Source organism: Carya illinoinensis, chromosome 3, assembly GCF_018687715.1.
Source record: "Carya illinoinensis cultivar Pawnee chromosome 3, C.illinoinensisPawnee_v1, whole genome shotgun sequence".
NCBI lineage: Eukaryota > Viridiplantae > Streptophyta > Magnoliopsida > Fagales > Juglandaceae > Carya > Carya illinoinensis.
The window spans coordinates 19766950-19832500 of record NC_056754.1 but is presented as its reverse complement, the minus strand read 5'-3'; the positions used below and the strand labels follow the sequence as shown (position 1 = coordinate 19832500).

General features: G+C 37.4%; 3 protein-coding genes and 1 pseudogene across 6 annotated transcripts; 3 read left to right on the top strand and 1 right to left on the bottom strand.

Moving 5' to 3' along the window:
* Nucleotides 1-3263: 3263 nt before the first annotated feature.
* On the bottom strand, nucleotides 3264-5820 carry LOC122303680. Of its 4 annotated transcripts, none has more exons than XM_043115566.1 (4): nucleotides 5350-5820; nucleotides 4443-4529; nucleotides 4031-4126; nucleotides 3264-3579 (listed from the first exon to the last, which is right to left on the bottom strand). In XM_043115566.1, the coding sequence occupies exons 1-4, from the start codon at nucleotides 5648-5650 to the stop codon at nucleotides 3443-3445; spliced, it is 621 nt and encodes a 206-aa protein (XP_042971500.1). In that variant the 5' UTR covers nucleotides 5651-5820; the 3' UTR covers nucleotides 3264-3442. The 4 variants fall into 4 exon arrangements, with proteins under 4 accessions (XP_042971500.1, XP_042971499.1, XP_042971501.1 ...); XM_043115565.1 differs by having other exon boundaries at nucleotides 4443-4577; nucleotides 5350-5814; XM_043115568.1 differs by having other exon boundaries at nucleotides 3459-3596; nucleotides 4443-4577; nucleotides 5350-5816.
* A 21121-nt stretch (nucleotides 5821-26941) lies between these two features.
* LOC122303679 lies at nucleotides 26942-35185 on the top strand (annotated as a pseudogene).
* A 237-nt stretch (nucleotides 35186-35422) lies between these two features.
* On the top strand, nucleotides 35423-44018 carry LOC122304590 (G-type lectin S-receptor-like serine/threonine-protein kinase At1g67520; the record flags this gene model as incomplete). Its single annotated transcript, XM_043116850.1, has 8 exons — nucleotides 35423-36458; nucleotides 36511-36581; nucleotides 36696-36893; nucleotides 37102-37312; nucleotides 37403-37463; nucleotides 43020-43196; nucleotides 43275-43425; nucleotides 43623-44018. Coding segments are annotated over 8 exons (2217 nt in total), but the record flags the coding sequence as incomplete, so codon positions are not given.
* A 2365-nt stretch (nucleotides 44019-46383) lies between these two features.
* On the top strand, nucleotides 46384-65153 carry LOC122304589. Its single transcript, XM_043116849.1, has 7 exons — nucleotides 46384-46459; nucleotides 47531-47612; nucleotides 47758-47839; nucleotides 48856-48950; nucleotides 49104-49164; nucleotides 58599-58718; nucleotides 64729-65153. Exons 1-7 carry the CDS (start codon nucleotides 46384-46386, stop codon nucleotides 64909-64911), a joined length of 699 nt encoding a protein of 232 aa, XP_042972783.1. The 3' UTR covers nucleotides 64912-65153.
* Nucleotides 65154-65551: the final 398 nt, after the last annotated feature.

Genomic DNA, 65551 nt, shown 5'->3' with positions numbered 1-65551 from the left:
AACTGAATTTAAAGTTTTTTGTGAAATTCATGCCATTCGAAGAGAGCTGACAGTTGCTTATACACCACAACAAAATGGTGTCTCAGAGAGGAAAAACAGAATCATCCTCAATATGGTAAGAAGCTTGTTGGCAAGAGAGAGAATTCCAAAACCTTTTTGGCCTGAAGTAGTAAATTGGAGTATTCACATTTTGAACAGAAGTCCTACATTAGTTGTTCAAAATATGACACCAGAAGAGGCTTGGAGTGGAAGGAGACCAATTGTAGATTATTTTAAAATGTTTGGTTGCATCGCTTATGCACATATCCCGGATGAGAAAAGGAATAAACTTAATGATAAAGGAGAAAAATGTGTCTTTCTTAGTGTTAGTGAAGCATCTAAAGCGTACAAATTGTTTAATCCACTAACTAAGAAGATTGTGACCAGTCGAGACGTTGTCTTTGATGAGGAAAACACTTGGGATTGGAATTGGCAACAACCTACTCAAGTTCTTTTTTATAATGATTATGAAAAAGAGCTAACTCTAGCAGCCTTTATGCCTGAAACTTCATCAGAAGCAACTCCAACAATTGCTGAAAGTTTGCCAACAGTAGCCGAAGCTATTGATACAGTAGCTCAATCTCTTCGTCGTATTCGAAAAAGGCCCGCATGGATGGAAGACTATGAGGTAACTAAAATTGAAGATCCAATTACTAATTTTGCTTTGTTTTCAGATTGTGATCCTACAACTTTTGAAAGTGCCATCAAAGAAGCAAAATGGAGGAAGGCAATGGATGATGAAATGGATGCCATTGAAAGAAATAATACTTGGGAGCTGACCGATCTTTCAAAAGGGCACAAAACCATTGGTGTAAAGTGGGTCTTCAAAACAAAACTAAAGGAAAATGGTGAAGTTGACAAGTATAAGGCACATTTGGTAGCTAAGGGATATAAGCAAGAATATGAGATCAATTATGCAGAAATTTTTGCTCTCGTTGCAAGACATGATACAATCAGATTGGTGATCGCATTGGCGGCACATAACTCATGGCCTATTTTCCAGCTGGATGTCAAATCAGCATTCTTGCATGGAAACTTGGAGGAACAGGTATTTGTAGAACAACCCCTTAGTTATATTAAGATCGAAAATGAGCATAAAGTAGACAAATTAAAGAAAGCTCTTTATGGATTCAAACAAGCTCCACGAGCTTCGTATATTCGCATTGGGGCTTATTTTTTGAAAGAAGGCTTTTACAAATGTCCATATGAGCACACACTTTTTGTTAAAATTGGAGATAAGGGGAAATTGCTCATTGTTGTAGACAATCTTATATTTACTGGAAATGATGGTGTCATGTTTAAAGAATTCAAGAAATCTATGATGGTTGAATTTGAAATGTCTGATCTTGGTATGATGCATTACTTCCTTGGCATAGAAGTAGTGCAATCAAAAGAAGTATGTGCGAGATATTTTGGACAAGTTTCGGATGAAGGATTACAATCCTGTAAGCACTCAAACTAAGTTTGGCTTGAAGCTAAACAAAGATCATGAAGGGAAGAAGGTGGACAGTACACTTTACAAGCAAATTGTTGGCAGCTTGATATATTTAACTGCAACAAGACCAAACATAATGTATTTTGTGAGTTTAATAAGTAGATATATGGAGAATCCAACTGAAATGCATTTGTTAGCTACCAAGAGAATCCTTGTTTACTTGCAAGGAACTAGAGATTTTGGGTTGCTCTACAAGAAGGGTGAAAGAGTTGTTTGGGTTTACTGACAGTGATTATGCAGGAGATCATGATGATAGAAGGAGCACTTCAGGCTATGTTTTTATGTTTGGCACAGGGGCAGTTTCGTGGTCTTTTAAGAAACAACCAATTGTCACCTTGTCAACTATAGAAGCTGAATTTATTGATTCAACAACTTGTGCTTGTCAAGCTATCTGGTTGAGAAGAATTCTTGAAGAGTTATAGTTCAAGCAAGTTGAAGCTACTACAGTTTTTTGTGACAACTACTCAGCAATCAAACTCTCCAAGAATCTTGTGCTACATGGAAGAAGCAAACATATCGATGTAAAATATTATTTTTTAGGAGATCAACAATGATGGAACAATCAAACTGGTTTATTGTCGAAGTGAAGGCCAAGTTGTAGATATACAGACCAAGCCTCTCAAGTTAGCTACATTTGTGAAGTTGCGTGGTCTACTTGGAGTTTGTTCACGTGCTGCTGTAAAGGAGGACTTTGCATAGGGTTGATTTTTTCTTTTAAATTGATTTCTGCATATTTCAATTTAAGGGAGGCTGTTAAGATTTAAATGTTTTATTTCATATTTATTAATATTTATTGGAATGGTAGGTTTGACAGAGTATATAGGTATTTGGTTATTTGATTTCGTGCTATGAAAGTGCCTTACGTGTGATCATATTTTATAGTTGTTGTAGTTAGTGCTAGGATGAAGTGTTATGAGGTAAAACCTATTTATAGGCCCTCTTCTTTATCAATAAAATTTTTTGACAGAGCTTTACCATTCCAATAAGTCTCTTTTGTTTTTTCTTAACTTTGTATCAGCCTGCTCAAGCTCCTGAAATGCCGCAAGAGACTAGGCCAAACAGCATCAGGTCAGACATTTGAAACTGCCCACAGGGTGAACCGTGATGAGCCAAGTCAGTCCTCAAGGGAGCAGGCAAGTCCGAATCCAGAGTCGTCTCAAAACATATCCAAGTTAGCACCGGGTTGGACTGACTGGCTGGATTCAAAGTCGGATCGTCTATAATTATTGCATTTCTAGGAACTGAGTTTCCGCCTGACCCTTCACCGCACCTTGTATTGCCAGGAACTGTAGAGTTTCCCCTCTCCTTGCTAACTCCGGAACCTCCACTGTAGCTTTCCTTATTTGCGGCATGCCAAAACCATCAGGGACGGGTTACACACTCAAAAGTGATGCCCGTGCTCCTCATAATCATCTTGCATTGCTTGTCCTCTTTAAAACTTTGCAAAATCATGTCGTGGATATCAATGCACGAGCACAGCAATTGGGCAGCACTATTTCCCTTTCCGTTTTAAGAAAGAGTCGTAAGGCCCTTGGGCTCTTAACATCGATGAATCGTGTTGCTAATTGTCATGAGGTCAATACCAATCAAGCATCAGAAGCAGCTGGCTGCTCAAGTGACTTTTCTCATTATCCCTCTTATCTTTACATTATAGACAAACGGGTCTCCAGTGCGATTGATTGCATATTCATGTATAACAGATATTGAGTTTGATGATCCTATGAGGGCATGAAGACAACAATGTACTTTATTTTTCCTGCCATATCTGTAGCTAAGGCAAACTTAGAAGATTTCACAAAGTTACAATCCTTTCATCCTCATCTACATCATTTACAAGTTGACATTAGGTAATTTGGACAACATCTAAAACAAAATAGATAAAAGAAAAGAAGAAACAAACAAGGAGCCTCATCTAATCCTCTTGCAAGGAGAGGCTAGAAATGCCTCATCTTCTCGCCTCCTCTTCAAATTCTCACTCATGTAACTGCATGCAAATTCAGTGTGTGTGATGGCATTGGGGACGTAATTTCCTCTTTCTTCAATATCTGCAAAATGGCTCAAACTGCTGTATAATTTAAATATTTTATTTTATTTTATTTTATTTTGTATGGCAAACTATATAGCAAACAATTATTTTGGATATGGGTATGGGGTATATATTGATTGGACATTTGGAAAGTATCTGTTACTAGAAGATAGGGTCGAGTCAGAAAAAACAAGAAATTCCAACAAAAGGGAAAAAAACAAGGGTTCCATGAAAAGCTAGAATCAAATTAACCAACAGTAGGTCTTATATAGGTAGACCACTGAGACTCCAGGGAGAAATAATGCTTTCATCTCAGTACGAATCCTCAAAAGCAAATCAAACAAAGACGACCCGGTTTTCATGTAAGGAGGAAGAGAGAACTACTGCACGTGTTGACTAGAGTCAAGACTGACAAAGGGTTCAAGGCAATAATACGGATGAATTCGAATTTGCATGTCTAGTTAATATACCCGAGTAAGTTTCACTTATATTCAACTTCTTGAGTAGCCTAACATCTTCAAACAACTGCTTTCTCTTGAAGCCAATGCCATGGAGATCTTTACCTCCTGAAAAAGTGGACCACAAGTTGGCATGAATGACCCGTTCACAAAGCGACAAAATTTGCTGAAAGCATATTTAAGAAGCCACAAATGGGTTTCAATCTCTAGATATCAAGAACATTCCAAATTGATATAAGGATCGAAAATATAGTTAATAATTGCCATTAACAATTGTCCTCATTCCCACAACTGTTAGGTATATTTGTCTTCTCTGAATACGATAAATGTTTTCACAATGATAACATCAATTCCAAATTCGGTTAGCAGCTGAATAAAACTCTAATTTTCCATTAAGCTCTCACAACGAAGTCCAAGATTTTACCTGAGCTTATATCTTTCAACCTTTTATTCTTTACCAAGTTGAGATCCCCAGGTTGTGGCCTTCTATTACTACCATCAACTTCATACTCTGTTACATAGCAACTTCCATTAACAGAATCTCGAGGGTCATGAAGCCCTGGAAAATAGCAAAGTAATCTCAATATAAGAAGCAAGTGATCTAATCATACTTGAAATAGACAACAAGTTGGGGCACTGTGTTTGCGTGCACACTGGACATTACCCAATTTTGGGATAAAATCCTGAAAGCACTTTTAACCCAATCCTTCTTGTAAATAGTCCAACAACATCACAAACAACTTGATCCTTCTTGGTAATGCCAACATTAGTCCAATCTAAATGCAAAATATCAAACCTAATAGAAGAAAATAACATGTTACAAGAGTAAAAACTCCTTTCTTTTCCCGTCCTAAGTCTTGGCACTAGGAGGCCGATAATGATGCCCATAATCATATTTAAGGATTGTGTTGTCCGTATATTGTGCTCAATGTCGTATTTTGGTAGCCACTGGAAATCTCATCCACTTTGTGACTGTATCATTTTAAATTTGATGTAAATCTAGCGCATGGACTTTTTAAATGAATTTCTTTATCGCTATCGAAAGGAAAATGAGGACATTTAAATTTTACGTTAATACATTTTCAGGTGGCATCAGTTCTTTCCCATCAGTTTTTTACCTTCTCCATATGTTCTCAAGAACCCAACAGAGCATAAGACCCATTATCCAGCCATACAACGTTAACAATTCCAACCGAAAGAAAGAAAGAAAAGAAGTAAATGTTTATTAATAATAATGTTCTTTCATTTTTCCACATCCTCGTGGAACCAAACAGAGCATGATCACACTTTCGAAAAAACAAAGAACTAGAAAGAGAGTAAAAAAAACTTACGCTTCGTGCCAACTTTGACGAGCTTCCCATCAACGACAAGCGCGTCTTGGTCGTCCTTCCCGGTGGGAAAGCCTCTGGCAGAGAAGAAAGACAGAAGGGAGTTCCAGGTGACTGAGGAGGCGATAAGATCAACCCCTCTGCCTATAAAGTGACTGTTGAGCTTCAAGGTTGCAGGGTCGAGCCCAAAGGTCCAGGCTATGTATCCCAAGTCCAGCCTCTGCTCTTCCCACACCACGAACGGGACTGTCTTGGCTAGCAAAGGGCAGAAAAGCCTTACGGTTGTTGCTTCGCTGCCACCCATTCCTTCTTTCTCTCTCTCCCTCTCTCTGTATACTAGTGAGTAAGTAGGTAAAGTTGTTTTAGGAACCCTGATCGGTGAATAGGCGTTGCTGTTGTTGTTCCAACGAGTTCTGGAACTGTCCGAAGCAAACTAGCCTAATCATCATCCAAACGGGGAAAGAAAAATCTATTATATTTTCTTAAGGCCTTGTTTGGAATTCGATATATCCCCGAACTTTTCTCAAAAACTTTCGACCACCGTATGCATTTTTCCCTTCACGCTTACAAAAGTGAGAAAACACAACAACTAGATTCCCAATTGTAGCCACATCCCAGATCACCATATAATTAATTTATTATTTTTAAAATATTGTAAAATAACATTATTATAAAATAAATTATATGATCACTGTGAACTAGCCGTAAAATGTATAGTACATAGTGTTAGTATAGTGAGCTAGCCGCAAAATGCATAATACATAGTGCTAGCATAGTGAGCTAGTCGCAAAATGCATAGTGCTAGTCGTAAAAGGCATAGTCCCTTTTGTACTCCTATATATATCGTTGAATCATTTAAGAAATTCATAAGTTTTCATAACCTCTCTGAACTATATCTCTTTCTCTCTCCTTTTGAAAGTTTTATAACACGTTATGACTCTCTCTTTTCAATGATTTAATAACACGTTATCAGCACGAAAGTTCTGACAATTTTGAAGCTAGTAGTCCTCTACTTCAAGTAAGTTTTTCAATATATTTTTGTAATTTCCAAAATGAATATGAAATGCTACATTACTTAATGAAAACTCTATACTTATGTTCCTGATTTATATATGTAAAAAATGTCAAATCTTACAAAATTGGAATTCGTTGCTCTTGACATTTCTGGAAAAAATTATTTATCTTGGATCCTTGATGCTGAGATCCATCTGGATGCGATGAACCTGGGAGATACAATTAAAGAAGGAAATCAAGGATCTCTACAGGACCGTGCTAAGACAATGATTTTCTTTCGGCACCATCTTCATGAAAAATTAAAAACTGAGTATCTAACGGTGAAAGATCCACTTATTTTGTGGAAAGATTTAAGGGAGAGATATGAACATCAGAAAACTATAATCCTCCCAAAAGCTCGTCATGATTGGATGCACCTGAGGTTGCAAGACTTCGAGAGTGTTAGTGAGTCTAACTCTGCACTCTTTAAAATTAGCTTGCCATTGAAATTATGTGGTGAAAAAGTCACTGATGATTACTTGTTAGAGAAGACATATACTACTTTTCATGTCTCGAATGTGCTCCTGCAGCAGCAGTATCGAGAGCGAAAGTTCAAAAAATATTCTGAACTTATATCTTGTCTTCTATTAGCTGAGCAAAATAATGAACTTTTATTAAGAAATCACCAGTCACGTCCTACTGGTTCTATATCATTCCTTGAACTGAATGGTACTAGATTTACAACATTCCCAGAAGCGAATGGTGCATCTTTTCAAAGAAAACGAGGGCGTGGACGTGGTAGGAAAAACTATAGAAGTAGAGGTCCTAGAAGTGACCACACTAAAAGGGACAGTAATAGATATACACCGTACCACCAGAAGTGGTTCAACTCAGAGAAAGGCAAAGGTCCTCAAAACAAATTTTTAAAGAAAGATGAAGATGGATGCCATAGATGTGGTATGACTGGACATTGGGCTCGTGTCTATCGTACATATAAGCACTTGGTTGACTTATACCAATCTTCTATAAAAGAAAAAACAAAGAAATTTGAAACAAATTTTGCTGAACCATCATATGCTTTAGATTCTATAGATGGAGAAGATATTACAAGTCTTGATATTTCTGATTTCTTTGAGGATTCTAGTGGTAAAGTTGATCATGGAAGTGTTCCTTTTTAATTAATGTATTTCCTTTATCTTATTATAAAATATTTTTATATTCTGCAATGTTTTGTAGTAATGAAAGTTTTATTTATTCTTTTATATTTATTATAAATTATTGATGATATGATTTATCTGAGAATGGAAATGGAGCATCCCTGAAATATCGCCCTAAATCAATAATTTTATTGAGTATCTCATATGAGTGATACTTGTACAAAAGCTCATTATGATTTATGCACCTGAAGTTGCATAATTGAAATTGTGGAAAGAATATATATTTGAATGAACGTCTCGAATGTGCTCCTGAAGTAGCAATATCGAGTATGCTCCTGAAGTAGCAATATGAAATGCAAACGTTCACAATATATTCTAAATTTGTATCAGGTCTTTCAGTGACTGGGCAAAATAATGAGCTTTTGATAAGAATCATTAGTCACGTCTTACTAGATCTATATCATTCCCTGAAGTGAACGATAATGCATTTATATCATTTTATTCCCTGAAGTGAAAAGAATGATGCGAAACTAAGAGATTGGACATGATAATGAATATCTTTTCGGGCCAGAAGTTCGTATTGGAAAAGCTGTAAGCTTTCTCTTTGAGATGATATTATACAATTATTGAATCAAATATTATGATGCATCAAAAGGTGATATGATTTAAAATATTTGTATCTTTTCATGGTTATCTTGATCATCCAAAATCAATTACGATAAGTCGAATGATTTTCATATGGACGTCCATAAAAGAACCAGAAGATTCTTTTACTATAAAGTCTTACCACCAAAAGTGGAAAGAAAAATTTACTTGAAGCAAATAAGATGAAATTATTCGACGTTATCTTGATTATCATATGTGAACCAGAAGTTCAGATGATAATTTTGAATGCAATAAGATAAAAATGTCTCATATTCTAACTGCTAAAATCCCAACGAAGATTGAAGTCCCTGTAGGACAATTAAGAAATTCAGCAGTCTGAAAGCATGTGAAACCTATTGATACAAAAGGTACTGCATCTCAAAAGAGAAAGACACAAATAATTTGGTGCTCCTGAAGAGGCCATACCCACAAAACAAGCAATAAAGTCCATCTAAATTCTCTGTATAAAATTCTCCTATATAAACTCTTGAAGAGTGCCTCCTGAAAATATTTTTCATGAAAATGTCTTCCCTTGAAGAGGGACAGGTACCTGAAAATAACGAGATCTCGTTACATTTTATGAATAATAGAGAAATTATGGATAGAAATAAAATCGTTATCGACAATGTATTTCCATATGAGATAGCAATTGACATTACCAGAAGTAATGATGAAAGTGAATCAAGAATCGTCAAAAAATACGACGTAAAATATTGGCCAAATTTGAAAGAAACAATTCCTGCAGAATTGATTCACTAGTAAAATATGATGCATCGGGACTTATAGTCCAAACACCTAAAGAGGTGATACTTGTTGAATGTCAGTGGGTATTGATGGAAAGGAAATAAAAATGTGATATATAAATCACGAGTCAGTTTCTCAATTCCTGCAGAATTGATATCACTAAATAAAATGTGATAAATATGGACTTGAAATCCAAACACCTAAAGATGTGATTTTTGTTAAATATCAGTGGATATTTATATACATGATATAAAAAGCCTGAAACTTTTAATATGAAAATGTGATATAGAAATCACAAGTTAGTTTCTCGAATAAACAATATTGATATGATTTTAAAGTGGTTGAAATCATATTGAGATTTTTATTAGCTTGAAAGTTACCGAAAGTTTGGATATGCATGATTAACTGCATATTTATATGGATCATTGGATCATGATATATATATATATATGAAAATCCCTGAAGGATAGAAAATGTCTGAAGTTTCTAATATGAATACATCTGGAAATATGTATTCTATCAAGTTTCAAAGATCCTTATATGATCTAAAGCAATCCAAACGCAAATGGAAACAAGCTATTATTGCAGTTTATATATATGATTTAAATGTCATTGAGGTTCCAGAAGAGCTCATGAAAACTGCACATATTTGAAATATAAATCTGAAACCCTTGCGACTTCAATGGGAAGATGGATGATGTTATTAGTCATGAAATACCATCTTTTAATACAATTAGTATTTTAGATTCATATTATGGGTTTGATATGAAGTGTGCATTATTAAAGAAGAAATAAAAGGGAGCACACAGAACATTTACCAAAAGATAGAAACACAAATATGAATATTTGTAAAATATTATTTTATTATCTTGAAACAAGAATTACAGAAATTTGAGGCACTTTGCCTCATTCTTCAAACGCTCTTATTCTTCAAGAATCTGCATGGCATCCCTATCTAAAGGGGTGAGCAATCGAAAAGAAGATTTAAACAAGAATTTTAAATTCCTATTCTCTTGTTTTATTGATTCTATCTTCATGTTGGACTCCAGAAGAAGTCGCTGAAGTATAACAATATTCTCGTGGAGATTGTCAACTCCACAAGTTCTGGATTGCAGTCGCTGAGAAAATGCGACAATAGATGATGAGTATCGGGTACCGAGACTCACAAGCTCATAGATAGTTTCATTATCTGACCTATGAGTCAGATCATTATATTGCATGATAGCACCTGTGGTAGAAGCATGAACAACTGATGAACGAGGTGCAGAGTACCTTATATATTGGCCATAAGAAGATCGCTGAGCCATTGTAGGATAAGAATGCAGAAAGAGATTACAGAGTAAAAATACAGTATGATTACAGAAAAGTGAAGAAGATGAGATGCGAATGAAGATGAGCTGAATATCTCTTTTATAGAGAAAATTATGATACAATATCTCTCGTGAAGCAAGAGAAAAGAAACGAAATATAGCTTCATAGCTTTGCGGCGCCTGACAGCACGCCTGAAACCTGCAGAGGAGTTGAAAATCCGCGGTGCTTGTCTGATCTTAAAAGGCTAGCCACCGTTTTTATTAAAAAATGAGGTTAGCGGTTTAATGTTGATGAATTCTCCACTAACTGTGTTATTTACAAGAACTCCATAAGAGTACAACTCCAGAAGAGTAGTGATGAGCAGAAAGATCCAGTTGTGATTATTTTATCAACATGGATCAAGTCCACAGTTAGTTGGATGTACAGATGCGAGTTATCTTTCAGATACACACAAGAAGATCATTGTGATTCATGAGGAGAAAGGTGAAATTAAAGTCAAGCAGATACGATCAAGTGATAATCTGGCAGATTTATTCACAAAAGCATTACCAACTGCAACATTTAAGAAGATTGTGCAGAACATTGGAATGCGGAGACTTGAAGACCTTTTATCCTGCACTTTTCAGGGGGAGTAATGTCTTGAAGACTTATGCTGATTGTACTCTTTTTCCTTCGCTAAGGTTTTATCCCACTGAGTTTTCCTTTGTAAGGTTTTAATGAGTCAATCTTAAAACATTTTACGGTACACATGAATATTGTACTCTTTTTCCTTCGCCATTGATTTTTTTTCCCATAGGATTTTTCCTTGGCAAGGTTTTAATGAGGCATATTCTTTATATGTGGTCATCCAAATGGGGAGTGTTGTAAAATAACATTGTTGTAAAATAAATTGTATGACCACCGTGAGCTAGCCGTAAAATGCATAGTGCATAGTGCTAGCATAGTGAGCTAGCCGCAAAATGCATAGTGCTAGTCGTAAAAGGCATAGTCCCCTTTGTACTCCTATATATATCGTTGAATCCTTTAAGAAATTCATAAGTTTTCATAACCTCTCTGAGCTCTATCTCTTTCTCTCTCCTTTTGAAAGTTTTATAACACGTTATGACTCTCTCTTTTCAATGATTTCATAACACAAAAATTATTATCACGGAATATTTTTTACATTTTATTTAATTTATTTTAAAATAAAATAAAAAATACCCACTCTCGCCCTTCGAAGATCAAGTCTAAGTCAGTCTGAAGAACATCCATAAACATGTAGGTTATTTTAATTATTTTTTTTCTACATAAATATGTAGCAAAAACTGAATAAAATATTTAATATAAAAAAATTATGCCACTCAAACTTCATTTTCATATTTTATTTAATTTTTAAAAATTTAGAGCGGCTGGAGATCCACTTTGTAGGACGGCCCTGTTAAAAATAGTACACTTTATTTTATTGTTTACACACTAAATTATTATCATGGGTGTAAACAATAAAGGATATTGTTAACATTAGGGATGTAAATGAATTAATTCTATTAGATAGTTCTCACGGTACTTGTTTGGTTAAAATCGAATTGAAATCAATTCATGAAAAAAAAATCTACTCATAAAAGTAAGTATTCACTTAATTAATAAATGACACATATTTAATAAAACTCAATTCAATTCGGCTAAGTCTCGTTAAAGTCTGTTCGTTTATATTCGAGTCAACTTGATTAAAGCTCATTTATATATTAATAAATATATACATACATCTATATATACACACACACACATATATATATTAACTAATAATATAAGCACAACATTTTTATAATTAAATATATAATATGTAACCTGATTATTTATGTCTATATATTGAATATGTTTTAGAGTTATATTTTATAATTTGTACAGTAATTAGTCGATAAGATTTAATAATTTTTATATACTAGTACGTGGGAACCATATATGAAATAGATATATGTTATCATATTATGTGTATATATTAATAATATATGTAGGCATATAATATATTATTATTATGGATAAATATCAATTAGTTAGGCATTAATTATTTATAAATTTTTAAAACATTAAAATTCAATAAAGATTTTACTTGTTAGTTGTATAAATTTAATATTAGATTTTTTATTTATCAAATTTATTAATTATTAAATCTTATTCATAAAAAAATAAATAATTACTGCCGACTCGACTTGAGTTCGAGTTAAGAATTTAACTTATTGAGTTGAGCTCGAAGAAAGAATAAATAAAAATTTTGAACTCAGACTCGAATATTTTGAATCGAGTCGAGTTTGATAAGTAGCTAATTCCATTTAAGCTATCAATTTTGAAAGTTACTTAAGGGTGCTCACACATTAGTTGATAGCTTGATAAAACTGAAAAAAGACAAAATTTAAAACGAAGAATAATAACACAAATTATTGTCAAATTATTAATTATTAATTTAATTATAAAATTTGACATCGCTTGATCACTCACTAATTGTAATAAAATAAGATATAGACAATAAAAGAATAAGCGTTGTAGAGGAAAGAACACGAGTGTTCTCAACTTTAAAAATTTCAATTTCTCTAGTGTTTATTAACTTAACCCATCAAATTATTTTAGCTCTAATCATTTTATGTTAGAATAGATAAGGTGGATGAACAAGAACAAAACTTTTACTTTGAAAATTGTTATAATTATGTAAATTAGACATGTTAGAAAAAAAAATGTAAGTTTTGAGAGGGGATTAGAAGTTTGAGAGAGAGTAGAAAATGAAAATGAAAATTTTTTTCCTTCATTAGCCATTAAAGAATAGTAATTAGTTATTAAAAATTTAAATTGAGTAAATAGTCATTGAAAAAAAAAATCAAAAAGGCCAATAATAAAATTGGTTGGAAATCCAAAGAATTTTGTATTATTTAAAGCAATAAATGATAAGACTAATTAAGATAACAACTTATGTCATCGCCCATACTGTCTAGCTCATCAGCGGATTGGGTGTTACTATAATTACGTCTTAGTAAAAAAGTCATCTCTGATCACCCCCTCCAATTCTTATTGTTGAGAAAAAAATAAATAAATAAATAACAACTTAAGTGGCATATAGAAAATATAAAGAACATTGCTTTAAAACCTATCCATGTTTATACAAGGAAAGGGATGGTCCTTCAATAAATTAAGAAAGCCTCTTTTCACTCATAATAAATTAGATTTGTTTTTTTTTTTTTCAAAGAATTCTAAACCAATATTTTACTCATAAAAGATTTTAAAAAAATACTTATATTGATTCCTCATAAATCTAAAAAAGAATACTCCCTCCAAAATCTAAAAAATCACTTCAAAAAGTCTGTAAACACATTTGAAAAAACTATATAAGTTTCCTTCCTGAAACACAAATTTAATTAGGTTTCTTTGTTAAAGTAGAGAAGATATTTAACATATTGTTTAAATAGAGAGAGAAGGATTTAAGGAGCTATGGTTGAACAAAAATGGTCCAAAATACAAAAGTAATTTTGCTCAAATGAAACTCATCTTATTCTCTAAATTAATAACTTGCATTTATAAATCAATATAAAGAATATAATATTTACAAACTTGATTTACAAACAAGTTTAAAAATAAAATGTGTTGCAAATCAAGTTCTATGGATAACTTATGGATAACTTCAAATCAAAACCAAAGCATGCATTTTTTTGCGTAATGAGAAGTTTCTCAATAATTTGTATAGAATCATTCATTTATTAAAAGAGAAATAATATTTGCAGTTGTGAGTGTACAAACGCTACATAATCACTTTGAAAAAATTGAATAAATATGAAACCGACGTGAAAAGAAAATTAATTTTTTAATAATAGACTCTACTCTTTTTTAAAATAATTTTACAACACTTGCACACTTTTTTTTTTTTTTTTGATATTGGAGGATTTGGAAATGGGGATTGAACTCAAAACCTCTCTTATGGAGGCAGTGTCTCATGCCATCTAAGCCACAGGTTTTGGCTGACGCTTGCACACTTTACATACCTGGCATTACTCACTTTTTTTTTTTTGGCTGACGCTTGCACACTTTATGTACTTAGTATTACTCACTTTTTCCTTAACGATATTTCCTTAGGGCCTATTTGGTTATACTGATAAGATGAAATGAAATGAGATAAGATGTTTTGAATAATAATGAATAAAATATTGTTATAATATAATTTTTTAATATTAATTTTATACTGAGATTTGAAAAAATTAAATTATTTATTATATTTTGTATAGAGATTTAAAAAAATTGTAATGATGAATTGAGATGATATGAGATGAGATTTTTGGTTTTAGTTAACGAATCTGGACCTTAGATTTTGACAAAAAAGTTCTATGATAGCAAAATTGTGGAGCTTAGAGCATCCCATCTAGGTCTGCATATAGTATTTTTTTTCCTATAATTTGGGGAATAATTTAGGGTTTTGCTCATTTTGTCATCTCTATCCCAATCCCCATTTTGCGATTTCTGTATCCAGCATGTACAAGAATTTTTCATCTTTGTTGAACTATTGTACATCAACATCGTATTCGATAGCTCTAGCATTCACCCCTTCCCCGTCTTCTTCTCTCTCGCTAGGGTAAACGGTTGGCCCCTCCGTCGTACTGAAGCACCATCGATTGCAGCTCTCCATCTCCAAATTTTGTAAGTGAAGAACCCTAAAATTACTCATTCGTATGTTTGTCTTCCCCAAATTTTTTTCTATTTTCTGTTTCCTCTCTCTCTCTCTCTCTCTCTCTCTCTCTCTCTCTCTTCATTTTTTCTTCCTCTCGATGTCATGGTCAAGCCTGTGAATGATTTGGAATTCATCAAGGTACATGGCTTCCATTATTTGAAGTTATATCGACGTTGGAGGTCTTATTTATTTATTTATTTATTGCAGTTCTTGTTATTCTCTGATTTCGGTGTTGGGGGCAAATTGCAGTTAGCTTCCGTATGTATTAGATCTTGAGCTCTGTTTTGCTTGCTTTTTTTGGGTTCTCTCTCTGCTCTCTCTCCCTCTCTCTGTGTTAGTTTGTGATTTTGTTGGCTTTCTACCATGGCTATACTTGACGGAAAGGGGAGTGGCTAAAATCTTTTCTTGCGCTAAAATTGGTCTATGTTTTTAGATTTATTGGTTGTGTTGTGGTTCACTTTCTTCAACTGCTTTTTGGAATTGAGTTGTTGAGGATTTCTCCAAGTTTTGCTTGTATAATCTTTTTTTCATTTTATTATTATTATTCTTTGATTGTTTTAGTTTAATTTGACATGTTTTGCTAATTTATGAGAAAAAATCTCCAGTTTATATGTATTTACAGAACCTTTGGAAAAATTGTTAGTTTTTTCTTTTGGTTATGAGACCAGTACACTTTGTCCTTAGTTCATGACTGATTGTTTAGAAATGTAAAATTATTGAGACATTCTTGTAGAATTTTGGTCTTGACACATTTTTGTCAAATTTTAATGCAACAAATTTTAAATGGCATAAACATTGGCCCACTAACTTCTTCCACAGCTCCCATGAGCTACAATAGGGTGATCCATTATCCACTCTCTACTTTGATACGTTGATGGAGGCATTTGGTAGGATGATCTTGGCCTTGGTGATGGGGGTTTCATTACCAGGTTTTTCAGTAGGCTATGATAATGTTGAAGGACTTCTTATCTTGCATCTTCTATTTTCAGATTCTACCATTATCTTTTTCTTGCATTGAACCCTGAATACATGCATTTCAAAGTGTAGTTGTTCGTGACTGGATGGCTTGGTGGTAATTGTTAGATCTAACATGACCTTATTGCTTATGATGTGTATTTCCATCATTGAATTTTCGGCAACATAGAATGAGGAAAAACCGAGTTCCTTCTTTTAATCTTTTGTGCTTCTAATAAATTCTATCTCCCATTGAATGGTATCATTTGAAATTTGTAAATATCTACCAATGAGGTTTTGACAAAGCTAGTGTTCCAAATCCATGTTGCAAAGTTTAGTTTGTTCTTTCTAAGAATTGAGATAGCTTGTTCTTTATGTATGTCATTGTTGTTTGTGTGCAAGAACAGCATATATATGTCACTAGCTTTTGGTCTTCAAGACCATATTTCTTTTATAACTTTTAAGTAAGAAGTGTATATACTCATTATAAGCCTCATAGTGCCCATTGCCCACGTGGGGGCAAATCTTCTCATGATGTTTGACAATACTACACTAACCTGGATTCAATATAAACTATTTTGCTATATTTTATTTGAACTCAGAGTGGAACTTACATTTCCTTCTTTACATACTTAAAAGAGTTGACATTCTCCCATGCACAAGATATTATATATATATATATATATATATATATATATATAACAATTGGATGGTTTAACCAAGGGAGGGAATAGAAATGATGATTTATTGAGGGTAGTCATGTTGTTTTGGACATTTCTTTTACAGCTATATATATAACAATCTACTTTTCTTCTTACTTTGGTGTTGTCTTTGCCTCACAATTCATTGACTATATTTAAGAGACCTGTTAGTATTTTATTCATACTATTTTATTGTGCCTAAACACTAGTATCAATAAAATACTAATGATGATCCTAGTGTATTTCTTGTGCATCTATTGCCCATCTTATGTATACCATTGGTCAGGCCCTTCTTATTTTATATAAGTGTCATTGGTCAGACCCTTTTTTTATACATTTTTAAAAGAATTTGATGAGCAGAAAGTAGCTAGGAAGTAGTGCTAATTGTGTAAATCCATGGATTATCATGATTTCATAGCATTTTAATATTTAATTGTTTGGATTCAATATATGATCAGAATTGAAGTATGTAAGTGATATTTGAAATGTCCTAATATTTATTTGTTTGAGTGAGAAAATTCATGATATAATTTTAGTTCCTTTTATGTTTGATTTCCATCATTTAATTGGTTCAACATGACTTTCGACTATGTACATGTGGTCTAAATTTTATTTTAGTTTAGGTATGTGCAATTTTATTATTCTTTCCAGAGGGTAATTTGTGATATGTTGTTGGGTAATTTGCAGTGTTTCATATCTCTCAGGGGAGGAGGCTGTTATTAGGCTTTGATGATGATATAATAGTGTCGGTTAATTCACAAATGTTAATGGAGCCTCATCGATATAGTGGGATAATCTTCACCCGGATTACCATATTGCAGTTTGTGGTACTTTCCATAAAAGACAATCGGGGTTCGGGTGGGGTTTTGCAACCATTTGGTGTTGGGCTCCTTGTTTACACATACTGTCAACATTTACACCATTCTGAGCCTTTTTATTTATTACTATATTTGATATATTAATAAATCGGATGAGGATGCTCATATATAGCATTATTGTGATTTGCATGCTGTTTGGTTGTTGTTTTGTATTATGTTGTGATAGAGAAATAATGTGTAAACTAAGCCCCCCTCGGCTGTGATGATGACAACCGCATGTCGGGATACAGAAAATTTATGGTTATTTCCTCAATGGCTAAGTAACCTGGAAGGCCAACAAGTACTGACAACCGGTTGTTACAGTCATGAGTGGGTGGCCAAATTTCGAAGATGTCACCATTCGGTTTCTGAGTCGACGACCCCGACTAAATCCCAAACTTCAAGATGACGTGTCTAACATTTCAATGCTTTTTTAGAGATGGATTCACAAGATCCTGAACATATGTACTTCACCAACCTTCTTAGTCAAGATCCTCAACTTGATCCCACTTACGGTAGGCAAAGTGGAACCTCTCCTATGACCCTTGATGACTCTCCACCCCTATCCCCTAACGAGCCTATCGGCATTATGAAATCAGTTAGGGGTGTGAACTTCACCCCGAAGAAGACAAGTTACTTGTCTTCTCATGACTAAATTGTAGCCTTTATATCGTCTAGAGAACCGATCAAAAACACTCACAACTTTGAGAAAAAATATTTGAATACTTCCAGCAATTTAAAGAAACCACAAATGAGTGGACAATAAAGTCTTTAATACATCGGTATGCGGTTATTCAAAAGGCCACAAACAAATTTTGTGCGAAATTAGCCCAAGTTGAAGGGTTAAATCAAAGTAGTATGACCGAGCAAAACAAGGTAAAATTTTCATACTCTTACTTGTTTTACAAAAAATTTATTTTTTTCCTACATTGGTTTAACATGGATTTTTTTTGTTTACATGCAAGTTTGATAAGGCCAAAGTTATGTACCAATCGCTAGAAAAATACTCATTCCAATTCGAGCATTGTTGGCACCTGTTGAAAGACCAACTTAAGTGGATTTGGCACTCCACAAAAGAGGATCCAAAGTGAAGGAAGACGATATTCTCGTCCCTGACCCCAACTCGATGTTCTGGTGCTACAATTGATTTAATTTTTAATCTCGAGACGGATAATATGATAGAGAATGAAGTTATCGAATTGGACCGACCAATGGAAAGGAAAGCTAAGAAAGGAAAACAAAAGGCCTAAGGTAGGCAAGCAGATGAAAATTTTCAACTCAAGAAGATGAAGTATACTCTTTTGGAGGAGTCACATGCTCAGGAGAAAGAGTTTTATTGCCTTAAGGCCGAGAAGATAGAGTATGACAAGGAGAAAGAGGAAAAAAAATTACGTTTTGAGGATGGAAGATTGAGATTAGAGGCCGAAAATATGATAATTGATTGGAAAAAAGAATTAAATAAAATCCGTCAAGAGGACAAAAGACTGAGGTTGGAGGTGCAGAAAGTAGAGCTCGCGAAGAAGAAAGCATATCAGTTCATTATGATGATGGACGTGAGTGTCATGCCAGAAATTCAACGGTTATATTTCCAGCAACTACAAAGAAAAATTATGGTGAGATGTGAAAGTAGCCCAGATTTAGATTGATTTGTATTATTGTAAAAAGTTTATTTATTTGTTTATTATATTTCGGACAATGATAGATGACTTTTGTATTTCAATGCTTTGTGGTGTAAATTGATATTTTTAAGCAAGAAAATTGCCCATATGAATTTAAAAAATAATTACAAATTACCTCTAATATAGTCACTATTAATATGAAGGAAATACGAAATAAAATTTGATTACCATTAATATAGTCACTACTATCATGAAGGAAATACAAATGTATCGGAAATTAACTCAAACATAATCATTACTAACATGAAGGAAATATCATACTAATGTGACATGCCTAATTTTGGGAATATAATAGCTATTGATGTTCAATTAGATCTGCTTGGAGCTGATGATGTGCCGAACTGTCTCTAATATGATGATGACACTTGATAAAGTCCGTAAGCTCAATTGTATGATTGCGCGAGAGTTCCGGGAGTTCATCATCAAGTTGATCATACTCAATGTTCCAACCCTCATTATCATCACGCTCATCTTCAATGATCATATTATGTAGAATAACACATGCTTTCATTATATTTGTTAGTTCCTTCACTTTGAATATTCAGGAAGGTCTACGAATGATAGCAAATTGTTGCTGAGGTACTCCGAATGCACGCTCGACATCTTTTCTTGCAGATTCTTGTGTTTTTACAAAAATTTTCTTCTTATTCCTCACAGTGATGGAATCGTCTTCACAAAAGTTTGTCACTTGGGATAAATACTGTCCGCAAGGTAATACCCCATAATGTAGTTGTTGCCATTGATTGTGTAATTGACTGGAGGAGCACGCCCTTAGGCAAGTTTCCTGAAAATAAAAGATCTTTCTATCACATTAATGTCTTATATGAACCGAACATATCAAAAAATGCATGTCATATCTAGAAATCACATGAAGCAACTACTTTTAAAATAATAGTTGGTTCACGAATGTGGCCGGAGTACATACATTTCCAAGCCGTGAGATAATTTTTTCACTTCCAATGCATGTAGTCAATGCTTCCCAACATTCTTGGGAATCCTCGTTGTTCAGCAATAGCAAGCAATAGGGCAATATCATTGGAATTTGGAGACCGTAGATATTTATCTGAAAAAATACTTACTATTGTCTCAGAGAATTTCTTGAGGCTCTCCATTGCAGCACTTTCACCAATAAGTATGTATTCATCTATAAAATCTCCAGTAACCCCATACGTCAGCATTCTAAGTGCTGCGGTTATCTTTTACCTAGAAGATAAACCGAGTATTTAGGCATTATTTCTTCTCTGGATGAAGTATGGCTCGCAAAACTCTACTTCATTTAGAATATAGAAAAATAGGGGACGACTCATCCGAAATCTTATTCGAAATAAATTTGAGGGATATACTGGATTTTCTCCTAAATAATCGTGAAATAGGCGCTCGTGCCTCTGAATATGATCACGCCGAATAAATTTACGACGTTGACGATTGCCACAATATCAAAAAATGCATGTCATATCTAGAAATCACATGAAGCAACTACTTTTAAAATAATAGTTGGTTCACGAATGTGGCCGGAGTACATACATTTCCAAGCCGCGAGACAATTTTTTCACTTCCAATGCATATAGTCAATGCTTCCCAACATTCATGGGAATCCTCGTTGTTTAGTAATAGCAAGCAATAGGGCAATATCATTGGAATTTGGAGACCGTAGATATTCATCTGAAAAAATACTTACTATTGTCTCAGAGAATTTCTTGAGGCTCTCCATTGCAGCGCTTTCACCAATAAGTATGTATTCATCTATAAAATCTCCAGTAACCCCATACGTCAGCATTCTAAGTGCTGCGGTTATTTTTTACATAGAAGATAAATCGAGTAGGGGGCTACCCGCACCATACGGTGCGGGGTAGGCCCCCCTCGCCCCCGCATGGGGCGGATGGGGAAAATCCCCCTGTCCGGGGTACCCCGTCCCGCATGACGGGGTACGGGGTGGGGGGGCAATCCGTCCAGCAACCCCGCACCCCCCTTCTAGGCCTTGGGCCCAGAAGCAATTTCTGGGCCATGTTGGGCCCAGAAATCTCAGCAATGGGTCAAAATGGCCCACAAGTATGTATTTTTAGCCCAAAAATACCTTGTAGGCCATTTTTATTTTTCAGCCCATAAAATTATAAGTAAAAAAGAAAAAAAAAATTTAAAACCCAGATTAAAAGAAAAAAAAAGTGTTATGTCCAAGAGTCTAATATGTAATAAACTAATAATAATAACTAAGCTATTACAAAATTGAAAGGCTAAACAATTACAAAATTACAAACATAAAAGTGTCCAAAGGACATTGTATCAACATTACAAATTATTGAATACAAAATTTGAACAAATAATTAAAAATTGATCATTCTAAAGAGGCTTGTCAGCTGTGCCTTGTCTTTGAGTCAAGGGGTGTGACAGTTGGGGCGGCCCGGGCTTGAGCACATTTTTATGTTGCAGAGGTACTAGACGTCTCATGTGTTACTACAAAAATTAATATTAAAATTAATAACGATGAAATGGAAATAAATATAAAAAAATTAAAATAATAAAATAAAAAATAATTACCAGGTGGTCCAAATCCAGACTGATCACCACCCTCATCGGTCTCCTTAAAATCTAAAATATCTGGAACATGAATATCCTTTCCTATCGTCCAATTCTGTGTGCATATTAATGCATCTACAGTTGTAGGAGACAATGAACTACGTAAAGGATCCAATATACGACCTCCGGTACTAAAGGCTGACTTTGAGGCAACGGTGCTAATAGGGATGGCCAAAATACAACGGGCAATCTCAGAAATAATGGGATATTTCTTTGAGGCATTCTTCCACCATCCTAATATATCGAAATGATCATCATCATCTTGGACCATATCCGCTGACAAATAGTTGTCTAACTCAGAAACGACCTCCGTAGATTGATGGACTAGTGTGGGATTCTGTGCGAGGGTCTTAGTCCATGGCATTCTGCGCTTTTTTGTAGGAGGCCCGGTCATGGTGTCTGTAAAAGGCGTTGGGGTCGGTGTATGTGTTTTCGATGTAGTACCACCCTTAATTACCATAAACTCGTCATACAATTTTTTCAGGGTATCTCGGGCCAATTCACCAATAATGTCAGTCCATACCTGATCGTGAACAAGTCTCAACCCATATAACAAGCCTGAAACTTTCAGACGGGGATCAATAATAACAGCCACATATAAGAAAATATTCATTCTAGTCAAATCTCCCCAATACTTGTGATATTTTAGCATCATGGTCACTGCCATTCCCCTCATCCTTTCATTGGAACCCCTACGCATATATTCTAATTCTTCTTTTACCCTACATATTTGTTGACAAAACCCATGAGATGTAGGGTACAAAGAACCAGATATATTCAACGTGACATCATAAAATAATCCAAGAAAATTAACGAAAGTAGAAACTACCACCCAATAATCATCATTAGGCTTTCGTGATCCCCCGTGCTCATAAAAGTATTTGACATATTAGATGTTTTCATCACCCAATAATTGAAAGGCTGCCTTATATTCCTGGGCCGCCTCCAACATCAAGAAGGTTGAGTTCCATCTGGTAGGAACATCAGTACAAAGACCCTTCTTCGATGTTATGCCCGCAGCCTTTGCAGCAACCCTGAATTTCTCCAATCTAGAAGGAGAAGACCTCACCCATTTCACAGCCATTCTAACTCATGCAACCGAGTCATCAACATCTTTCAACCCCTCAGTCACAATTAAATTCAAAATATGTGCAGCATATCTAACATGCAAGTATTCACCACCTAAGAATGTCTTATTTGCATCTTTAAGATAATTCTTTAGATATCCCAATGCGACATCATTAGACGACGCATTATCAACTGACACAGACAAAACCTTTTCCAACCCCCACTCCTTTATTGCGGCCTCCAATGCCTTCCCAATCGTCTCACCCTTATGATCAGTTATTTGACAAAATTTAATAATCTTTTTGTGTAGAACCCAATCAGCATCAACAAAATGCACAGTCAACGACATGTAATTCATATTTTGGATAGAAGTCCAAGTATCGGTAGTGAGGCAAACTACCAAACCCGCGAGTTGGCCCCTCAAAACATCTTTATCACGAAGGTACATCTTCTTAATATCCTTTGCCACAGTGTGACGAGAAGGAAGTACAAATCTGGGTTCCAACTCTTGGATAAATTCTTGGAACCCTTTACCCTCCACAAACTGAAAAGGCAGCTCGTCCATGATAATCATACGAGCTAACTTCCTTCTACACTCATTGGGGTTATACTTCGTATACCCCTTCAATGTTGGCCCCCCGGCCCCACTACTCCCATCCGCCATTTTAAAATCTAGTCTAGATTGGCCCTTCTCTACTAAGGATTTTAAAATTGGACTCTTCTTGCATTGTTCCTCTAGATGGACCTTCAGCTGGGATGTACCATGTTTCCTATAGTGACATCCATACATTTTTCCACAGTGATTACATTTAGCTTGTGGGTTGTTGGGGTCCCCACCCTCTAGTTTGGTAAAGTGTTGCCAAACTATAGATATAGGTTTCTTGCCCTGTGTGGGCTTCGGAACAGGGCAAGGTGTACTCGTTATACGGGTAGGAGTAGGGTTAGTTTCTGGGGTAGGGGTGTTGGCTGGGGAAGGCGAGCTATCACTGAAATCCGAAGACATTCCTGATTCTCCAAAAAAAAAAAAAAAAAAAAAATTCAAAGTGCAATCCAACACAATCAGCAAAAACTACATACAAAACTATTATTGATGTATTAAGTACTTTTTATATATAATGATGATAATATGAATGGCTACACTATAATAAGTTTTTAGACCTCATATAAGCAATTCCAAATAATTTGATTAGGAAGAGTCGAAGAGAGATGCTTCATATTTTTAATAGGCATTATTTTATTAGGCCACTTTAATAGGCATTATTTTCTTCTCTCTTTTCTCTTTTTTACCCTTTTTTAAGTTTTGGCAAGCGTAGGGGTTAATTTCGTGTCATTTATATATATAGGCCAAGGTAATTTAGGTTAATCATGTGTATGTTATATATATCATGTGGAGTCATGAGTATAAAACTTTCCCACAGTACATATGATAATTTTATTCAATCATTTAAAAATACTCAGACTTTCTCAATTCGTAATTGGAAATGATATGTACTTAAATGATTGAATAAATTATATGTACTTAAATGATTGAATATGTACTTAAATGATTGAATAAAAAAAATTATCATAATTTTAATCACCCAAAAATTATCATTGTCTTCATCACCCAATGATATCATTCAATTAAATGATATGTACTTAAATGATTGAATAAAAAAAATTATGAATGAAGGCCATTATTGATTTTATATAATTTTCAAATTGATTTTTTTTTAATTTTAATTATCTAATAGTTATAATTTTTTAAAAATTTTAAATAAAACAAAAAAAAAATGATAATATGCTTCATAGTTTTGTTCTCTCATTTTTACTTTTCATATATTTAATTTTTTAAAACTATTTTCTTAATAGTTACTGAAATTAATATTAGTATATTGGTGTATTTTTTAATTTTTTAAAATCTTGAAAGATGTTTAAAAAATATTGGTATATTACTATTTTACTTTTATTTACTAACTTTTTCATTAATATTCACAAACCATCTCAATTTAGTATCTAAATCAAAGCTAAGAAGGGAAAGAAACTTGTAAGTTCGAAAATTACCAATTGATATATGCATACATTATTTAAATAATATTTTTTTGAATTAGCTTGTTAACACGCGAACAAATAATTGACGTGAGCCAAAAACTTAATTTCATACTTTCAAGAGCAAAAACCCTAGCTAAGAAAAGAAAGATGCCAAAAACCCTAATAAATCATAGTGTTACATGATGATTATTATCTCAAACAAGTTTCACAACTCCATAAATTTATATATATGTATATAAATAATTTCTTTCTTAATTAATTGGTAGGTCTTTTTCTTATTCTTTACAATTTTTGTATTCAATAATTTTGTAAACAAAATTTGCAGGTTGAAAGTAGGGGTGGGCACTGGGAAATTAATAAGTTGAGGGTTTCGGATTGGGGTTTCAATCCATAAAACCCCTAAATCAATTTAGGGTTTCGGATTGGGACCCTAATTTAATTTAGGGTCCCAATCCGAAACCCTAACCCCTAAATTGATTTAGGGGTTTCAATCATGAAACCCCTAAATCATGAAACCCCTAAATCAATTTAGGGGTTAGGGTTTCAATGAAATTTACAACAAAAATGGGCAATCCGAAACATCCAAAATGCTTGAAATCCAAAACAATCACACAATGTCACAAACAACGAATCCACAGCACACAATTCACAAATCCCATCCTCCATCTCCGATTTAACCCCATCCTTCCTCCAATCTCCGATCAAAACTCAAAAAAAAAATATATATATATATATAATTTAACGGAGAAAAATTAAGAAAATCAATGACCGGAGGAGAAAAGTATACATACCGTGCGTCCGGCGTGGGAGAGGGAGGAGGGACGACGTGCGGCACGGTGACTTAGGGTCGGAGGGGAGGGGATTGGGGGTTTCGGAGGGGAGGGGAGGGACTCGGGAGAACTGGAGAAGTGTGAAGGACGCCCGCGGGGGGGGGGGGGGGGTAAGGGGTATGCAGCAACTTAAATGAAACGGCACCGTTTTGTCAATGACAAAACGACGTCGTTTCATTTAAGTATAACTTAACTTATATATATATATAATATTATATATTATATATACATACGGGGCGGGGCGGGGGAAAAACCGACCAGGGGGGTCCATCCCCGTCCCCCGCCTCCGCTGGGTTACACCATACGGGGCGGGGGGCCCCGCCCCGGCCCTGACGGTGCGGATGCCCTGCCCCGCCCTATGCGGGGGCGGGGCAGCGGGTAACGGGCCCCGCTGCCCATCCCTAAAATCGAGTATTCAGGCATTATTTATTCTCTGGACGAAGTATGGCTTGCAAAACTCTACTTCATTTAGAATATAGAGAAATAGGGGACGACTCATCCGAAATCTTATTCGAAATAAATTTGAGAGATATACTGAATTTTCTCCTAAATAATTGCGAAATAGGCGCTCGTGTCTCTGAATATGATCACGCCGAATAAACTTATGACGTTGACGATTGCCACGATACCTCGATGACTGTCCATCGGCTTCGTCAGTAATTTGCGAAAGAAGTATGAGCCATTTGATCGAGGAAGTGGGAGATCATGGGAGACTATTGAATTTCGGTTTCATAAATCAAATGAGACTTAAATTTGTAAGAATTCATATGTTAGCAATATGTGTATTTATAAAGGAAAAAGTTACCGTTACATAACAAAAAAAAATGTTATCGTAGGAAAGAAGACAAAAAAAGTTATCTTTGGAGAAAGGATAAAAAATGTTGCCATTGGAGAAATGATAAAAAATATTACTGTTACAGAAATGATAAAAAATTTTATTATCAATACGTGACTAGATATTATGATTAGAGAAATTGATAAAGAGTACTAAATAAAAAAATTGGCCATCATGTTAGAAAATGAACATATTAAAAAAAAAAATTACTATTTTTATAATACGAATTTCGGTTTGAAAAATAATACTGTATTAGATAGTCAAGATCGTATAAATATTTAGTAGAAAGTGAAAATTGAAAAAAAAATAATAAGATAAAATAGTTAGTAGTTAAGATTATAAATGGAAGAGAGATAAAAAAGTAATAAAAAAATAAAGAAATATTATTTAATAAAATAGAGATAGAGATGAGGAATGAGATGTAGGATATTTTTAAAAGATAAATAAAATTTAGAAATAAATATAAGAGAATATAATTTTAAATTAAATTATAAGAAATTTTATAAGAATGATGGAAATGCTGTTCGAAGTCATGTTAGACGTCCGATTTGTTCACAAAATTTACTCGAAACTTCATGCGACTCTGCGAGTTTGATTGCTCGGTTTGATAGTGCGAACACGTTCCTAATTTACTCGAACGTCTCTTCACAGTTAAGTGTACCAATTTACTTTGATGGTGTTAACTTGAGGGGAAGTGCTATTTTTCACTTTTCTAATGCTTTTCTTCCCAGGGTGGCAGGCCCGTGGAAACGTATAAATATAAGAATCAGAATGTCTCAAAAGCGGATTAGGAGTGGCTTGGGTTTCTTTCTGTTTGCTTCAGAATCAGCAAAGAATCTTCTCCATTCTTCTCTAATCATCAATGGGTGTCCATTTCCGCTTTTGCTTATATTTCTGGGCTTCCCTGAGCTCCTAAAGCACCTTCCCTACCGCTTTTATAGATCACCTCTCGTCCCTGTTTCGTCATATCATTCAAAGCCTCCCTGCTTGCTGGTCGAATTTTCGTCTTCCATTTCATTCGCAAGTCTCGCTGACCAAAGCGGTAGTCTTTTTCGTTTTTAAATTATTTACTCACTATGTACACCCCTACATCATTCTGGTTTTAGTATATTGCACTGTGTTTTTTTTTTTTTTTTTGGTTCCCAAAATACAAGAAAAACCCCCGAAAACCTCGGTTGATTCAAATGATAGCAAATGTCAGATATAGGAATTTAGGAGTGGTTTAAGGAAAAAGTTCTGGTTTTATGGGAAAACATGAAATAGAGGAATTTGGACGTCTCTGCATTTTATTTTTCATATTATTGGCAGCCTAATGGACGGCTGAAGGGAAGTGAAATATGAATTTCAGTTCTGGCAATTCCCTCATTTTTTTCCTTTGTCACAAGTTCTACGATATCAGCAGTAACTTGGACATTAATTTTTCCCCTGGTTCATAGACTCTTTTTTAGCTCGATCAGAATATTAAGCTTCATCGTTCATCTTGAGAACTTCCTTTGTTCTTAACATGTACAGATTATTATTTATAATGTCTTACAGGACTTGAATGTGGCCCATGGGAATGCCCTTTTACTTGTGAAGTTAATGTCTTGCAGGATTTTCTCTTGTATACTTCTTGTGTACTTGAGCTATGCTTTGTTATGTGGATTAATAAATTCTTCTTACTTATAAAAAATAAAATTGCGAAGTTAATAAATGCACCACACCTTTTTAGCAAGTGCTATCTCTCTCTTGTCATAAGGGGAGGTTTTGGGTTCAATCCTATGAATTGAGGTGGCAATGGTCCTTCTTGATTTGGAGCAGGCAAATTTTCAGTCATTTTATTGGATATAATTGATTAATAGGTTTTAAAAAATCTTGTTCATAGATCATGTGAGTTTTTTTTTGGTGAAAGATTGGCTGGTATATGATATTTGTTTAAGATTAAATGTTTCATGCTATACTAGTCACATATTTATGTTCATAGAAATGGCTGTTCCGGAAGTAAACAAGAAACTTCTTGAAGAACTCGAAGACATGGGATTTCCAAGGGCACGAGCTACGTGGGCACTTCATTATTCTGGTGAGTCTATCTATGTGAGATGCCATGTGTTTGTACGTGTAATTGATGTGAGGTTTCAAACCTTGCATGAGTTTCTCATGGAGAAATATGCAACATTATTGATCAATTAAGACAAAATAACGGGGATTTTCTAGGGGTTGTGGTTTGGAGGTGCACAATGCAAATTCTAGGTAGGGTTAAGATCTGATCTCAGTGAGTAACGACCCAACAAGCATTATCCACATTTGGGCTATCATCTAAAAGGACTAGTCAAAGTAACAATTAGAGTTAGTTGAATTATTCATGAAGCCTAGTTTCACCTATTAGAAAATCGATATTTTAATGAACTCTATCATAACTCACCCATTCAATGTGGGACTTAAACTGATCCAGAGATGCTACTAGTGAAGTTATCTAGCACAGGTAAGGCCACTTCGATTAATTGAAGTTCATGTGCTATTCTCCTGATTTTGAATACCAATGTCTGTTGAACAGGTAATTCTAGCTTAGAGGCAGCCATAGATTGGGTCGTTGATCATGAAAATGACTCAGACATTGATCAGATGCCCTTGGTATGATTTTTATTCTTGATTATATTCCTGTCTGATTTTGCATAGGAATCAACAAAATGAAATCCCTATTTTGGAACTTTTAATTTTTGTCAACTAATGAAGATTTTAGTATGCATTTTCTTTTCACTCTTCTTGTTCCCAACCATTCCCCCTCTCCCCCTTCCCTCAGTCCCCACACCCTAGTAGAATAGAACAGGCATGGATATTCATATGAACATGGTACCTTCTTGTATCTTTTTTTGGGGTATATTTCTCCTATTATAAGTGTTGAGAAGCACAACAAAAATTACGCCTTTTAATATAAATATACATTAAAATAGGTGAGATCAAGTTGCATTCTAGTCATTGTATGTGTGGTCATCCTCTTCCTTTTCAATTGACTTAACAATATGTGATCTCGGTTATTGACTTTCACCTTGTCCGCCACCTATAAGATGTTAGAAGTTTTAAAATTCATAATATTCTTGGCTTGATATTGAAGTAGAGTGAAAAGCATTTTATGTAGAGCATATATTGGCGAGCAATTTTTCGTATTTTTGGACATATCTTTCAGGCCTCGTCTCAATATATAATTAGAACATGATCACATGATTTAAATTTTTTTCTCAAAAAGATGGTCTTTTGTGGGCATATTTTGTTTGGTGGAGAGCTGAACGTTAAAATGAACAATCCATTGTAGTTTAGCTTGCTTAGGGAAGATCGTTACCAAGGACAACCTAAGGAAACGTCAGATCATTGGTGGGGAGATTGGGTTGTATGTGCAAAAAGAATGGGGAGGATGTAGATCACCTGTTACTTCACTGCAAGATTTGCTTGGGCTATTTGGAATGACGTTGTTAGTAGAATGCGATTAACTTGGGTCATGCCAAGAAGGGTAGTAGATCTGTTTCTATCTTGGTATGGTTCATATGGTATCTCACAAGTCACTATGATATGGAATATGGTTCCTAATCCTATTTGTTTACCATGGTGCATTTGGAGAAAATGGAACAACAGTAGTTTTGAAGATTGCACACGAATGATGGATAAGATTAATACTTTGTTTCTTTGGACTTATGAAATAGATTTCAATGGACTAAATGTCCATGATTTCCTTGTATCTGTTTATAACTCTAGATAGGTGTTTGTCTTGTATATGACCTGTATACTTGGGCTATGGCTTGCCTTTATTAATAAAATGATTGCTTCCCTATATATATAAAAAAAAGTTAAGTTAAATATCTTTTTTATATGATCTTTCCTTTATCTTAGTTCTATGTATGTTTATGAGGGTGCTTTATGAGTTCTGAAAATTTGGCTTTATCTTTGCTTCTTGCAAGCTCATTGCTTGGTCTCATTCTTTGGAAACGAGGTGAAGAAAAACATATAAGGGTGCAAATTTGATGCATTTGGGACCTGAAATTGAAATATAATTGGTCTTGCACGTACTGTCACTACTTTTGCTTGACTTGTTTAACTTCTTCCAGGTAGCAGTGGACGTTGATCTTGATCCTCCCCAACCATTCCATATCACACAACAAATAAAATTGAAGGCAGAGGAACTAAGGTTTCCTTTTCCGTTTCCTTATAACAATTATTATTTTTTATGCACAGGTTCTTCTCATTATCTAAAAATCTTCATAGTATTTGGCTGGTTTCTTTCCATGACTACTGATCTTGTCGAGTTTCAGGGATCGAGCACACAAGAAGAAGGAAGAAGAAGAAAAGAAATTAGAAAGACAGAGGGAGAGGGTATAATGTGATTATTTTTATGGTTTTCTCCCTTCCCTTTGATTATAACTCCTTCATCTTGCTTCTTAGATTATTCTTCTTGCCTTTTCTATTTGTTTATGTGGGGTTTTTTCTATTGCTTTTTTTTTTTTTTTTTTTTTTGTGGGGGAGGGGGGGAAGAGAGGGGGGGGGGGGGGGGGGGGGGGTAGCTGTTATGGAGAGACAATTTAAATGGTGCTGTAGAACATAAGTCGAAAGGTGCCAATATATTTAAGAGAATTCTTGAAGTGCAGTTGAAAACTTTTGAATATAAACTGATATGTAATGGACATGCCACAGCTTTTTTGTCTATTAGATAATCTGATCCTAACGACTTATAAAAGAAAAAAGATAATCTGATCCTAAAGCAGTTGTTGGCTTTTGTGAAATCAAACTCCTGTGGTTTTGTTTTGGAATTCTGTTATTTAATCATTTCACATTCTATACATTTCTTTTCTGCAACCTGGATGGTGATATTGTTCCAGGAAAGGATTCGAGCCAGTAAGGATCTCACTGAGACAAAGCGACTTGCTGAAGAAAATGAAAGGAAACAGTCCGTCTTAATCCCATAAATTGCTCTTTGCATATAGCAGTTCTACCATCTATGTGTCTGTCCCTTTTTCTTCTCTAGATACATGGGATTGAATTTCCTTTTTAGTTATATATGAATATCCACACTTTGTTTCTTCAGTTATTTAGCCTTGCGGAAAGCAGAAAAGGAAGAGGAGAAAAGAGCAAGGGATAAAGTTCTCCGGAAACTAGAGAAGGATAAGGTGTTTTAAAATTTTGGCCACATTTCATTATGCTAATTATAATTATGCAAAGATGAGCTTTTAAGATTAGTAAACTGTATTTGGTAGATTTCAATCATAGTCCTTAAAGGCCTTTCACCTAGGGTTTCTCCATTTCTTTTTAGAGAGACCAACTCCTGTTTCTAATGTTTAGCAAAATTAATTATCACTACAAAACATTTTTGGGCATAACCAAGAATAAGTAATGGGAAACATTGGGGTACTATGTGTAGATCATGTTAGTTGGTAGATGTACTCTGTGGAAGTTGTGCTAGTTGGGAATTTAATATCAATGTTTTCAAAATAGATGGGCTTCTGGATAAATTGTGTTTTATCATTGTACTAGAGTAGATTCCTGGAGTTCAAACCATGTCTACATGTTATCTCTCTCGTTCAATTTAGGAATTTTTATGTATTAAGCCTCACTTGCTGAAAGAGAGTCCAAACCTACACATGAGAGAAAATATGAATGATCAATATGTTCTACTTTCCAATAGCATCAGCTTTAGGGACCTGTATCATTGATCAGATAAATAATTATACAGTGAGAATGGCAATGAGAAAGGAGAGGAAAGAATTACAGCCAAATTCAACATAGAAAAGCATACACAAATTGGGTGTGGTACGGCTTAAACCTGCATCCCTGGCAAAGACAAATGAAAAGGTTTATAAAGGTGGAAGATGAGTGCAGGGACAACTACTAACGATTGCAAATCTAGTGATATCTCTCTCTCTCTCTCTCTCTCTCTGGGATGTAAAAATGTTCCTCTTATGTGCAAGAACAATAGAAAACTACGTGCCAAACACATGCCCAAAAGATTTGTTTAAGATAGCTGCCAAATTTGAGATGGCATCATAACATATCACTATTATATCCTTCACAGTTGGTTTAGTACAATCCATACCGAGGATTTCAATTCAATATCTCTGATTCAAGGATTGATAATGCTCTCAAGACTTTTGTGTGACTCAAAAAACTGTTTGCATGTCTTCACAGGTAGAAAGAAGGTATCATCTCAGATTGCCTCCAGAAAAGCCTGCGGCATTAAAACCTTCCACTCCTTTGTCACGGGAAAAAAAAGTAAGGATATTTTGAAAGTAATATCTGTAGATCTTACCACTCTTATCTTTTTGCAGAATATATATATATTTTTTAAAAACTGGAATTACAGGACAAAACTGTTTTAATGTTGTTTTTATTCCCGTTTAAGTTGCAAACCTCATTGCCTGTGAAGTCAGTTACAAAGGCAGAGCACATGAAGGAATGTTTAAGAACTATTAAGCGTAATCACCAGGTAAATAACTTTGCTCTGTGTCCAGCATAGAGAAATGATATTTGCAGTCGTGGTTGTGCAAGCGGCGTGCAGTCGCTTTGAAAAAAATGAATTAACATGGGACCCACATGAAAAAAAACTAACTTTTTAATCGTGGACCCCACTCTTTTTCAAAGCGATTGCGCGGCGTTTGCAATTCCACGACTATATGTAGCATTGCTCGTCTAGCATATTCTGTTGGTAGTGAAAAAAACACGAGTTGGGAATCATTTCAAAAAATACATCTGGGCCCATGAACTTGACTCGTGCCAAGGAGGTGGATTTCACGTTGACACAATGATAAATGAAAGATCTTTGTATTTATCTAGCTCGCCATGTCCATATCTGTTTTATTATTGCCCCCTCTAGCTTCCGTTCTTTGAACAAGTCCAGACCGGGTTATATCAGTTATCTGATACGAGTTATCTGATAAAACGTTACTCAAGAAACTTCAAACTAAGTGCCGGGTTTCTTGACTATTGTTGCCTGCTGTATACAAAGTTCAAATGGTGGTTGATTTTCTCTCTGCATTTTTTTTGAATGAGAACCCAAATTTTGAAGCTGTTGGAACATTTCTGGCATGGTGGACTTCTTTTCAGTGAAACTAGGGCTTGCTCAACTTATGAGCAGAGAGATTTTGGTGTATCTGAAATCCATTGGTTAAGAACTCCACACGTAAATGGTTACTACAATGGATTTCCTATGTACCAGAGTGTTCAGAAGAATGGGCTTCACAAGATAGATTCCTTTCCCAGTGCCTTATAAAAGAAAGTATATGCTAATAGATTCCTCTCCACTGCCTTTTAGAAGAAAACATATGCTAAAGACTCCGTGAGTTACATGCAAAAGCTTTTGAAAGAAAAATAATGTTTGGAAGACTTTTGGTTTCATATCTTTCAATTATATGTTTTAATGAAACTAAGTCGAAGGAAACTGCACCATTTATAGCCGAATATATTTCTTAGGAACCTACGATGGATTTGTTGCATTGAATTCATCTACAAAGGTGTCTACGAATCATGAACCTTAGATTGCACTACTGACAGTATCCGGCATATTACTTTTTTCGTTACGTTAAAGTTATCTTTTTTCTCAGTAGACTTAACAGCAGCCTCATTTTTCCATTTTCCTTCTCCTTGTCTAGGATGATGGTGCCAGTGTTAGGAGGTCCTTCCAAACTCTTCTGATCTATATTGGGAATGTCGCAAAAAATCCTGATGAGGAAAAAAGTTCAGGAAGATCAGACTTAGTAACCCATTATTCCAGGTAAGCTCCATTGATTGAGCTTCTTTTTATTAAGCCTTAGTCCCAACTTTACGAGTATTGAGAGCTGATTGAAGTGAAGAGAGACCATTTCGTAATCTTCACCAAAGTCCAGATTGTCCTTGTGATCGACACTTGTGGGATTGGTTATTACCACAAGGCTTGACTGATTATGCTAAACCAGGGAAATTGGATTATTTTTGGTGCAGTTGGAATTATTTGGACCATATTAACTAATCACATATAGATTTGTTCATGAGGTCCACGTTTATGAAAAAGGTGGCCTCATTGTGCGAGCCAGGAGCTCAGCCACTTGGTTGTTGGATGGCGGATGTAAACCTTTTTATAGTAATACTGTCAAAAAATGCACAGAATTGACGTGTTTTGAATTCACTGTAAACTAGCGCTCTTTGGAGCCTTCCATTGACTGGAATGTTCTAAACTCATTTGCCATAGACCTCATGATGTATAGCCATCTGTCATTAATTTCCTGTTATGTTGATTAGATTTGCATTTTTGTCACTATAAATAATATACCAAACGAAAAGAAAATGGTTTCATCAACACGACTCATATCTGTTTATTACTTCTGTTGTAAAGTTTCCACTTACATCTATTTGACAGGATAGAGTTGGGAATTTGAGAGGAGGTGTGGAGTTTCTAGAGCTCTGTGGGTTTGAGAGAACTGGAGGAGGAGAGTACTTATACTTTGCCCATGATAAGGTTGATGAGGCAGTGCTAAACACAGCGGGGTTTGAATTGAAGTCTGCAATGACCAAACCCTTCTTTGGAGTTCTAAGTGGGTAAGAGATGATTGCAGTGTGATATCAGGTTTATTGAAAGAAATTTGGCTACAGATGATTACATGCTTGTGAATGCCATGTATATATCTCGTGTTAAGTTCCTCTATGAATACAGTCGATAGCGGGAGGATGCATAACATTTTATGCTATATATTGTAATCAAAATTCTCCAGAAGCATAATGAAATGAGGGTATGATGTTTGTACTCATATAGTTGTTGCCTCTTGATATATTGATGGTTCATTTGGAGCCACCAGATGAGTTGAGAAAGTTGGTTTGTTCTCTATTCTCGTCAAAATTGGCGGGCTTAGACATATCAATTCTTCTACATCCACCCTGAAAAATGAATAGAAAATGCAGTGTGCATGTACAATACAGTGTTGCGGCTAAATTAGCACCAAAGATGGAATCTATTCCGGTAATATTGGTTAGCCAGAAATCCCAGCTTCTAACCGCAATATATGTCTTCACTTTGTCATGTTGGTGACTTGGAAGGCTGCAGTTTTCTCATGCACAGAAAGTCTACGCCATCAAACCTGGGGAAGTTCTTCTTTATAAGCAGCAGTTGGTTTCAGCAGACGAGAGATTTCAGCTTGGCTTTTTAAACCCCAAAAATCCTGTTGGTAATTACTTGGGAATATGGTACACAGATGATTCGTCCAACCAGTTATGGATTGCAAACCGAGACACACCTATATCAGTTGGTCAAGGAAATCTAACAATGGATGAAGACGGCCTGTTGAAGATACTGCATGGTGGAGGGAGTCCAATTCCCTTGAATGCTAACAAAACAGCACCAAACTCGATCGCTGTCCTCGAGAACTCGGGAAACTTCATCGTGAAAGAGTTGAATCCTGATAGGTCTATCAAAAGGATTTTATGGGAAAGCTTTGATTATCCGACAGACACACTTCTGCCTGGTATGAAACTGGGTATGAACACTAAAACAGGGAAAGAATGGAAACTTACTTCATGGCTATCTGAACAAGTCGCCGCCCCCGGAGGCTTTTCTCTCGAATGGAGTCTCGCCAACGACACGAGACAATTGGTAATGAGATACAGAGGGAATATGTACTGGCTCAGCGGGGTTGGGAGTGCATCCCAGTTTCAAAATATTGCTGTTATGAATGATGGCGACTACAAATTTAGTTATATTTCTAATGAGAACGAGAGTTACTTCAGTTATTCTGTTCCGAACGGGACAATTTCAAGGCTCGTCTTGAGCTCAGATGGGACACTTGGAGATTATAAAAAACTTATTTATGTGGGAGGTGGTATATGTTTCGGTTACTCCTTTGAACCCGGTTGTGTGCAGAATTCCTGTAGAACTAGAGGTCAAAAATTTGAACAGCGACTGGTTCAATGTCTAGACCCACGAGCGCTTCAGAGGGACGACAATTGGAACACCAGTATCGGTGATTGTTGGACTAAATGCTGGAGCAATTGTTCCTGCGTTGGTTTTTATTCATATTCAGGAAATGGAACTGGATGCCTATTATTTGAAACAGGTCAATTTGTGGAAAGCCAACACTGGGATTAATAATGTTCAACAAATCTATGTTCTTATTATGCCAGAAACTAGTGAGGCACGAGCAAAAAAATGGTGGATAGGGATCATTGTAGCTGTAGTGGCTGCTCTTGCTGCAGTGATCTTGGGATGCTTATAGTTTTTAAGGAAGAAAAAACTACGACGTAACTATTTTAGCTGCTGAAAGAATATGATTTAATTCATTTATAAAGCCAGATTTAACTATATATGAATATTGAATTCTGCTACAGGAGATCAAGAAAGCAATGAGGAAATTGCTTTCGTATTTGGAGACACAAAAGAGGCTAGAAACGATGGGAAGAAAGGTCATGATGTGAAAGTATTCAGTTTTCCTTCCATTGTCACTGCTACGGACAATTTTAGCACCGAAAATAAACTAGGACAAGGTGGCTTTGGTCCTGTATACAAAGTAAGGCTCTGTCGATTATGACCCATTATATATTTTCTAACTAGTGTAGAGCTTGTTAAATCACCAATTGTCTCGAAATCTTAAACTCTTCAATTTAGTGAAATGTACGGAAATCAACATTCGAATTCAGAACCTTTGTTTTGGTACAAGAAGTGTATTTAATTATTTAACTTTTATTCTAACAAAGTTTATCCTCATATTAATTTAGGGAAAATTACCTGAGGGGCAAGAGATAGCTGTTAAGAGACTTTCGAGGAGCTCCAGACAAGGATTGGTGGAGTTCAAGAATGAGCTTATACTCATTGCAAAACTCCAACACATGAATCTCGTTAGACTTTTGGGTTGTTGTGTTGAAGGAGATGAAAAGATGTTGATCTATGAATATATGCCCAATAAAAGCTTGGACTTCTTTCTTTTTGGTTCGCCATGTTCTTATCTTTTTCTTTGGTTCAGTTTGTCTTTTTATTGTCTCTCTAGTGTGTATTGATTGTCTGTACAAAATTTTATAGATCCAAAGAAAAGGGAGCTATTGGATTGGAAGTGTCGTTGTGCCATCATTGAAGGCATTGCTCAAGGGCTGTTGGGAGCTGTTCTGACACAGAGACGATTCTAAATAAAGGAGGGACGAAATTTAACGTGGTTCGGCAATTGCCTACGTCCACAACTGCTGTAATTTCACTATGAAAATAATTTTTACAGAAATCTCTCTCTCACCCACTCTGTTTTTTTCTTTTTTCTCTCCCACACTCTATCTGCACACACACGCAGCACACACTCTATTTTCTCTCTGCTGCACTTCTCTGCTTTTTCTCTTCTCTGAGCTCTCTCCTATAAATAGGAGAGAGCAGCCTACAACATTTTTCGGTGCAGTATTTTACGGAAGAGTTTGAGGCGTCACTTGCTGCAGACACTGTGCGTGTCTGCAAGTGGCGCCTAATATGCTAAGGAAAGAAACGGTGCATGACTCACTGTTCACTGTTTTTGTCTCCACTCATAACAATCTCCCACTTGGAGACAAATGAGTCTACATATCTTCATAACAACTATCACAGCAACTTCAAGTCATGCCTTTAAGTACGAAGTCCAACTGAAGCTACACACAGCTTCAGTTTGTCAGCAGTAACTACTTTTGTGAACATGTCTGCTGGGTTCTCTGTTCCTCGAATCTTTTCAAGCATCAGCTGTCCACTATCGAGAAGAGATCGGATAAAATGGTATCGCAACTGCATGTGTTTTGTTCTGGAATGAAAGACTGGATTCTTTGCAAGAAAAATAGCACTCTGACTATCACTGTGCAGAATACATTTTTCATTCTTCTTTCCCAATTCCTCCAAGAATGACTGCAACCAAACCATTTCCTTCCCTGTTTCAGTTATAGCAACGTATTCCGCTTCTGTAGTTGAGAGAGCAACAATCTTCTGTAACTTAGAAGCCCACGATACAGCTGTACCACCCAGCGTATACACAAATCCAGTAGTACTTTTTCTGCTGTCAACGTCACCTGCTAAATCAGCATCTACACATCCCTGTAGTTTTAAACCTGCTTTTGTAAAGCATAGTGACGTATCTGAAGAGCCTTGTAGATATCTTAAAATCCACTTGATTGCTTCCCAATGCTGCTTTCCTAGATTACTCATGTACCTGCTCATAGCTCCCACTGCTTGTGCAATATCTGGCCTTGTACAGACCATGACGTATATAAGACTACCAATAGCAGATGCATAGGGTATTCTGTTCATGCATTCTTGCTCTTCCTCCGTCTTTGGCGACTGATCCTTAGTTAGTCGAAAGTGACTAGCTAAGGGTGTACTCACTGGTTTTGCCTTGTCCATGTTAAACCTTCTGAGCACCTTCTTCACATACTCCTCTTGCGAGAGTTTAAGAGTATCATTAGACCTGTCTCTAATAATTCTCATACCAAGGATTTGTTTTGCAGCACCCAAATCCTTCATCTAAAACCGCTTTGACAACTGCTTCTTCAGTTCATTGATCTCCTCGATGCTTGACCCTGCAACGAGCATATCATCCACATACAACAGTAGGATAATATAAGAGTTGTCAAAGTTCTTCATATAGCAACAATGGTCAGCCTGCAGTCTTGTAAATCCATTACTGCACATGAAGTTGTCAAACTTCCGGTACCATTGTCGTGGAGCTTGTTTTAGGCCATATAAGCTCTTCTTCAGTTTACAAACTAGATTCTCTTTTCCCTTCACTGAGAATCCTTGTGGCTGGTGCATATAGATGTCTTCCTCCAAATCACCATGAAGGAATGCAGTCTTCACATCTAACTGCTCAAGATGTAGATTCTCTGCAGCCACAATTGCCAACACTAGCCTGATCGTGGTCAATTTTACAACTGGGGAGAAAATATCTGTGTAGTCGACACCTTCCTTTTGTTGAAACCCCTTCACGACTATTCTGGCTTTGTAGCGCTTGCTACCATTGTGTTCTTCTTTAATTCTGTACACCCATTTATTGTGCAAAGCCTTCTTGCCTTTTGGAAACTTAGTTAGCTCCCATGTCTGATTTGACATCAGTGACTCCATCTCATCTTGCATGGCTTTCTCCCATTTGATCGAATCTTCAATTCGTAGAGCTTCATCATAACTTTCTGGTTCACCACTATCTGTTAGTAAGATGTAGTGTAGAGATGGTGAGAACCGCTGTGGTGGCCTGATTGTCCTTGAAGATCTTCGAATAATAGTGAGTGGTGTACGTTGTTTGATCTGTGTATCATCATTTTCTTGATCCTCGTTCTGATCAGTGTTGACTCGAGTAACATCAAAGTCAACAACCTCAGGTTTCTTTGGCTGTTCCTCAGGTTCAGCTTGTGACTTAGCTTTGTACAGAATCTGCTCATTAAATATCACATTTCTACTTCTGATGATTTTGCGATTTTTATCATCCCAAAATCGATAGCCAAATTCTTCATCACCATAACCGATGAAAAAACATTTTCTAGATTTGGCTTCTAATTTGTTACGATCAGTAGAATCTATGTGAACATATGATAAACAGCCAAAAACTTTCAAATGGGAAAGATTTACCTTCTTTCCGCTCCAGACTTCCTCTGGTAGATCGAACTTTAAGGGAATTGAAGGTCCCCGATTAATCAAATAGGCTGCAGTATTAACTGCATCAGCCCAAAAACATTCAGGCAATCTTGAATTCAGCCTCATGCTTCTGGCACGTTCGTTGAGAGTTCTGTTCATGTGTTCAGCTACGCCATTCTGCTGCGGTGTCCCGGGAATAGTCTTCTGAAATCTAATTCCATTTGCAGCACAGAATTCTTTGAACCCTCCATCGATGTACTCTCCTCCATTGTCTGACCTCAGACATTTTAACTTCAAGCCTGTTTCATTTTCAACCATGGCTCTCCACTTCTTGAAAGTATCAAATGTGTCAGATTTATTTTTCAAAAAATAAACCCATACTTTCCTGCTTGAGTCATCAATAAATGAAACATAGTACTGCGATTCTCCAAGAGAAGCGACAGGGGATGACCCCTACAAATCTGTGTGCACCAACTCCAAATTTGTAGATTTTGGAGTTCTACCATTTTTCAGGAAACTAACATTTTTCTGTTTCCCAAAAATGCAACCTTCACACATATCGAAATCAGTTGATTCCAACTTTGGTAATTTCCCCTTGGATAATAGTACTTTCATTCCTTTCTCACTCATGTGACCAAGCCTTTGATGCCATAGGTTGGCATTTGCATCAGCAATTACAACAGTATCTCTAATACTTGAAGTCATGTATAGAGTACCTATTTTTATGCCTCGAGCTACTACCATAGCTCCTCTTGTTATCTTCCACGTGCCACCGGTAAATAGTACTGAATGCCCATCAGCATCAAGTTGTCCTACAGAAATCAGGTTCCTCATGAGCTTAGGAACATGTCGCACCTTCTATAGCAACAATGCACTTCCATTGGGCAGATTGATTGGTACATCTCCCATGCCTTCGATTTCCAACGCTTCACCATCTGCTAAGTACACCTTCCCGAAATCACCAGTGACATAATTCTGCATGATTTCTCGGTGTGCTGTAGTGTGGAACGAGGCTCCTGAATCTAACACCCAAGATTCAATTTGGTTGTCGACTGAAAGGAGTAAGGCATCTCGGAGCTCTTCTGTTGTGGCATTAACAGAGTCATGCTCATTCTTCTTCTTTGCTTCCTTGCAATTATTTTTGAAGTGGCCAATCTTGCCACAATTCCAGCACTGTACTTGTTTTCCGGACCTAGATTTACTTCTGCCTCTTCGGGACTTTGACCTGCCTCGACTTGAACTTCTACTAGCTCCTCTACCTCTTGTCTCGAGGTTTAAGGCAGAACTGGAAGTTGATGCTTCTCCTGTATCTCTTCTGCGAACTTCCTCGCTAAGAATATGGTCCCGGATATCTTGATACTTCATCTTTGTTTTGCCATAAGAATTGCTAACAGCTGTTCTCATGGCCTCCCAGCTTTTTGGCAATTGAGCTAGAGCAATCAGTGCACGTACTTCATCATCAAATTCAATCCCCACTGAAACTAATTGATTGATGATGGCGTTGAACTCATTCAGATGCTGAATAACTGGAGTTCCTTCTGCCATTCTCAAGTAGAATAGCTTGTACATCAAATGCACTTTGTTATTGGCTGATGGCTGCTCGTACATGTCTGATAGAGCTTTCATCAAATCCGCCGTGGTTTTTTCCTTTCCCACATTGTGTGCAATTGATCTTGACAGTGTTAGTCGAATGACTCCCAACACTTGTCTATCAAGGAAACTCCAATCTTCATTGCTCATGTCATCTGGCTTTCTTCCTAGGAGTGGAAGATGTAGTTTCTTCCCATAGAGATAATCCTCTATCTGCATTCTCCAGTAGGCAAAGTCTGTACCGTCAAATTTCTCGATACCAACACCTTTAGCTTCTTCTCCAGCCATAACTTTACAAATGAGTTCAAATTTAAACAAACAAAGATCACCGTTGCGTCCAAAACACTCGAATTAGCTGGAAACGAGTCCGGAATGATCCAAATAGTTTGTCAGCACTATTTGATCATCACGATGGAACTCCAACTGGCGTGATCTAGCCCAAAATGATCTGCAACACGTGGATGGTTCAGATCCAATGTACTGATGCCGAATCTCAAAATTTCGACCGTACGGATGAGTTCGGAATGATCCAAATAATTGGAAAGCACTATTTGATCGTTGAAATCGGACTTCGAATGACTTAGATCTAGCCGAAAACAGATCTGAAAAACGGACGGTTCTGATATGTCTGGCGGGTGGGATACACGCGTTGCACAGTGCGCGTGGGAAAACGTGGGCGCGCGTGTAATACACGCGCTACAGTACTGTGTGCGCATGGGGGAGAGTGGGGCGCGTGTGACACACGCGCCGAACCTCTCTAGGGCGCGTGGGGGCGCGTGAGCGCGTGTCCTTCACGCGTCTTCAACCTCTGGAGCGCGTGTAGACACGTGAGCGCATGTGGTGCACGCGTCTTCAACCTCCGGAGCCCGTGGGGGAGCGTGAATTGCAGCAGATGCACGCGCCGATCTTCTAAGGGCGCGTGTAGGCTTATCCGACCTCCGTTTTCGATTCCGTTTGCGGCAACGGATTCGTCTCGACGCGAGGAACACCGTGGAGTTATCAAAAATTGATTTTGAACAACTTGAATTTTCGGACAGCTCGAACCAGTGCTTTGATACCAGTTGTTGGGAGCTGTTCTGATACAGAGACGATTCTAAATAAAGGAGGGACGAAATTTAACGTGGTTCGACAATTGCCTACGTCCACAGCTGCTGTAATTTCACTATGAAAATAATTTTTACCGAAATCTCTCTCTCACCCACTCTGTTTTTTTCTTTTTTCTCTCCCACACTCTGTCTGCACACACACGCAGCACACACTCTATTTTCTCTCTACTGCACTTCTCTGCTTTTTCTCTTCTCTGAGCTCTCTCCTATTTATAGGAGAGAGCAGCCTACAACATTTTTCGGTGCAGTATTTTACAGAAGAGTTTGAGGCGTCACTTGCTGCAGACACTGTGCGTGTCTGCAAGTGGCGCCTAATATGCTAAGGAAAGAAACGGTGCATGTCTCACTGTTCACTGTTTTTGTCTCCACTCATAACAAGGGCTTCTTTATTTGCATAGATATTCTAGACTAAGAATTATTCATAGAGATTTGAAAGCAAGCAACATCCTGCTTGATAGCGATATGAACCCCAAAATATCAGATTTTGGTATGCCCAGAGTTTTTGGCTGGAATGCTGCTGACGCTATTACACAGAGAGTAGTGGGAACATAGTAAGTAAATACGTACAATTTTGTGTGTCAGCACTTTATCCTGTAAGGCTGAATTTTCCTCGATGTTTTTGGTTGTAGTGGTTATATGTCACCGGAGTATGCCATGGCAGGTAACTTTTCAGAGAAGTCAGATGTGTACAGTTTTGGAGTTCTGATGCTGGAGATTGTGAGTGGGCAGAAGAGCAGTGGCATTTATAATCCTGAACATCACCTGAGCTTAGTGGGATATGTAAGGACACTAAAAGCCTCAAATTTTCCTTTCTTGGTTTGTTTTTACCTCTAAATCAAATGATTGAAGTGGTCTTGTATATAAGTTGCTATTCCTTAAAAATTTTACATCGTAAGCTATCTTTATGCTTCCAGTGTAAGGGTCCCAAATAATCAAATTGAATTGTATATAAGCTGTGAAACATGGGTTGGTTGCAGGCTTGGGAATTATGGAGAGAACGTAAAGGGTTGGAGCTAATGGACTCAAGTCTGGTTGAATCCCATTCTGAGCACCCAGTCTTAAGATGCATCCATGTGGGTCTCTTGTGCGTACAAGAGTTTCCAGTGGATAGGCATACCATGTCCGATGTTATTTCTATGCTTATCAATGAATCTCTTCCTCTTCCTATTCCAAAGCAAGCAGCATTTTCCACTCAAAGACAGTTGACGGAGGTAGGTTTACTCGGCGGAGGAAAAGAAAGTACTCCAGCTTCAGCCACTGTAACCATTTCGGAAATGGATCCCCGGTGAGGATGGAAACATGAACGTATGAGATACATAATAGTGTGAAAGAAAAGTTTCCTGTGTTCAAGTAAGACCCTTTTGGAGCTTGTTATGTGCTAAGAACATTCTTCATGTGATTTTTTATTGGAAGAAAAGAAGAAGGGGCGAATTGTTTATGCAAATTGTTGTAGCGTGGGTAGCATGATATCCATCATAGATATACAATTGGCATCATTTTATTAATTTTTATTTATGTTAGAATCTGTATTGGTTTCTTGATATTCATTTGGCTCTAAACGTGTCTCGAAATGGTTATGTTGATTGAGTATTGTGCAGGTGGAGTTTCCTTCTTGACTCTTTCATTGCCTGCTAGATAAAAAACAGAGAGAAGAAGAGTGGAAAATCTTCCTCATGCTCTTCTCTTTGGAAAACCCTCTTTTTTTTTTTTTTTACACTAACCGAATAAAAAAGCAAGAGCCCTTGTGTGTAGCAGCTTTTGAATTTGAATGAGTTTCAGGAGAGTTGGTCTCTGTCTCAACAGGTTTCAACTCGACTTATCAGAAGACATTATTGATTGGGTTTTAAAATATGAAGGGACAAATATTATAAAATAAGACTATTAGAACTGGGCCTTTATTTTATTTTTTGAAAAAATAATCCTATTTGGAAGAGAAGAATGTTTATAAAATATGACAGTTAGCAAGAGACCAATAATTGAAAATATAATCTTCGGGAATGGATGAATTTCGGAAAGTATGTGATGCAAATACGGAGGTTGTTCCGTGAATGATGTTCCGTGATCCAAGGTGACTGGAGATCATGCGGGAATGGAGATTACTTCCTCAATGAAGATTTTATCCGATTTATTTTTGAATTCTTGTTTATCTGATTTGTTTTGAATTCTTGCTATTTTGATTAGTTCTTTCCTAATTTATTTCCTAATTTATCACAATCAATGTAATCCTATAAACAAAGTCGAAATGGAATGGAGAAGGCAGTTGCCATTTTTACCAAGTTGAACTTCTGCTTTGGAGGGACTCCAAGTTATAGAGAGATTCTGTAATTTACCATCTTGGCTATCAACGTGACGTCGAGCCTTGAGGTCGTTTGCACCAATTTTGGCATTAGAGCAAGGTTCTTTTCTCAAGGAATTTTAGCGATTCATGCTGGTAACCCGCAGTGGGAGTTCTTACGACATGTCGAACAACTAGGATCCAAACAACCAAAACCCAAACACCAACCTACCCCAATTGCGAGACCAGATCACTCAGCTCACAAATGTTCTGGAGCAAATTACCCAGAGATTGGACTTGATGGAGGAACGTCGAGATTGAGAAGAATTTGGTCCTCACAATAGAAGAGGGTGTAGGCAATTTCAGGAGGACACGCTGGAAGACAGTGAATGGGGGAAGAAGTGGATGAACAATATAGAGAAAGGGACAGAGGAGTTGGCCATTGTGGAGCACGTTTTTGGCATAAGGGACAAGATTTTCCCAGGGGACGTGGACGGTGTGATACTAACCATCAACCTCTTGATGAACTTACAAAGAGAATGAAGGTGGATGTCCCAGATTTTTTTGGGAAGTTAGAACAATGCATTCAAAGATTGGTTAACGGCCACTGAAGATTATTTTGATTGGTTTGCTGTGTCGGAAGATCGGAAAGTTTGCTATGTTCGAATGAAATTAACGGGGCATGCGTGAGCTTGGTGGGGAAGTGTAGAGAAGCAATTGCATTGTACTCATCGTGCACCAATCTCTAATTGGTAAGAGATGAGGGAATGATTGAAGGAAAAATACTTGCTTATTGATTACGAGCAAATGATGTTCAAGGAGATGTTGCAATTGAGACAAGGACTGTTAACTATCGTTCAATATACGGACCATTTTCACTAGCTTACTGTCCATAGTAAGATTGTGAAAAATGATACACAAACTTTAGGCCGGTATCGCACTGGGTTACGTAGTGAAGTGCGCAAAAAAATATTGACCGCATGACTGATTAATGTCGACAAGGCATACCAACTAGCATTGCGTGTTGAGAAATAGTTGGGATCCTCAAGTGGGAGGTGAGTGGCTGCGACGGATTTCAGGCAATAACGTTTGCCAACATCTTCATTCCAGAAGCCCCCATTTCCGAGTAACCAATCCAAGAATTATGGTGGGAGACCAAAAAGGCAAAGCCAAGGTTACGAGTGAAGGGCCCTAGTGTTACAAGTGCAAGGAGTTTGGGCACTTCGTTGTTGTTTGTCCCATGAGGAAAAAAATTGGCTTTTGTCTGTGAAAAAGAATTGAGGGTGATCAACGAGGTTGAAGAAAGTGAAGAAGAGGAAGGTGATGAGGATGTTGAGGTTGAGGAATAGCATTTGGGTGCCACTGATTTACCCAGCTGTGTAATCCAATGAGTGCTAACCAGCACCAAAAAGGAGATTCAATCTATTGTTGATTGGCGACGCATGAATATATTTCATACACGTATGGAGCATGGTAGTCGTGCTGTAAATGTCATCATCGACAATGGCAGTGGTATGAATGTAATTTCTGAAGATGCAGGTGGAGTGCTTAAGGTTGAAAGTTGAGAAGCATCCCATTCTTTATCGGGTCAGTTGGGTTAACGAAGACAATCCGATTTTAATAAAGTATCGGTAACGAGTGAAATTCTCGTTGAGAAAAAATTATGAAGATGAAGTCTGGTGTAATATAATTCCCATGACCGTTTGTCACATGTTGTTAGGGCAACCTTGGCTTTACGACAGAGGGTGTCTTATTCTAATTCTTATTTCTTCAAATTTAAAAAATAAAAAAGAATTTTTAAAATGCGGTTATTAAAAAGAAAAAAGAGAGTGTATATATATATAATCTTATTATGTCATATCAACCAATTCACACAAATCTTAAAGAATATTTTGAATACAAAAGACGATTAGTTTTTCGTTATTTGCCATTTGCCTTCACTTTTTCAATATTTTAAGTAATAACTATTGATTTCCTCTTTAGTTTTCTTTAACAAGAGTTTTGAAAAGTACTTAAATATTTTTAAAAATTTTTTAATAGAAAAATTAGGTTATTTGTGTGTTATATATTAAAGAACTTTTTATCTCAAATAAGTTAAAAAGTATGTTTGAAGAAAATTATTATTTTGATACTTTTTCTCTAATGTATTTTTTCAGATAATGTAAAACTTAATTCAAGTTTTAAAAAGATTATCAATGGATGAAAATATCTATACAACTTTAAGATAATTATAATTTTCAAACTTTCAAGAATATAGTTATAATCCTTAAAAATTTAAATAATCGTCATTTTTATTCTAGAGAACATTTTTTTTTAATTTGTTTCAAGAATATGTTTAAAAGTGCTTTGAAAATATGGTTACTAAACAGTAATAACTTTTTAATAGTCGAACTTATTAATTAAGTTATGAACTATAAGCCATAAAGTTACAAGCTATATTTCCCATCATAATTCCAAATGTTTTTTTTTTTTTTTTTTTGTCTATTAGATAATCTGATCCTAATGCAGTTGTTGCCTTTTGTGAAATCAAACTCTTTTGGTTTTTTTTTTTGGAATTCTGTTATGTAATTGTTTCACATTCTATACTTTTCTTTACTGCAACCTGGACAGTGATATTGTTCCAGCAGAGGATTCAAGCAAGCAAGGATCTCTCTAAGACAAAGCGACTTGCTGATGAAAATGAAAGGAAACGGTCTGTCTTAATCCCATAAATTGCTCTTTTCAAATAGCAGTTCTACCATCTATGTGTCTGTCCCTTTTTCTTCTCTAGATAAATTATACCATAAATTGTATTTCCTTCTTAGTTATATATGAATGTCCACACTTTGTTTCTTCAGTTATTTAGCCTTCCGGAAAGCAGAAAAGGAAGGGGAGAAAAAATCAAGGGATAAAGTTCTACGGAAACTAGAGCAGGATAAGGTGTTTTAAAATTTTGGCCATATTTCGTTATGCTAATTAAAATTATGCAAAGATGAGCTTTTAAGATTAGTAAATTGTATTTGGTAGATTTCAATCATAGTCTTTAAAGGCCTTTCACCTAGGGTCTCTCCATTTCTTTTTAGAGAGATTAACTCCTGTTTCTAACGTTCAGCAAAATTAATTATCACTGCAAAACATTTTTGGGCATAACCAAGAATAAGTAATGGGAAACATTGGTGTACGTTGTGTAAATCATGCTAGTTGGTAGATGTACACTGTGGAAGTTGTGCTAGTTGGGAAATTCAAGATCAATGTTTTCAAAATAGAAGGGCTTCTGGATAAATTGTGATTTATCATTGTACTAGAGTAAATGCCTGGAGTTCAAACCATGTCTACATGTTATCTCTCTCGTTCAGTTTAGGAATTTTTATGTATTAAGCCTCGCTGAAACTGTCCAAACCTACACATGAGAGAAAATATGAATGATCAAATATGTTATACTTTCCAATAGCATCAGCTTTAGGGACCTGTATCATTAATCAGATAAATAATTATACAGTGAGAATGGCAATGAGTAAGGAGAGGAAAGAATTACAGCCAAATTCAACATAGAAAAGCATACACAAATTGGGTGTGGTACGGCTTAAACCTGCATCCCTGGCAAAGACAAATGAAAAGGTTTATGAAGGTGGAAGATGAGTGCAGGGACAACTACTCACGATTGTAAATCTAGTGATATCTCTTTCTCTCTCTCTCTGGGATGTAAAAATGTTCCTCTTACGTGCAGGAACAATAGAAGAGGTCAATAGTTTTATGTGCCAAACACATGCCCAAAAGATTTGTTTAAGATGGCTGCCAAATTTGAGATGGCATCATAAAATATCACTATTATATCCTTCGCAGTTGGTTTAGTACAATCCATACCGAGGATTTCAATTCAATATCTCTGATTCAAGAATTGATACTGCTCTCAAGACTGTTGTGTGACTCAAAAAACTGTTTGCATGTCTTCACAGGTAGAAAGAAGGTATCATCTCGGATTGCCTCCAGAAAGGAATGCAGCATTAAAACCTTCCACTCCTTTGTTTCGGGAAAAAAATGAAAGGATATTTTGAAAGTAATATCTATAGATCTTACCACTCTTATCTTTTCGTCGAATATACTTTTTTTTTTTCCTTAACACTGGAATTACAGGACAAAACTGTTTTAATGCTGTTTTTATTCCTGTTTAAGTTGCAAACCTCATTGCCTGTGATTCTGTGAAGTCTGTTACAAAGGCAGAGCACATGAAGGAATGTTTAAGAACTATTAAGCATAATCGCCAGGTAAATAACTTTGCTCTGTGTCCGGCATATTCTGCTGGTGGTGAAAAAAACACGACTTGGGAATCATTTCAAAAACTAGACCTGGGCCCATGAACTTGACTCGTGTCAAGGAGATGGATTTCACGTTGACACAATGATACAATGATAAATGAAAGATCTTTGTATTTTGGAGTCCATTTATTTGTGTTTATCTAGCTCACCATGTCCATATCTGTTTTATTATTGCCCTCTCTAGCTTCCAGTCTTTGAACAAGTCCAGACCGGGTTATATAAGTTATCTGATACCAGTCTTTTACTATTGTTGCCTGCTGTATACAAAGTTCAAATGGTGGTTGATTCTCTCTGCAACTTTTTTTTTTTTTTAACGAGAACCCAAATTTTGAAGCTGTTGGAACATTTCTGGCATGGTGGACTTCTTTTCAGTGAAACTAAGGCTTGCTCAACATATGAGCAGAGAGTTTTTGGTTTACCTGAAATCCATTGGTTAAAGAACTCCACTCGTAAATGTTCACTACAACGGATTTCCTACGTACCAGAGTGTTCAGAAGAATGGGCTTCACAAGATAGATTCCTTTCCCAGTGCCTTGTAAAAGAAAGTATATGCTAATAGATTCCTCTCCACTGCCTTGTAAAAAGAAATTATATGCTAAAGACTCCGCGAGTTGCATGCAAAAACTTTTGAAAGAAAAATAATGTTAATAAGACTTTTGGTTTCATATCTTTCAATTATATGTTTTAATGAAACTGAGTAGAAGGAAACTGCACCATTTATAACCTAATAGATTTCTTAGGAATCTACCATGGATTTGTTGCATTGACTTCATCTACAAAGGTGCCTATGAATCATGAACCTTAGGTTGCACCACTGACAGTATCCGAGCATATTACTTTTTTTGTTACGTAAAAGCTAGTCACCTTTTTTCCCAGTAGACTTTACACCAGTCTCATTTTTCCATTTTCCTTTTTCCTTGTCTAGGATTGTTAAATGGAGGGGGCGCCCACATGGGCAGACCCCCCTTTTGATTGCATGCGTTTACCCAGCCAAGCCATGCGTTTCCAGCGTATTAAAGACTGGCCTTTAAAGGCCAGCCGTGTAGGGGGGCTATATATAGCCCCTCTCCTTTTGATTCTGGTGCATCAATCACAATAGTGAAAATCTCTCTCACTTATTTTCTCTTGAAATAGTTTATAGGCTGTGGATTTGTTAAGTGTTACTCTAATTTTATAACTACGTAGTACACTTTACCACTAAGAGAAAACGCTTAGTTTTTGTCGCGCTGGAGAAACTTGTGGAGCATTTCTTTAAACTAAGCTTGATGTACTTTTCGCTGTGCATTCTTACATTGGTATCAAAGAGTGTTTTATAATTGCTTCCAGTTTCTTTTTGGCATATGCATGTAAATTGTGATTGTTTCTTTTTATGTAATTTGCGCACATGTGGTGTTGCATTTTTCTGTTTAAAAAAAAAAAAAACTGGGCTAAAAAGCCCAACCCGTGTCTCCCTCCCTTTTTTTTTTAAACCAAAGCAAAATGGGCCGAAGGGCCCAAGCCCATGCAAAAAACAGATGACATAAGTCATCTTCTTCCTCCAGCGGTACTGTTCACATGAACAGTAACTCGAAAAACACAGCAACTCCAGCCGCCGTTTAGGGAGTTTACTGGCCATGTTTTTCGTCGGAAAAAAAAACCTTGGGAGGTTGCTGGGTGCTTCCGCAGCACCTAGGATGGTGCTTGCAGCACCAGCCAGTAAACTCCCTAAATGGCGGCTGGAGTTGCTGTGTTTTTTGAGTTACTGTTCATGTGAACAGTACCCGCTGGAGGAAGAAGATGACTTATGTCATCTGTTTTTTGCATGGGCTTGGGCCCTTCGGCCCATTTTGCTTTGGTTTAAAAAAAAAAAGGGAGGGAGACACGGGTTGGGCTTTTTAGCCCAGTTTTTTTTTTTTAAACAAAAAAAAAAAGGGGGAGACACGGGCTGGGCTTTTTCAGCCCAGTGTTTTTTTTGTGTTTTTTTTTTAAAACCAAAATAATAATAATAATAATAATAATTAAAAAAAAAATTTATGGCATGATTTAATATATGCTTAGATATATTGTTATATTACATGTGATCTTTTATTTAATGTTATAGATTAAATGTGATAACATGTGAATATTTGTTTATTTTCATGCTATTTTTTTTTCCATAATGTTATATTACATGTAATATTTTATTAAATGTGATAACATGTATGTGTGTATTGAATATGTGGAAATGTGATTATTTTATCATCTATGAATGTTAGACTTGAATGTTTAGACATTAGTCTTTATTTCTTTTAGTGATAAAATAGAAAAATCCCACTAAGTAGTCTTAGTTAGAATTGTCAGTGTGAATGATAGGCTGAAAGAATTGCAGTGACCCCAGTAAGAACTGTAAATGCACTGTATAGACAAAAGACTATGGTGACCCCAGTAAGAACTGTAAATGCACTGTATAACCAAAAAGACTACAGTGGCCCCAGTAAGAACTGTAAATGCACTGATGGAACAAGAAAAATGAACTGTAATGGTCTCATATGAACCATCTTTGTAGACTGGCCCAACAGGTTGCTGTAGTCTGGCTGTCTTTGTAGACTGGCCCAACAGGTTGCCATGGTCTGGGTAGCTGTCCTTGTAGACTGGCCCAAAAGGTTACTGCGGTTTTAGTAGGTTATGTCTTTACATGTGACTAGGCCTAGATGACTACTTAAGATAGTGAGAGTATGGTTGAGATTTATGATGATAAATTTTTCCATATATTTTTTTTAAATTTGCGCGGGAATTGAGATAGAAATCTAATAATTGGATGTTGTGGTGCAAGAAATGATTATGAAGCCTAGCGATTTTTCGATCTTGCGACATGTCTAAATTATTCTTTTTCTAATTTGAAAGGACGCGGCAGATTTCTTAGGTGTGTGAGTAATATCCTTTCTTTGCGTATTATAGTGAAATGACATCCAAGAATATTGTTGCCGACTTAAACAAAGGGGAGAAATTAGATGGGGAAAACTATGACATATGGCATCGCAAGATCCAATATGTTTTAGATGAGCAAGAGGTCTTGGAGGCCTTATCTCACACCCTTACTATGCCCGGGGAAGGGAACTCAGAACAACACAAGATAGATCAACAAGCCTATACCCAATGGGCTAAGAAAAATCGGTGCGCGCATAATTATGTTAAGCAGCATGCACAATGATCTAATGTGTGAGTTTGAGGTCTATGACACTGCCCAAAGCATGTGAGAGGCTTTGAAGTTGAAGTTTGGTGGAACTTCAGCCACTAGGTTGCGTAGATTAACCATGAGGTTCGACTCCTATAAGATGCGCTCTGACCACACGATGAAGCAGCATCTTATGGCTATGTCAACTATGATCCGCGAACTTAGGTCGGCAGGAAACAACCTGACAGATGAACAGCAAGTACAGGCAGTGATAAGATCACTACCGAATTCTTGGGAGAATATGAGCCAGAACCTGACGCATAACGAGAATATCAAATACTTTGATGATGTCTCGCGTCGCTTGGAATTGGAGGTTGAGCGCCTAGAGGCTGCTAAACCCAATCATACGGCCTATGTGGCTAATGCTGGTCCGTGCAAGGCATCAAGGCCTAAGCGGAAGAAGTCCAAAATTGGAGTAGCTGCTGGACATATTAAAAAAGTGTCAGGAACTTCTCAGCGCACCAAGAGGGGCAAGCGCGGGAAAAACAAGTCAAAATTAGAGTGCTTCAACTGCGGAACGATTGGCCACTTCGCTCGTGACTGCTCTGAGCCGAAGAAGGTATACTCTGACTTTTATCGCATTGTTTTTGTAACTAGCCATGTGATGGTTGCTGACTCCTATCCTTTGTGGACTGTTGATTCAGGAGCGACCGAGCACATAGCACGAGATAGAGTCGGATTTGTGGAGTATCGCCGGATTCCAACTGGGAGCCGTGATATCAAGGTGGGGAATGGAGCTAGTGTGGAGGTACTGGGACTTGGTACCTACAAGCTAGACTTGCGGGGTGGCCGCACTCTTTTCCTCCACAATGTGCTATACGCTCCCGAGATCCGACGAAACTTACTTTCAGTTGTTACTCTATTAAAACTTGGTTTTCAGATTGTTTTTGAAAACAATTATGTTTCCTTTCATTTGGGCCATGTGTTTTATGGCAATGCTTTTCTTCAAGACGGTTTTATGATATTGGATTTGGTTTATTCTAATATAAATGAATCTATTTCTTTTCTTTCTTCATCAATTGATAATTTGGATTCATACACATGGCATGCTAGGCTTGGCCATATAGGGCAAGATAGAATGACTCGATTAGCTAGAGAAGGCCTAATAGGCAATCTCGCTAAGATCATCTTGCCCACGTGTGAACATTGTCTAATGGGAAAAGCTAAGAGAAAACCGTTTGGAAAAGCCACTAGGGCATCTTTTGCACTGCAATTAGTCCACTCAGACATCTGTGGTCCAATGAGTGTGAGGGCAAGACACGGAGGTGTCTACTTCATCACTTTTATAGATGATTTTTCACGTTATGGTCATGTCTACTTAATCTCCCATAAGTCTGAAGCATTGGAATGTTTTAGGCGATATCTAAGAATGGTTGAGAATCAGTTAGATAAGAGTTTAAAAACTCTAAGAACTGACCGAGGACGAGAATATCTCTCTGAGCAATTTAAAAGGCTCTGTGATGAAAAAGGAATCAAAAGACAGTTAACGATGCCGAGTACGCCACAGTAAAATGGCGTGGCGGAAAGGAGAAATCGAACACTACTTGAGATGGTTAGGTCAATGATGGCGCAAGCAAACCTACCAATTTCTTTTTGGGGGATGCACTTTTAACTGCTGCCTACATTCTTAACCGAGTGCCCTCCAAATCAGTAACTTCCACACCATATGAACTATGGACCGGCGAGAAACCCAATTTGAGTAACTTGCGGCCATGGGGTTCAACGGGTTTTGTTCATGATCTTTCTCATAAGCATGGAAAATTAGGCCCTAGAGGGAAGAAGTGTATCTTTATAAGGTACTCAGAACACTCTAAAGGGTATGTGTTAATAGGTGAACAAACTGATGGAAGTGTGACTGAGATTGAATCACGAGATGTGGACTTCATTGAAAATGAATTTCCAAGTAGAGGTGAAGTTGGTAAGAGTTTAGAACTTCATGAGATTGTGGAACAAGAGGAAAGTGCTCCAAGGAATTTAGTTGAGAATGAGGAAGAAATTCTTCAAGCTCCTACAAATGATAAAAGGGACTTAAATCCGAGTGGGAGCACATCGCTTGTCAATCAATCACAACAATCTCAGCCGCGTAGAAGCACACGTGAAAGTATTCCCCGCCGTCGTTTTGAGATTGAAGGGGAAGCTTTTATGGTAGCTCCGCATGATGATGATGGGCCTAGGACAATTCATGAGGCTCTCTCATCTTCTACTAAAGATAGTGGATGAAAGCTCTTAATGATGAAATTGAGTCTATGAAGACAAACCAGGTCTGGGATCTGGTTGATCTACCGACAGGGCGTAAGACTATTGGGAACAAATGGGTTCTTAAAGTCAAACGCAAGTCGGATGGATCAATAGATAAGTACAAAACTCGCTTAGTGGCGAAAGGATATACTCAGCAGGAGGGTATAGACTATGAGGAAACTTTTTTACCAGTGGTGAGGTTTGCTTCAATTCGCCTAATTCTACCTATAGTAGCAAATATGGATTTGGAACTCTACTAAATGGATGTTAAGACAGCATTTCTCAATGGAGAACTAGATGAGGAGATCTATATGGATCAACCAACGGTTTTGTGGTCAAAGGTCAAGAGCACAAAGTGTGCAAGCTCAAACGATCAATATATGGCCTAAAACAATCATCTAGGTAATGGTACCTCAGATTCCATCGAGCCGTTCTTTCAAATGGGTTTACGATGATCACAGAGGACCATTGTGTCTATGTCAAAAGGTCCAAGAAGAGTTTCATTATGTTGTCATTATATGTTGATGACATACTACTAGCTTGAAATGATAAAGGGTTGATAGTCGCCACAAAAGAGTGGTTATCCTTCAATTTTGAGATGAAGGATATGGGTGAAGTAGAATACATTTTGAGAGTTAAGATCTACAGAGATCTCTCAAAGAGACTTTTGTGTTTGTCCCAACAGACTTACATAAAGAAAGTCCTCGAGCGTTTCCTAATGAATGAATGTAAACCCATTGACACCCCTGTGGCAAAAAGCGAGAACTTATCTAAAGAGTTATGTCCTAAGACTCAAATAGAAAAGGAAAAAATGGCCCGTGTCCCTTATGCTAATGCTGTGGGTAGTCTGATGTACGCAATGATGTGTACTCGGCCTGACATATGCTATGCAGTTGGCTTAGTGAGTAGATTCCAATCTAACCCCGGACTCGCTCACTGGAAAGCAGTCAAGAGGATTATGCGATATCTCAAGGGAACTGCAGACTATGTGCTGTGCTATCAAGGTTCAGATTTGCAGTTAAAAGGTTACAGCGATGCCGACTGGGGCAGTGATCTAGATGAGCGTAAATCAACCACTGGGTATGCCTTTCTACTCAACAATGGTGCCATTACATGGAGCAGCAAGAAACAATCCTGTATAGCTTTATCCACTATGGAGGCAGAATACATAGCTTGTTCTGCAGCGGTTCAAGAAGCTGTTTGGTTACGGAGATTCCTCAAGCATTTAGATATTGGCACGGATTCTTCAGATCTGGTGACAATATTTTGCGATAGCACGGCTGCTCTCGCATATGCTAAGGACTCTAAGTACCATGGAAGAACCAAACACATAGATATCAAATATCACTACATCAGAGACATGGTAGCGCAAAAGGAAGTGGTTCTGAAACACCTCTCTACAAGTCGCATGGTTGCTGATCCCTTAACGAAGCCCATAGCAAGAGATGTTTTTGAGACTCATGTTAGGAATCTAGGACTGCATAGACTGTAAATGTTTTTTGTATTTCAAATGACATTGAGATATAACATTTCCTTTGGGATATTAATACTAGGCCTGCAACCCGGTCAAGCCGCTTGGGTTTTTGGACCGACCCGACCCGACCCGTGATAGCATGAAACGAACACGGTTCGACCCGACACAAAGTCGGATCAACCCGTAAATCAAGATCAGAATACACCAAAACCCATTCCACCATTTTGCCGACAGCGGACACCGATTGCCACTCGTTCTCTCTTTCTCGTGCATATTCTACAACCTCAGCTTGTATTCCGTATTCCTCTTACAATTCATTTAATCGTGACCCTTAGTTCGAGAAAGGAGAGGCTTCAAGAACAACTCACCGAGCAGCAAGCAGCTATTCTACAGAGTTGGCTGGGTGAACAGCAACACAAATTTCAGAGGTACAAAGCAACCAAAAATTAGGCAGAAATATGGAGGTGTTTCACAGCAAAATCAACGAAAGACAAATATAGATCTTGTGGGGCTTAGCGAGAAGAAATGGACGCTGTGTGTGGTACTGCTTTGAGGGAGAATACAGGGAAAAGATGGTTTTTTGGGCAATAAAGTGAAGGAGAATCACGGTGGGGAGGGAAGAAATTGGATTTTGGAAGGAAGGAGGAGGGAGAGAAAGAAGGAAAACCAGAGAATGCTATATGAAAATCTAAGCTATAGACAGAAAGTTGGGGGAGAGGGACTTACGCGGCTGATGATGAAAATCTTGGGTGTCTTTACACTGGTTTCACTACCATCGATTTACGGGGCTGCGTTTGCCAATCTTGGTTGCTTGCGGTCTTATCGTGTTGGGACTTTGCTCTTGATTTGTGGAGGTTGGCTGTTGTTGCAAATAAAACGAAGAAGAATCAGTGTGAAAGAACAGAAATGGTGAGAGTCGGATGACTCGGATCGTTTTGACACTTAGCGGGTTCGACCCGCAAGCTGGTTCAAATCGTCTTTCTCGGTCGGATCGGGTCGGGTCTCACGGACGGTCTGGGTCACAAGCTTTTCTGCACAGCCCTAATTAATACAATATGATTCAGTTATTGTCTTTATCGTATTGTCTTTCTAATTCACACACAAGATATGTCAACAGGCTTAGATCGGCTCACTCACACGAGCGATCGCCTCTAGCGCTTGAGAAGCTAGTAGAAATGAGACATTGTGTTCTTAGATACTTGTCCAAATGGATAAGTTAATTGACACAAAGATATGTCGTTTTAGTGGGAGCTAAGATCAGGTCCAATGAGAGGACTATGCATGGGTTACCCCACAACCTATGTAGTCTGTGGTTAGCCAGATGTGAGATCCTCTTTAACGCATTGGAGGCGAGCAAATAGAGGAACTCGGGTTAGACGCTTAAGGAGCGGCTAGACTAAGATCTGTACGGTGTTGATATAGACATATGCTCTTTAAAAAAGAGAAATCCACCGTAACATGTGTTTCATACTACATGTGCTTATTCGACCAAATGAGTAAGTGAGTAAATGGTTCCCCTCTTTCTCACTGTGTGAGTCTCATTTTTTTTAAGTGTCCTTTACTTTTGACTATGTCACAAGATGGAGGTTATAATGTCTGCTACTTTGGCATGTTGTCTATGGCCATGATTAATACGGTCTAAAGAGGCATTGCTAGGAAAGCGGTTTGACCAAAATTGAATGATATGAGTGCAAAGGGAAGATTCTTCGATATTGCATCTTCGATAGTGTTTGCTGACGTCAAACTATGACGCTACATACTGGTAGCGACTAAGGTTGTGAACATATTGAAATGATTTAGAGATAGTCAAGCATTGTTCTGAGTTTTTTGAAACTCAAGAGGGTTTCGAAAATGCTTGAACTGATGCGATCGAATGAGTCTAGGACATAACCAAACACTTTAGGGATGTTACTATGCTGGTCTTCTCTGGGAGAGATTTAGTGTATGTACTCCCACCTTTCTGAAGATATGCTTGGTGGTCACACGGCCTATTTACTTGTGTGAACAAGATTGAGAACATTAGAGAGATGCAGACCTAGGGTCATGCCCACTATGTGCGAGTGGGAGATGTTAAATGGAGGGGGCGCCCACACGGGCAGACCCCCCTTTTGATTGCATGCGTTATAACGCATGGCTTAAAGCCATGCGTTACACAGCCGGTAAACGCATGGCTTTAAGCCAAGCGTTTCCAGCGTATTGAAGACTGGCCTTTAAAGGCCAGCCGTGTAGGGGGGCTATATATAGCCCCTCTCATTTTGATTCTGGTGCATCAATCACAATAGTGAAAATCTCTCCTCACTTGTTCTCTCTTGAAATAGTTTATAGGCTGTGGATTTGTTAAGTGTTACTCTAGTTTTATAACTACGTAGTACACTTTACCACTAAGAGAAAACGCTTGGTTTTTGTCGCGCTGGAGAAACTTGTGGAGCATTTCTTTAAACTAAGCCTGAGGTACTTTTCGCTGTGCATTCTTACAAGGATGATGGTGCCAGAGTTAGGAGGGCCTTCCAAACTCTTCTGATCTATATTGGAAATGTCGCAAAAAATCCTGATGAGGAAAAGTTCAGGAAGATCAGACTTAGTAACCCATTATTCCAGGTAAGCTCCTTCGATTGAGCTTCTTTTAATTATGCCTTAGTCCCAACTTTACGAGTATTGAGAGCTGATCGAAGTGAATAGCGAGACCATTTTGTAATCTTCACCAAAGTCCAGATTGTCCTTGGGATTGACGCTTGTGGGATTGGTTCTTGCCACAAGGCTTGACTGATTATGCTAATTGCTAAACCATCGTCCAGGGAAATTGGATTATTTTTGGTGCAGTTGGGATTATTTGGACCATATTAACTAATCACATATAGATTTGTTCATGAGGTCCACGTTTATGAAAAAGGTGGCCTCATTCTGCGAGCCAGGAGCTCATCCACTTGGTTGTTGGATGGTGGATGTAAACCTTTTTTTAGTAATACTGTCAAAAAATGCACAGAATTGACGTGTTTTGAATTCACTGTAAACTAGCGCTCTTTGGAGCCTTTCATTGACTGGAATGTTCTAAACTCATTTTCCATAGACCTCATGATGTATATGTTGCAGATGGAGACAAAGAAGTAAACGGTGCATGGCTCACCGTTTACTATTTTGGCATATTAGGCACTGAAGGCACCGTTCGGTGCTTTTGTTAGGCACCTCCCCACCTCCCTAAAATCATGCAACAAATTGCTGCATAGTACTGATCTGCTCTCCTATAAATAGGAGAGCTTAAGTATGTGGAGAGTGCAGCAAAGGAGCGCAGAAGAGAGAAAGAAGAGAGGAAAAGAGTGGGTGAGTAGAGAGAAAATTTTTATGTAAAATCAATTTTTATAGTGAAATTACAGCAGCTGTGGACGTAGGCAATTGCCGAACCACGTTAAATTTTGTCCCTCCTTTATTTAGAATCGTCTCTGTGTCAGAACAGCTCCCAACAACTGGTATCAGAGCATCGGTTCGAGCTGTCCGAAAATTCAAGTTGTTCAAAATCAATTTTTGACAACTCCACGGTGTTCCTCGCGTCGAGACGAATCCGTTGCCGCAAACAGAATGGAAAACGGAGGTTGGACGAGGCTACACGCGCCCCTAGAAGATCGGCGCGTGCATCTGCTGCAACCCCACGCGCCCCACGCGCTCCAGAGGTTGAAGACGCGTGCACCACACGCGCTCACGCGCCCCCACGCGCACCAGAGGTTGAAGACGCGTGAGGGACACGCGCCACGCGCCCACACGCGCCCTAGGAAGGTTCGGCGCGTGTGTTACACGCGCCTCATGCTCCCCCCACGCGCACAGTATTGTACCGTCCGTTTTTTCAGATCTGTTTTTGGCTAGATCTAAGCCATTCGGAGTCCAATTTTGACGATCAAATAGTGCTTTCCAACTATTTGGATCATTCCGGACTCATCCGTACGGTTGAAATTTTGATATTCGGCGTCAGTATATTGGATCTGAACCATCCACGTGTTGCAGATCATTTTGGGCTAGATCACGCCAGTTGGAGTTCCATCGCGACGATCAAATAGTGCTGACAAACTATTTGGATCATTCCGGACTCGTTTCCAGCTAATTCGAGTATTTCAGACGTAACGGTGATCTTTGTTTAAATTTGAACTCATGGCTGGAGAAGAAGCTAAAGGTGCTGGTATCGAGAAATTTGACGGTACAGACTTTGGCTACTGGAGAATGCAGATAGAGGATTATCTCTATGGGAAGAAACTACATCTTCCACTCCTAGGAAGAAAGCCAGATGACATGAGCAATGAAGATTGGAGTCTCCTTGATAGACAAGTGTTGGGAGTCATTCGACTAACACTGTCAAGATCAATTGCACACAATGTGGTAAAGGAGAAGACCACGGCGGATTTGATGAAAGCTCTATCAGACATGTACGAGCAGCCATCGGCCAATAACAAAGTGCATTTGATGTAAAAGCTATTCTACTTGAGAATGGCAGAAGGAACTCCAGTTATTCAGCATCTGAATGAGTTCAACACCATCATCAATCAATTAGCTTCAGTGGGGATTGAATTTGATGATGAAGTACGTGCACTGATTGCTCTGGCTCAATTGCCAAAAAGCTGGGAGGCCATGAGAACAGCTATTAGCAATTCTTATGGCAAAACAAAGATGAAGTATCAAGAAATCCGGGACCATATTCTTAGCGAGGAAGTTCGTAGAAGAGATACAGGAGAAGCATCAACTTCCAATTCTGCCTTAAACCTCGAGACGAGAGGTAGAGGAGCTAGTAGAAGTTCAAATCGGGGCAGATCGAAGTCCCGAAGAGGCAGAAGCAAATCTAGGTCCGGAAAACAAGTACAGTGCTGGAATTGTGGCAAGATTGGCCACTTCAAAAATAATTGCAAGGAAGCTAAGAAGAAGAATGAGCATGACTCTGTTAATGCCACAACAGAAGAGCTCCGAGATGCCTTACTCCTTTCAGTCGACAACCAAATTGAATCTTGGGTGTTAGATTCAGGAGCCTCGTTCCACACTACAGCACACCGAGAAATCATGCAGAATTTTGTCACTGGTGATTTCGGGAAGGTGTACTTAGCAGATGGTGAAGCGTTGGAAATCGAAAGCATGGGAGATGTACCAATCAATCTGCCCAATGGAAGTGCATGGTTGCTACAGAAGGTGCGACATGTTCCTAAGCTCATGAGGAACCTGATTTCTGTAGGACAATTTGATGCTGATGGGCATTCGGTACTATTTACCGATGGTACGTGGAAGATAACAAAAGGAGCTATGGTAGTAGCTCGAGGCACAAAAATAGGTACTCTATATATGACTTCAAGCATTAGAGATACTATTGCAATTGCTGATGCAAATGCCAACCTATGGCATCAAAGGCTTGGTCACATGAGTGAGAAAGGAATGAAAATACTATTATCCAAGGGGAAGTTACCAAAGTTGGAATCAACTGATTTCGACATGTGTGAAGGTTGCATTTTTGGAAAACAGAAAAAAGTTAGTTTCCTGAAAAATGGTAGAACTCCAAAATCTACAAAGTTGGAGTTGGTGCACACAGATTTGTGGGGGCCATCCCCAGTCGCTTCTCTTGGAGGATCGCGGTACTATGTTTCATTTATTGATGACTCAAGCAGGAAAGTATGGGTTTATTTTTTGAAAAATAAATCTGATACATTTGATACTTTCAAGAAATGGAAAGCCATGGTTGAAAATGAAACAGGCTTGAAGTTAAAATGTCTGAGGTCAGACAATGAAGGAGAGTACATTGACGGAGGGTTCAAAGAATTCTGTGCTGCAAATGGGATTAGATTTCTGAAGACTATTCCCGGGACACCGCAGCAGAATGGAGTAGCTGAACGCATGAACAGAACTCTCAACGAACGTGCTAGAAGCATGAGGCTGAATTCAGGATTGCCTGAATGTTTTTGGGCTGATGCAGTTAACACTGCAGCCTATTTGATTAATCGGGGACCTTCAGTTCCCTTAAAGTTCGATCTACCAGAGGAAGTCTGGAGCGGAAAGAAGGTAAATCTTTCCCATTTGAAAGTTTTTGGCTGTTTATCATATGTTCACATAGATTCTACTGATCGTAACAAGTTAGAAGCCAAATCTAGAAAATGTTTTTTCATCGGTTATGGTGATGAAGAATTTGGCTATCGATTTTGGGATGATAAAAATCGCAAAATCATCAGAAGTAGAAATGTGATTTTCAATGAGCAGATTCTGTACAAAGCTAGGTCACAGGCTGAACCTGAGGAGCAACCAAAGAAACCTGAGGTTGTTGACTTTGATGTTACTCGAGTCAACACTGATCAGAACGAGGATCAAGAGAATGATGATCCACAGATCAAACAACGTACACCACTCACTGTTATTCGAAGATCTTCAAGGACGATCAGGCCACCACAGCAGTTCTCACCATCTCTATACTACATCTTGCTAACAGATAGTGGTGAACCGGAAAGTTATGATGAAGCTCTACGAATTGAAGATTCGATCAAGTGGGAGAAAGCCATGCAAGATGAGATGGAGTCACTGATGTCAAATCAAACATGGGAGCTAACTAAGCTTCCAAAAGGCAAGAAGGCTTTGCACAATAAATGGGTATACAGAATTAAGGAAGAGCACAATGGTAGCAAGCGCTACAAAGCCAGAATGGTCGTGAAGGGGTTTCAACAAAAAGAAGGTGTCGACTACACAGACATTTTCTCCCCAGTTGTAAAATTAACAACGATCAAGCTAGTGTTGGCAATTGTGGCTGCAGAGAATCTACATCTTGAGCAGTTAGATGTGAAGACTGCATTCCTTCATGGTGATTTGGAGGAAGACATTTATATGCACCAGCCACAAGGATTCTCAGTGAAGGGAAAAGAGAATCTAGTTTGCAAACTGAAGAAGAGCTTGTATGGCCTAAAACAAGCTCCACGATAATGGTACCGGAAGTTTGACAACTTCATGTGCAGTAATGGATTTACAAGACTGCAGGCTGACCATTGTTGCTATATGAAGAACTTTGACAACTCTTATATTATCCTACTGTTGTATGTGGATGATATGCTCGTTGCAGGGTCAAGCATCGAGGAGATCAATAAACTGAAGAAGCAGTTGTCAAAGCAATTTGAGATGAAGGATTTGGGTGCTGCAAAACAAATCCTTGGTATGAGAATTATTAGAGACAGGTCTAATGATACTCTCAAGCTCTCGCAGGAGGAGTATGTGAAGAAGGTGCTCAAAAGGTTTAACATGGACAAGGCGAAACCAGTGAGCACACCCTTAGCTAGTCACTTTCGACTAACTAAGGATCAGTCGCCAAAGACGGAGGAAGAGCAAGAATGCATGAACAGAATACCCTATGCATCTGCTATTGGTAGTCTTATGTACGCCATGGTCTGTACAAGGCCAGATATTGCACAAGCAGTGGGAGCTGTGAGCAGGTACACGAGTAATCCAGGAAAGCAGCATTGGGAAGCAGTTAAGTGGATTTTGAGATATCTATAAGGCTCTTCAGATACGTCACTATGTTTTACGAAAACAGGTTTAAAGCTACAGGGATATGTAGATGCTGATTTAGCAGGTGACGTTGACAGCAGAAAAAGTACTACTGGATTTGTGTATACGCTGGGTGGTACAACTGTATCGTGGGCTTCTAAGTTACAGAAGATAGTTGCTCTCTCAACTACAGAAGCTGAATACGTTGCTATAACTGAAGCAGGGAAGGAAATGGTTTGGTTGCAGTCATTCTTGGAGGAATTGGGAAAGAAGAATAAAAAAGGCATTCTGCACAGTGATAGTCAGAGTGCTATTTTTCTTGCAAAGAATCCAGCCTTTCATTCCAGAACAAAACACATACAGTTGCGATACCATTTTATCCGATCTCTTCTCGATAGTGGACAGCTGATACTTGAGAAGATTCGAGGAGCAGAAAACCCAGCAGACATGTTTACAAAAGTAGTTACTGCTGACAAACTGAAGCTGTGTATAGCTTCAGTTGGCCTCCATACTTAAAGGCATGATTTGAAGTTGCTGTGATAATTGCTATGAAGATATGTAGACTCATTTGTCTCCAAGTGGGAGATTGTTGCAGATGGAGACAAAGAAGTAAACGGTGCATGGCTCACCATTTACTATTTTGGCATATTAGGCACCGAAGGCACCGTTCGGTGCTTTTGTTAGGCACCTCCCCACCTCCCTAAAATCATGCAGCAAATTGCTGCATAGTACTGATCTGCTCTCCTATAAATAGGAGAGCTTAAGTATGTGGAGAGTGCAGCAAAGGAGCGCAGAAGAGAGAAAGAAGAGAGGAAAAGAGTGGGTGAGTAGAGAGAAAATTTTTATGTAAAATCAATTTTTATAGTGAAATTACAGCAGCTGTGGACGTAGGCAATTGCCGAACCACGTTAAATTTCGTCCCTCCTTTATTTAGAATCATCTCTGTGTCAGAACAGCTCCCAACAGTATAGACATCTGTCATTAATTTCCTGTTATGTTGATTAGAGTTGCATTTTTGTCACTATAAATAATATACCAAACGAAAAGGAAATGGTTTCATCAACACGACTCATATCTGTTTATTACTTCTGTTGTAAAGTTTCCACTTACATATATTTGACAGGATAGAGTTGGGAAGTTGAGAGGAGGTGTGGAGTTTCTAGAGCTCTGTGGGTTTGAGAGAACAGGAGGAGGAGAGTACTTATACCTTGCCCATGATAAGGTGGATGAGGCAGTGCTAAACACAGCGGGGTTTGAATTGAAGTCTGCAATGACCAACCCCTTCTTTGGAGTTCTAAGTGGGTAAGAGATGATTGCAGTGTGATATCAGGTTCAATGAAAGAAATTTGGCTACAGATGATTACATGCTTGTGAATGCCATGTATATATCTCGTTGTTAAGTTCCTCTATGAATACAGTTGATAGCGGGAGGATGTATAACATTTTATGCTATATATTGTAATCAAATTAAAATTCTCCAGAAGCATAATGAAATGAGGGTATGATGTTTGTACTCATGTAGTTGTTGCCTCTTGATATATTGATGGTTCATTTAGAGCCACCCGATGAGTTGAGAAAGTTGGTTTGTTCTCTGTTCTCGTCAAAATTGGCGGGCATAAACATAAAAGGAGGTCACTTTCACGACTTCTGATTCTTGAACAACACCTTTCTGGTCTTCGATTAAACATAAGTTTGACCCAAACGTTATGGAATATGCTTTACAATTTAAATATTTAAACTTATTTTTTTCCACGAAAATTCTCTAAGCAAGAAAATATGCTTTAAAATAGTTGTAAAAGAGGAAGCAGATATGCATTCCATTCCAGCAGGTTTGCCATCCACCCCCAGGAACTCCTGCATTTCAAAACCATCAGGGAGAGTAGCCGGACCAGACATTTTTTGTGGGGAGCTAATTTTTATGTAAAATAAAAAGAAATAAATCTTAA

Coding starts and splice junctions, on each gene's coding strand:
- LOC122303680 (XM_043115565.1), bottom strand. CDS start 5,650: ATGGGTGGCAGCGAAGCAACAACCGTAAGGCTTTTCTGCCCTTTGCTA. Junction 4,578..5,349: donor CGTCAAAGTTGGCACGAAGC/GTAAGTTTTTTT, acceptor GCTATTTTCCAG/GGCTTCATGACCCTCGAGAT. Junction 4,127..4,442: donor GTTGAAAGATATAAGCTCAG/GTAAAATCTTGG, acceptor CCACTTTTTCAG/GAGGTAAAGATCTCCATGGC.
- LOC122304589 (XM_043116849.1), top strand. CDS start 46,384: ATGGAGCATGGTAGTCGTGCTGTAAATGTCATCATCGACAATGGCAGT. Junction 47,613..47,757: donor GATGAAAATGAAAGGAAACG/GTCTGTCTTAAT, acceptor TTGTTTCTTCAG/TTATTTAGCCTTCCGGAAAG. Junction 49,165..58,598: donor CTATTAAGCATAATCGCCAG/GTAAATAACTTT, acceptor CATTCTTACAAG/GATGATGGTGCCAGAGTTAG.